The sequence below is a fragment of the Eucyclogobius newberryi genome, unplaced genomic scaffold, assembly GCF_026437365.1.
Source record: "Eucyclogobius newberryi isolate DKJ021-1_F unplaced genomic scaffold, fEucNew1.0.hap1 SCAF_21, whole genome shotgun sequence".
Lineage (NCBI taxonomy): Eukaryota > Metazoa > Chordata > Actinopteri > Gobiiformes > Gobiidae > Eucyclogobius > Eucyclogobius newberryi.
The window spans coordinates 13,624,314-13,685,261 of NW_027315846.1; the positions used below are offsets into that span (position 1 = coordinate 13,624,314).

The following is a 60,948-nucleotide window of genomic DNA, read 5'->3' on the forward strand; positions in this document are numbered from 1 at the left end:
AGACCCAAGAAAAGGATGACATGATGAAGACCTTGAATAAGATGAAGGACAAACTGCAGCGAGAAGGCGTGGAGCTACGCTCAGCCCGGGAACAAGTCCTGGACCTTTCCACACGCATCAATGACATTTCAGTAAGCAGCGCTTCGTATTACCTACATCAGCCACACGCTAAGAATTGCACACCTAGATTTGTACAACCTCACTAAGTTTGGTGAAAGCAAAGATACATCATCTCGATCAAAATGAAAAACAAGAGTAGAGTTCATACTGCAAATTCTGTCTTTTTATTTGTCCCTCTTGTAGACGGGCAGCATGTCGTTCCCCCCTGCTCCTCCCCCTGGTGGTCCTGCTGCCCCCATGCTCCCTCCCCCTCCTCCCCCCATGACAGGGGGCTTCCCTCCTCCTCCCCCTCCTCCTCCCATGAACTGCCCCCCTCCGCCACCTCCTCCACCTCCGCCCGGGGCTCCTCCACCTCCTCCAGGAGCACCACCCATGTTCGGCGCTCCTCCACCTCCCTCCTTCGGCTTTGCTCACACGCAGCGCTCCAAGTCCATTCCTCAGCCGTCACATCCTCTGAAGTCCTTCAACTGGGCCAAACTGGGAGAGGTGAGACGACACACGACTCCCTCCACTTACTCACAAGGTTTTGCACAAATATGACTCTTATTTTCTCTTTCAGCACACGATCAATGGCACGATCTGGAATGAGATAGACGACCTGAAAGCCTTTGAAGTCCTCGACCTTAAGGATATAGAGAAGATGTTTTCAGCCTATCAGAGGCAGCAGGTGGGGCATAGATTTACTAGTTTCCTTATCTACAATTTGATGACTTCAGTGCATGTTTTAAAGATTACCAAACACAATTGTGATGTTTTGGTAACTGTAAAAAGTGTGAAAGTGAGTGTGGTTTGGGGGCTACACACGGGTTTGGCTTCACGCTAACATGAGCAGTTTCTCTATCGAACGCTCTAATGTTGAAATGACTGCTAAAGCTTGGGCATAGTGTCTTTGTAGAGATTTGCGGAATAACAACATCATCACAGGCTCATGTTTTACCATCACACAGAGAACCCAGTCATTTGCACTGGTCAGGAGGAGTCATGGTACACGAGGGGTTTTCCTGCGCTCTTATAAGGAAGCAATTGATTCAAGCATCATGAACTAATGGGGTAATTGTTTCCTCTTGAGATGACACCGCACAGCACATGTCTTCCCCACCGGGCTACAAACGACTCTATAATTACACACTTAATCATTTAAAAAGGGCTTTCTGTTTAAGAGTAAGTTCACAGAGTTGTCGTTGAGCTAGCTCCTGATGTGTATTACTGCTGGACTTGACAATCCTCTGAAAGCCAAAGCCCCACCGGTTTGTCCTGTGTTGTGTTTGAGGGAAGCGGGTCATTCCAGGTGGTTGCTGACAGTGATTTTACTGTGGCTATTTATTTATACAGCGCAGGTTTTTATTGGCTCCGCTAATGGTTAAATGCAGATCTCCAAGGATCAAGCCACATCAAATCCTGAGATCTTCCTGGCTTTGACAACGCAGCTCCATATGGCAAGAGTCACTTTCAGTTAAACTAAACAATAAGGCAGGCAATGTTTATATACGGCATGATGGCAGTTTTTTAACATTGGTCATTGAGACAGAAAAAAAAAAAAAGGTTTTGTTGACTTATGCCCGCTGTAGGATTAGTTACCACACTCATTTTTCATATTCTTGTTTCCCCATGTCAAGACAGATGTAGATGCAATCAAAAGAATATATTTAAACAATCGTGACTCTTAAACCCAAATAAAATACAGCCGCTCCATCGCTGCTGCTCAGATAACTCTTCTGTCATGAGCCTGTGATGATTTCAACAGTAGAAGATGGCTCTTTTTCAGCTTGGGCTTGTACTGTGCATAGCTGTAGATCTCTTCTCCAGCCACAACGCTCATTGTTCTGCCTGAAATGCTAATATCTGCATGTGTTTCTGATTTGTGTGTCTCTGCACTCTCCGATTGCCTGCGCAGGACCTGCTCACTAACCAATCATTCAAACAGGTGAGTGGAGGTCCCGTAGACACTTTTTTCCACTTTTCGTTACTTCGGCTCTGCAGTGACCAGCCTAAATATAGTTTGCTAATAACTTCTCAAAGCCTGCAAGTGTGTATGTAATATAATGTATTCAGTAAACTAAATGTTATGTATAAAACCTCTATAAAAATGTTCTGAAATGCATGTTGTATTAGATTAGCAGTTTAGCTGTTCATATTCTAGCATTAAGTGCATTGTGAACTGAATCATTGTTTTAAAAAATTGTTTGAACCATATTGTATTAGTAAAACGGTGAGCGATGCGTCTTAAAACCGATATATTTAGAAAGTGTGTGTTTGCTGAAACTAGTTGGGTCTTTTTGGTTGGTCTGGCGTGGGCAGAGTTGACTTTGGCTGCGCACCAGTGAATGGGAGTTGCCCTCTAACCTAGCGCCAACCTTAGGCTACGGAAAAATTACATTTTCTTTACAAGCTGCATCTGTTTTTCAAACGTCATGCACAACTGTGTGGCGCGAAGGAAACCAACTCCAATCACAAATAGAACATGCTTAACATGAAAACCCCTTGCTTCCCTTTGTGGATTTCTGAAACTACATTTGTGTGAAGTTTACGACGATTAGGGAAAGTTTATGGGGTTTTCTGCTGCGAGTCCAGAAATCTGTAGTAGAAGTAGTCTGAAAAGTATTTGGGGATATGTGTTCAGTAAAGTACTCCAACAGTTTGCATATTAGGTCATATATGTTCTCACAAGTATACTAAACTAATGACAATATACAGTATATTCATGATTGTTGCTACAATTTGTATGTTTTCTTAGACACTTTAATGATTCAAGTAGAGAAAAAAGGTATTTCCTAATGTAAAACTGCTCTTTGAAGTCCATTTAAGATTTACTCAAGTGAAAGAAATCCTTGACCGACCAACCCCTCTGCAGTTTGGGCTTTCATCCATAAACTTCAGCTATTAGTTCTGAGTTTTGAACAATACTCCCATTGTGGCTTCATGTCGTGTTCATAATGCATGACACTCAAAGTAGCCGACTTCAAAAGCTGGTCACGGAAAGCTGAGCCGTTTCCAACTTTTAAATTTTGACTGTGCAGCGCTCCCCGGTCTTTATGGTACCATCAGTATTTTCTTTTTCTTTAACATCAGTCCAAAATCCGGACTTAATCAGCGTTCAGAAGCCAGATGTAGCGTCTTCATTATTTCCCCTGTTGTCGTCTTGTTGCAGAAAGAAACCGGCTCCATGGACGACTTGTACGTCAGTACGAGGAAGGTCAAAGAGCTGTCGGTCATCGATGGCAGGCGCGCTCAGAACTGTGTCATCCTGCTCTCAAAGTACGTGCCGCAGTCCGGGCCATAAATGTCAGAGCGAATCAGCATCACGCGCATGTAAATGCAGTTGCGTCTCCCAAATGTGTACTCGGCGACACGGCACTCACCCGGATCACAGTCGTAACTCACGCAGTCTGACAGTCACTTTTTTATGTTTCGGTTTTTGTTGTAGTGCAGGTGCGGGCCAAAGCCTTTTTTATTTGAGTTTTGAGGGAAACCATGTGATTTTTCCTAGTTTACATTAGTTTTAGTTTATTGCGAATGTTCAATAAAGTGGACAAACGACTCAAATCAAATTCATTAATTTCAATTTGTAAATGATCATCTTTTTCATAAAGATGTCTACTTTAAATCCTGTCAGAAAAAAAGCATGTGGAGTAACATTTATTCCTCAAATATTCAAAAGAATTGTGTTAAATTGCACTGATTTGAAAGTCTGGCTTATTTGTGTTCTTAAAATTTATATTGAAAGACATATTCATTTGTTTTTAATAAGAACAATACATTTACATTAAAAAAAAATGTATAGATGGATGGATCAATATAAGGGAAAACAATATTATTTTTTGGGTTTTATTGACCAGCTCTATTACCATCAATAATAATGTGTTAAATCTTTCTTTATACAGAAATGCATAATATTGCCCACATTACCATAGAGACACCCCAATCAATCCAAACGCATTAAATAACCCTTGGACGATTTCCCTATGGCCTTTAATCAATTTCCACCATTTAAAAAAACACTCTGCAATATGATCTTCTTTTGTACATCTTTAAGCAGAATTGTTATTGCCCAGCGCTCTGAGCTATTGACTCGTGCCCTCTTTACTTTACGAATCAATAACCCGGCTTTCTCAAACCTCTCTGTCTGAAAACATCATGAACTCTGCTGTCCGTCAATAGCCAAAAGGCCCAGGGGCACGAGCCAGAGCCAAACGGGGCCAGGATTAGGTCAACGTGGCTTTGATGCTCAGACTAACAACGCCATTATCGATCCAGCTCAGTTCACTAAACACTGATCACATGCACTGGCAACAGCTGGCCCCCGGGTCCCAGACTTGGATGGTTGTCACTCACTGCCCCTTTTTTAAGACCCTGTCATCTGAGTAATGTAATCAATTGTTTGGTCATTAATTGAGACAAAGTGCTTTGTCTGTAACCGCGTGTTTCACTTCTCAGGTTGAAAATGAGCAATGAAGAGATTAGGAGGGCGATTCTAGAGATGGATGAAAGAGAGGAGCTCGCCAAAGACATGTTGGAGCAGGTAATTGGGCAGAAGTGTTTCTCAAGCTGTGGTGCAGAGACCGCTTGTGGTAGTGTTTGTTTTTTTTCTCTTTTGATCTGGTTAAACCTTGACTCGGTATAAAAAAGTGATATGTTTAATTTTTAGATCATTACTCGACTATTTTTTATACCTGGTTTAAACCTAACTTGGTCTTGATTTAATTGTGGTATTTGTGATGTCTTAAGTGACACTTTTTATAAACTTACTAAAGAGGCTGTAGAGTAAAATCGGTTTTGTTCCAGTGTAGATATATTGTAAAAGCAGCTAGCTCTCCGACAGCACACTGCGGTCTGATTCTGACCCAGTCTATTTTTTTTGCGTTTTAATCCTCCTCGAAGCAGGAAGTGTGCTGTTAGTACGCTAATGTTTGTTAGCTTTACCGTGACATTAAACTTTAAAAAGTGCCTATAAAATAACTAATCAGCGTGAATATTTAAGATTTTCAGAAGTGAGAAATGCATTTAAATAGCTGCAAACAGTTTAAAAGGCACTGTACCTGAAAAACTACACAGAATGCTTTTGTTTTAAAGTTTTAGACAAGATCAAAGTTGGATTTGAACTTGAACATACTCTGAAAGCTACATTTATAAAGCTGGAAACATCACTTTGAGATCCTAAATCTGCTATAGCTGTAACGATGTTTGACATTTGTCACGATGGAGTAACTCAAATATTGTGCGTCTTTCTAGCTGCTGAAGTTCATCCCAGAGAAGAGTGACATCGACCTGTTGGAGGAGCACAAACACGAGCTGGAGCGGATGGCCCGGGCTGACCGCTTCCTCTTTGAGATGAGCAGGTACCGAGCGTCATTCCACCAAAGCCACTTTTTACCCTTTGATGTGACCAAGACATGTTTTAATAAAAGTCTGTCCTTGGAGTCTGTTTTTACTGGGAGCAAATTGTCCGTTCGAGCTCAGTAGGTTTATGAACTGTAGGAGGAGTTGAGATAAGAAGTTATAGCACAACCCGATTCATCTTTGATCTAAAAAGGTTGTTCTGCCCTTCACTTGAGAGAGCTCCATTACAGCAGTGGCATTTTTTGTTCTCATAAATCTTTTAACTCATTACTTTATGTTCTGAAATGGTTTCTGCACATTTTCCATCCTCCTAAATCAATGTATTCTTCTTAATACTATCATCCCATACCATTGGTTGATGCTTATTTGAAGAAAAACTCTGATTATCGTATATATTGAATTGTGTGGTCCCCTGTGATTCCCAGCCCAACCGTAAAATGTAACTTTCTCTCATTTGTTTCCTTGACTTCCAGAATTGACCACTACCAGCAGCGACTGCAGGCTTTGTTCTTCAAGAAAAAGTTTGCAGAGCGACTTGCTGAAACCAAGCCCAAAGTTGAAGGTAAGGACAGACGCTTAAGGGGCTTGTAAAACGCACTACTAACACAGACCACGCTTTTGTGGAATATTGAGTTATTCTATTACCAAAACTGAATTTATCCTTTTCCTTTGTGCCCTGAATCCGAGCCGATGTTGAAAACGTGCTCACACAAGCGATAAACTATCCGGAGAAATCAAATGAAAGATTAGAGGGCCGCGCCGCATCATATTGTACACACTTAGACGCTTACAAGCAAAAACATGTTTCAGACACTAAACATGTCAGCAGCTTGGCGCTTTTTTCGACGGGATACTGTGAAATTCATGCGCAGTAAGTTGTTTGCACGCTGCACTCCTCTCACTGCGAGCGAGTCGTCAGTTGCCAGGAGCCTGTTTTGGAAAGCTGGCTTGTGTTGAGAGAGAGGAGCCTTTCTCATAAACCCGACTTCAGAGCGCAGCAGCTGCAGTGATGGACGCGTGTGTGGGAACGCGGGTGTGTCGCTTCTGAGCTGTCACAAGCCGCTCCACAACAGAGCTACTACCAAGAGGCTTCAGAAAGTCTTATTCATAAGTGGACACAGCTCAAGCAAAAGTACCAAATTAAAGTAGAAGTGAAAGTGTAAGTTTAAAGGTGCACCGTGTAACTACCGGCATTATTACTGTTAATTGCACCTGTACCTTGTAATACTGGTTCTTTGGCAGCTACTACGTACAATATACTTCACTGGTGTTGTTTTTACTGATTTATTCTCGTCTGTCACGTCTTTGAAATGTAAAACCAAATTAAATAATGCATTCATCTTTTGCCTCGTCTGCATTTCTGGCCCCTGGAAATGTAAATTACAATATTTTGTGTAATCTAATAGTTTCGCGTATTGATTCAAGGCTTCGAAATGGCACTCAAACGCTTTTAAATCACATTTCCCATTTGCAACTGGGGATAAAATCATTGCCATCTTATTCGTTCTATCATATTATCTTGATAACTTTTTTCTCTGTAAACTTACGGACCACCCAGAATGTTTCAACGAAAGACATGAATGCGGTTCGGTTGTTTCCTGCAGAAGACATGGCTCAGCTTTAACAGAGCGAGTGTAGCTGATGGTTTTTACATACACTTTGCCGCCACGGGAAGCACCTGCACTTTGCCATAGCGACGGGGAACTCCTTGGTGGGGGGGGGGAGCAGTGAACCTGTTCCCCTGCTGTTTTAGGGACGAACGGAAGACATTGATGCGTTTCCCTGTTGACCCGCTCAGACACTGATCAATCATTATGAGGAATGGGAGCCGTAAAGAGGAGCCTGAGAAGTTCGGGGCCATGTACAGTCACATCTGGGTCAGGGGGGGAAGGAGGACAAAAACAGATTGTCGTTAAAGCTCATTTGCGATGTGCAATGAACAGACGGGGTTAAAAAAGTGCTTAAAGATGTACAATAAAACTGTAGGAATCTTAACTTTTTGCCGGAAAGATACGTGATTTGAATACTCCATCTAGGGTTGACAGTCAATCAATACTGAGATACTTTTAAATTTAGTGTCAAATATGTCAGAACTAGTACAAGACCACATGATAAATGACAATTGATTGATGATAAAACAAACTTATAATACTTTAAACTGAAAATGACATCCTTTATTACTGTGGTATCGAGTATTGAGTGTTTCTTTAAGTATTAGAAGTGAGTTTGGGATGCATTTTATTCAACATTTACTCCAAATGCCTTTTCATTTAAACTGAATCTACTTTATCACAACGCTTCATCACTCAGAAAGCTTGATTTCCTAAAAGGACATATGGTTTAACAAGAATGGTTAAACGCTATTACATTCAATAAGGATTTCAGTCTTTGGTGAGACCTAATCGTACTCTCGGACGTTGTGGCATCCCTACGTGTACTGTAACATTCTCCTCCTGTCAATGTGAATCATTTGATGTCTACAACTGCACCTTTTCCCTTGCCATCCCTCCAGCTCTCCTCAGTGCGTCTAAGGAGGTGGTCCGGAGCAAGCGGCTGACTCAGATCCTGGAGGTGGTTTTGGCCTTTGGGAACTTCATGAACAAAGGCCAAAGAGGAAACGCCTTCGGTTTCAAGGTTTCCAGCCTCAACAAAATCGCTGACACCAAGTCCAGCATAGACAGGTGAGAGAATCCGCGCTGTCAAGACATAATATGCACGGCCGGCGTTCACATTTAGCCGGACCCTGCATGACTCCTGGACGCTGGGTCGAGTTTCCGTAACGAGCGCTGAATATGTGCGTTGAAGGATTTGTCGAGAAACACAAACCGTAACTATAAATGTATATTAATTCGGACACGTACAATATATTTAGTGACACATTTGGATCAGACTAAACGTTTTTTTTTTTTTTTTTTTCGTAAAACCATGGTGACAGGGCGAATACAGACCACACCAAAAGTACAGCACCATTTTCCACTGCTCCAAAAAGTAAACTCAAAGGACCTCTAACTTCATGCCAGCACTGCACTTCCTGTCGGCCTGTTCCAATGCATGATGGGAACTGCAGTCCGCGCTCCAAGATGTTTGACCCCGATTGGCCTGTGTAATGTTTCCCCCGACACTTCGACCAAAAAATGCTCCTCGCCGCAGCCATGTACTTTAAACCACCTTCCAAAATAGTCCAAATAGCCCCTTAAAAACGAGGTTGTGAAAATGTTTTCCTTACGATACGAATCATTTCATTTATTTTTCATGTTTGATTTGTCATTGATTACAGGAATATTACCATGTTGCACTATCTGATTATGATCTTTGAGAAGAACTATACGGACACGCTGCAGATCCAGAACGACCTCAACAATGTGCCAGAGGCTGCAAAAGTCAAGTAAGCCCACTGTTCCAACACTAAATCACAGTGCGCCTGTGTGTCAAAAGACCGCTGTAAACTCATGTTCGTTCCCTTCTCGTTTCGTGTCAGCCTGGCCGAGCTGGAAAAAGAAGTGCACCATATCAAAAGTGGACTGAAGGCGCTCGAGGCGGTGAGTTGCTCTGCGTCACGCTCCTTCGCGCTGTTTTTTCCCGGAGCGTCTGTAATTATGTTTGAGTGTGGCAGAGATGGACGGCGGGGCGAGGTGTTTAAGTGTCACTGATGTTCTGTGGAGAAGCGAAACCCCGCGTGGCGTACAGTAGTGATGGCACGAGCGCGCACACGTGGAACAACTCGGGAGATTTGACCGATGAAATGCTGTGTCAAAAAATGAAGAAAGATGTTGCATAAATCAACACAGCAATGCATCAGCCCTCTATACATGCGTTCGCACATCCGGGAACTTGTGCAAAAGTGCCAAAAACCTGCGTTCTGTCAGGACATTGCTCTGTTGTCAGACCAAGGAATGATAGCTTTGTCGTGTACCTTTTAGTTTGCCGTTATCGTCCAAAGAATCAAAGTATTCGTAGCTCATTATGCCGTAGAAAAGGACGCAGTCGTGTTGGTTTTTATATATCGCGTGCCCCTTTTAAAATGGCCGCTATGGGGAAGTCCCGGCTGTATGACGTCACTGCGAACGCATGTATTAAGCTGTAGTGAAGATTTTGAATAGGCTTGTGTGAAGCAAAGAAGTTCCACAGTATGGCATTAGATATATTCAGTTACAGATGTTTTCACTGTAAAAAGAACTGCCTTGAAAAACACATTCTTGTCTAGAGCGGGATCTTTTATCGGCTTGTTTCTTTTCTCTTTTTTTATAATTTTTTTTTTTTTTTTAAATATTTTTTTTATTGAAAGAATAAACACAGACCAATCAAAACTTTTGTGTAAATAAAGATACAGTCCAGTGACATTGCCAAGAGAGAAAAAAAGAAGAAAGAAGATTTTTTTTTTTTAAATAAAATAAAAAATAAATAAAATATAAAAGAAGGTGTGGAGTGGGCAGAAACAGAGTACCGGCTTGTTTCTAAGAATATAGATATGTTTAATTCCATACTGCGGAACATTTCAGAAGCAATAACATCTCCATGGAGACGAGCAGTTGGCAGATCCTCCACCAGAATAGTTACGCAGTTCATCTTTTAAAGGGCCATTTCATTCTTGTATAGTGATGAAGTGATGTTTGTTTTATCAATGCTAAACTCAATAACACAGTAACAAACGCCTTTAGAAATCCCAATGTTACGTTCTAAAAAGCCTCTGTGTTGTGTCGCCAGGAGCTCCACTACCAGCAGAGCAGGACGAGGGAACGCGGCGACAAGTTCGTGGCCGTAATCGGAGACTTCATCACCGTGGCCGGCTTTAGCTTCTCTGAACTGGAGGACCAGCTGAGCGAGGCCAAGGACAAGGTAGTAAAACGCTTCGACATCCACTTGTAAAGCGCGTGTGGGGCTGGACTCGCACATGTGGGTGGCTTCGTTGCTTGTTTTCGCCGTGCCAAGTCTTCATGTCAGACGGGAGAAGTGTGAAAGAAGGACAGAACTCTAAAGAGACGGAACTTAAACCCCAAAAGTGCACAGCAGAAAGAGTAAATGGATAGTTTGTCTCTTTGTCTTTGTTTTTTCACGTCAACACAACCCCCTTTCCTTACAAGTGGGAGAATCAACCTTCTGAACTCTGCAGGCCCACAAACTGATGGATCGTAGGAAATATGTAATGTGAAAGTTTCTCTGGGACTCTGAGGATCTCAGAGAAGAAGGATTTATTTGAACATTGAGCTTGCTGGCCTTTGTTGCTCCGTTGCACATTTAGCATTTCGATGATGACATGCTGGCTTCAGGACACGGAGGAGCATCCAAAAGTGACATTGTATATATAACCGTTTCAACAGGGATTACTTTAAGGTTGTTAGAAGTAAAAAAAATAGGTCAATGTTGGTGTCAAGGGAAAAAGGAGGAGGAGCTGGGCCTCGGTTGCTTCTGTAAAACAAAAGAGGTTGTGTTTGCGCGCTCTCCTCCTCGCACATCCCACTGTCTGCGTCAGGGAGTTTGTGCTGCCGAGAGGGGAATCTGACGTAGTAACTCAGCATGTCAAGGCTCTTTGACAAGTTTCCAGCGGAATACAAATGTGAAGTGTGGGTGTATCTGGGCTAGTCGCTCTTTAAAACGGCAACGTTCTCAGGGCCAAGATGCCAAACTAGCAGCAGTATAAAATGTGTGTTTTTAAAGACTTTATTTAACAGAACATTATTGTGTGAAATGGGGGTGAAGCAAATTGCCAGGTAATCAAACTCACAATGTTGTGGTTGAGACGCACATGTAATAAGGTATTTTTATTGGTTGGAAATAAGATAAGATATGCCTTTATTGTCCACACATGGGGACATTTTGGTGTTACAACGCAATAGATACAGGGGGAAAGGACAGATGACTTATCGGAAGTTTAAAAAAGCACAACAAATGACTTGGTGCCTAAAGCCACACAATGTAACTTTTCTGCTGGAGAATACGCCACCTTTTCATGTCCAAGGTTTTATTGTGTTGTATAAAATATTCCACAGTACAGCACTAAATGGTTATTCGATTACAGGTGAGCAAAGTCTTCCACAAACCATTTAGCGTTGAGTGGCGTTTAGTTTAGATTTAATGTGATTCTATGGAACGTTCCAGGCAAAGCAATAACAGCTACTTGGAAACGAGCAGGTGGCCGACCCCTCCACCTGAAAAAGTACATGTGCTCCTTCAACTGATGAGCCATAGTTAACACAGATTATTATCTCATAATGACACGTGTAGATGGAAGATACTGTATTAGGCAGCGTGGAGTGAATAAGCTATAGTGAGTGGCTAAAGAACTCATTCAGAAAATCTCTACAACATGTTGGTTTGCGGTGATCAGAGTCTGTTCAAAGCGGTGCTAAAATGTACTATATTTCATTGAAGAACTGTCAAAATGTGCCGTGAGTCTGTGACATTTGAGTGGAGCTGGATGATAAAGACAGGTCGACAAAAAGGCTCAAAACAATTCATCCAAGCTCAGTCTTATATGGGCCTCTTGTTTCCCACTAAAAACATGGCAATGTCAAGTAAGCCATATTTTAGACAAAAAGACATTTGGCCTCTTGGAAAGCTGTTTACGACTTGTTAGGATTTGAACTTTACCTCCTGTATTTTTCGATGTGTGTGTGTTTACTCATTTAGCACAGACCCAGGGGGACGACGGGAAACAGATCTGACCAGACACATAATTACAGGAGCAAGAGCGATGGTGGCGGTGGTTGCCATGGCTGCCAGCCCATAATAACAGGATAGTTTTGCATCCTCAGAAAAGAATGAGCTCTTCATATCCTCACACTTGGGGCCACATGGAACGTTCAAACCGCTCAAAACCTCACGTGATACTATGGAATCTCACTGTGAAATGACTGGAGCGCATTATACTTTTTATACTAGATTCTGTACTGTTTACTTTTTTTTTGTGTGCTTGTTGTGTTATCAAATGTGTAGCAGGAACTTAATTTTAAATCGGTCGTTTAATGATTAATAGTTTCAATAAGTGACACATTTACCCAACTGTATTAGTCATATTTGGTAACGCTGTATAAGAAAATGTAGGAAATGTAAATTGGTTTAAAACTGCTTCCTGGACGTCTTGTGTTGAGTTCAGGAATGATGAATGTGTGTTGTTGGCTGTAGGCATCATCTTGGCTCGTCGATGAGACAGATGGCGCAGCAGAGTGGACATACGGCGGTCAAATGTTGTCAAGCTCCTTCAGTTGCGTTGGTGTTAACATTTTTAGAGTGCAGTTTTGGCTCCCCTAGCTTAATGTCAAATATATGCAACGTTAAACTAGCCATTTAAGAAGTTCAATGTTGATGTTTTCGTTGCAGTTTGGCAAAGCGCTGAAGCACTTTGGGGAGGAGGAAGGAAGGATGCAGCCAGACGAGTTCTTTGGAATCTTTGACACGTTTCTGCAGTCTTTCGGTGAAGCGAGACAAGACCTGGAGAACATGCAGCGACGCAAAGATGAAGAGGAGAGAAGGGCACGGATGGAGGCCATGGTAATGCTTACGATACACTACTGCGGTAGACACTGTGAAAACGCCATCCGAGAGACGCAAAGACACGAGGCGACAAGGACGAGATTTGACCAGATATTGAAGTTTGGAATAAATCTACCATCGCGTGTCTTTAATCTTACATTTTAGTGTTTATTTGTATTGTGTACATTCATATTTTTCTGTAATAGTAGATTATGAACATTATGAACTCTCCAGAAGTCAAATGTAATGCAACTTATATTGTTTTAGTTCGCAAAAGGGGCACATTTTGAATTTGTCTGCCAATTTCCAGACATCCAAAATCCCATATTTTTTTGTCAATAAAATAAGTAGAAAATTTAAACCTAACTTTATCTATTTTTCTGATTTTCATGTGCTTTTTTTTCTTGCATATATGCACGTTAACTACAGAAAAATTGTGTGTATATATCTATATACCTATACCTATACCAGTATATAATGTACAATTATCAGGGTTTTTTGCTAATCATCTGCGTAATGATGTCATAATTTACCATTATATTTCAAGATCTTATCCCATCCCTAAAGCTCAAGTATCTATGTATTACACAGTTGTCTAATGCGTTGCCCTTGTGTCCAGCTGAAGGAGCAGAGGGAGCGCGAGCGTCGGACCAAGAAGTCGGGCACAACAGAGGAAGTGGGCGGAGAGTTCGACGACCTGGTCTCCGCCTTACGCTCGGGCGAAGTCTTTGACAAGGACCTCAACAAGTTCAAGCGCAACCGCAAGCGCTCCGTCAACCAGCTGGTGGAGGGAAGCGGTGGCCGCGAGCGCGCCGTCACAAAGGTCAACTACTAACAATAAAGGAGGAAGAAAACGTAATGTATTACAGTCCAAAACGACCTACACTTTTGTCTGTTACTGAGCGGTCACAGAGAGCCGCAGGAAGGATGCCCAGCGTTTCGAAGCCAATTCTCACCCGTTGAAGCAGCTTTCGGAGCTGGCCCGATGATGACCGCTAACAGACTTAACTGACAGACCACTGTGGCACTCTTAACTGTTGGCACTGTGCTAAAAGTGTTGTTTTCACTTCCCGTTTGCTCGCTCCCCTTTCCCGTAACCCAAGGAGCTAATCACGGACGTTTGGGATGAAGCAGTCGCGCTGTACATAGTGGAAGGCCGAGGGACCGACCCAGAGACGTATACGTTAAGTGTTGGCACAGCGATTACACTATTGCTCTACTCATCGACCCCTTTTCCACATCACGCCGACGTCTTCACAGCCTGACTAAAGGTGCCATAAGAATTCAAGCATTACCTTGTTTAACGTTTTGTACTTTGCTCTCGATTTGTGCAGGAGACGTGTGAACCTGTATTCATGCAATTAGCTGTGTATCAGTACATATATATATATATTTATATTTAGATGCAGACGAGCTAATTGCCAGGAGGTTTTCCTAAGTTCGCCCACGGCATTTCGTTTTTTTGTACACACACATCGCTTTATTGTACGCTGGTGTTGCGAGTTCACAAAAAGAGTAGATGTTTTTTCTTCTACGTCATCCCGCTTTGTCTGGAGGAAGCCTCATGTACGCCAGCGCCACACGTAGCTTTTACCCAAACCAGGAAGTAATCCTCTGCTCATTAATTAGCTGTACTAATGGTTATGAAGGAATGCCATATGAATTTATATATATTTAGGTTTATTTTATTTTATTGGGGTTCTTGTTATGGATCTGATCTACTGGTGCTAAAAACATGAGACAGTTTTGTTACACACACAAAGGTATTTAGTGCTAATGTGGCTTTCGATAATTTAGTTCATATTTATTTATGTAACAATATCACAGCAACATGGCACTTAAGACTCGACGCAAAGTTGTGTCGGTGTGCAAGACACTGACCGGCAACAACTGTCAAATGTAGTGACACAATCTAGTAGTCATGAAAATGTGATGGTTAAAATGTGACAAGTTTGAATTGGAGCTGAAAAAATGAATGGTTCCATCTCTATCAGTCTTCAATATTACAATTTACCGTCAATAGAAAACCATTTTACTGCCACTCATTCCGTTCTGACAGCAGCACAACAGAATTCTAAGATTGTTTCATGTCCAATTTCACAAGTTCATGAACAAACTTGTCACTGCACTTAACTTTACAAGCACTCGGTTTCAAAAGCATCATACAAGACGTGCCACATCACTCGCAGCCAATTATTTCATTGTTTTATTTTCAAGTTCAAGTGCCTCAGCTCCTGCCCCACAGCTGAAACTAAAATATTCCAAACCTTCAAAGACTTGGGCGCCACCTTGTGGTTAAACGATGCCACTAGTTTTCTGACATGATATAAATGAATCCATTATCACCATCTCTCAACCTGTTTCTATTGCCATGATAAATAATTCTGGCAAACCAAAAACATTTATAGTTACGACAATATGAAAATATGACTCATAGATGAAGTTCACCTGTCTTTTTATTTAGGCTGTTTTATTTCTTATCCTCTGCACATTTCCACCCCTGTCTACAAACCACATTTCGACTGTTTAAAACTCCCAACCCATTTGAATTATAATATGTTTTATTTTATCATAGCTGGCTCTATTTCCTAAAGAGTTACGTCGTCAGTATTATTTCACATTTTTTTGTTACGGCCATTGACTGGCATATTGTAGAGTGTCAAACGGTGGGAAAACACAGAGGAAGGAAATTAGTAGCTGTTTAATGCACTTTTTGTACTATGGGACATTTCCGATTTTGCAGCGAGTTTGCTCTGAGTGTTGACGATTCGGAGGGGAGAGAGAGAGGGCACGTGCTGATGGGACAAAGAGGGGCTGTTGAATAAAGGGAGGGAGATGTTTCTGTCACTTGGCGTCGACTTGCATGTGCGAACCAGGTGCGCACCGTGTATTTCTGACTTTTATAAGAAGTAATGCTTGCAACACGGCCAACCTGTGTGTGAGGACAAATGAAAAAGTTGCACCTAATTTTTTGAGGTTGTAAAATTGTAAGGAGTCAGTATTTTTACGGTTGGATTAAATATCCTCCACCGATAAGATGTACAGTTGGAGAAAAAAAAGAAGCATTTTGTACACCATTCGTGATGTTTGACAAAAGATAAAAAAAATTAAAAAAACACACACCTGAGGAATGTTCCATTTACCTGTAAATTATACCTCTATTTATTTGCCTTATTTAGTTTGCTATATTTTGTATGTACACACATCATTACAATAAAATGTTATATGAATTAAAAACTGTGGTCCATGTATCATGATGAAAAATGTGTACGAGATGGAAACCTGTTTGCATTATTTTTCATTTGTGTTTTTCTCACCGTGTCTTTTGTAGGGTTACAATAAAACGTGTCCCTGGAACCCATCGAAAAGGCTCTTTTTAATATAGCTTCTCAATAGAAAACAAACTGTTCTTCTGCTTCCTTTTAGATTCATTAGTCACAATTTGATGTCACCATGACTACCACTCTTATGGCCATGAGCTATTGGTTCTGATTTATAATACAACTTATAGAAGGTTTCAGAGCAAAAGATTACTTAACTCTGTGAATTGGACAAACGTTTGAAACTTGAATCGACAGAAATTTATATTTGGAGACATATCTTCCGTTACATCAATTACCATTTAAAGTATATGTATGCATGTAATTTTACTCGGCAGGTAATTTGCAAAGTTGACTGTTCACCTTGTCCTCAGACTTGACATGCTCCTACTCTACATTACTTATAAATCAATGTAAATGAGGCAGGAGGAACCCTGCAGGGGGGGAAACTCTGAATATTTTTGGGGGAGCCTTGTTGCACTTCCCCTCCTTACTGTATTTATAGTTTAATTAATCCTCTTTACCTATGAAACTTTTGTAATTGTAGATAAGTTGCAGAAGAACACTTGCATCTCACAATGTTTACCTCTGGAAAAGGGCCGTAACTAACTATTTTAGCAGTCGGCGATACACGTTTTGATAAGTGTCAATGTACAATAAACTAAAGATATTTTATTTATCCAAATAAAGCTTGAAATATGGTGACTGAAGGCTTCTACACAAAATATTTACGAATGACGAGGGATATTTATGAAGAGACAAATTGTGCAAGTTGGTATTTACAAGGTCCAAGGATCCTTGCAACAGCTGCAGCTCATTTGGCAAAAAAAATAAGTAGCCTAATTAAAATTAAAATCCCTCTATTATTTCATTTTAGGCTCAGGGGAGCATAAATAACAAAACCTTGAAAGAAGAGGGAAGAAAACATCAGAAAGTGAATAATGGTTCAGAATACAGTATATAGGGCAGTTAGGCAGGTTATTAAATGTCCATGATCAGACGGTGTACATTTCACCCTGGAGAGAATCAAAGGGAATCATTAGAAAAGCTTTGTTAACAGCATATGGCGCTCAGACCTCAGCAGAAGATATTGTGACGACGGACGGGGCAGATTAGAGGGCATTCCCCGGGGGCCTGGACACTGGAGGTGGTAGGAGGACGCTGAGGAGAGCAGATGGACAATGTAATTCATGTGAGATTAATATCCAGTGATAGTTTCAGTCCTTCACAACTCTGCCAGGGTCTTAAATCAAACAAAAGTGCAGAAATAAAACTTTACACAGCAATGTTTGAGTTTTTATTTTATACCTACACATTTTAGCAGTTTTATTATTATCCACAAGATATTTCATAACTATTTTGTATCCAAAATAGTTATTTCGCAGAGTTATACATGATTATTCTTTACAGGCCTACATTCATGCATCACTGTTCGTGTCCTGAAAACGGTGAAAGTTCCTTTTGCCGCCGGTTTTACTCATCAGCTTGACGTCCGTGATGATGATGTCTTGGGTCACGGCTTTGCACATGTCGTAGAGGGTGAGCGCGGCCACAGACGCCGCGGTCAGAGCCTCCATCTCCACACCCGTCCGGCCCGTGGTGCGGCAGGTTGCGCTGACGACGGCGGCGTTTCGCGTCTCGTCCAGCTCGAACGTGACGGAAACATGATCAAGGGGCAGGGGGTGGCACAGGGGTATCAGGTTTGACGTTTGTTTTGAAGCGACGATCCCTGCGATTTGTGACACGGCTAACGCGTCACCTTTGGCCAACTGGTTTTCCCGTAAGAGTGAGAACGCCGTGGGGCCAAGGAGGACGGTGGCTTGAGCCGAGGCCGCTCTGCACGAGGGGGTTTTGGCGCTAACGTCCACCATGGAAGCACGGCCCTGGGTGTCGGTGTGAGAAAGCGTAGGATCGTCTGTGTTGGATCTGCGATGACATAGACGAATACTCTGGTGTAGTTTGGCGTTGGGTGGAACAAGAGCAGATGCAAGTGCGCTCTTGCTGAGACGTGGCATGAGCTGTCCATTTATTTTGGGGGAAATGACATGGGTGGACTTTGTTAAAGCCTTCCAGTCAGTGAGGCACACGGTATCCTTCGAGTGAACCATAGTCTTTCTGGGATGTGTGGTGTGAGGAAGTGACTCAGACACATTGTGCATAGGCCTTTGAGACGTGGTGCCTGCAGGAAAGAGCACACAAAAAGAACCGCTTGATAAATGTTAACATCAGTACTTTTTTTTTTTTCAATAAAAGCTTTAATCCATGAAGCACCTGAACACAATGCTCACAACTAGACTTATAGGTATAAATCACATCAGCCAAATAAATTGTTCTCACAAATCTAAAGAATCTTCTAAAACAAATGATTTATTAATTTAGTGTGTTATGTTAGTATCTTTTGATTATTGCTAAATCATCTTGGTTTTTAGTCATTTTAGTAGCGTTGATTTTTTTTTTGTTACTGTACTTTTTGAGGTGACTCATAAGTGTGTACGTACGCTGTCACCCACCAATGAAGATCATGGGTCTGTTTTTCATTCGGGAAATATTGAACATCCCTGAAATATAAAATACAGTCATGTAATCAACCTAGAACTGGGTGAAGACACTTTGTGCGCTTGATTATCATACCCGCGTGCTGCTTCTTCTTTCTGCCAACAGCCCCTCCTATTATCTGCAGTAATTCATCGTCGGATGCGCCGGAGCGTATGACATCACGTAGTGACACCTCTGAGGCGCCGAACAAACACACCTGGTCGGACATAGAATAAGTTACACGTTGATAAGAAAACACCATTTCAGTCATTGTTCTAGCTTTACCTTAAGGTTGCCATCTGCAGTGATTCGTAAGCGATTACAAGAACCACAGAAATGCTCGGACATGGAAGTTATGAAGCCCACCTTTCCTTTAAAACCAGGAACTTGATATGTCTAGAATAGATGAAATATACGATATAAAATGCATCAATAACACAACATTCAAAAATAAATGCACAGCCCCAAAGACCATTACTGAACCTTAGAAGTGTCTGTTGATCCTGGAGGCAGCATTCCAATGCTCGGCCAGTGCTGACGGATTTGGTCCAACATCTCCTGATAGCTCACCATCTTTTTAAAATTCCACTTGTTTCCTGTCAAGATGAAGTTGCATTGAAAAAGGTTAGTGTGTTTTACATTGCTGTTAATACTGAAATATTTGCTTGCTACCCATAAATGTGTTTAATATGCAGTGAACATAACATTTACAAGCAGGTCAGAAAATAAATAACTCACCGTCAAAAGGCATGTACTCAATAAATCGCACTTCCACAGGTTTTTTCTCCGTCAGTGCCACAAAATCCAACACCTCGTCCTCGTTAAAACCTCGCACTACCACACAATTGACCTGCAGGGGGAAGCACATGACAACAAGTGTCCATTTATTACATAAAACCAAAATAAACATAATTTACTCATATTTAACTGGTCAGACTTTCCCCACATGAGCAGAGCTCGTAAACTTACCTTCACTGGGTTATAGCCCATTTCTATTGCCTTGTCAATGCTTTCCATGACTTTGTGAAAACCTAAACATACAACAAATAGAAAATGTTGAAAGTATTGTGAAAGTGATTCCATTAGACAAGCTGCCAGTGTCGTAGTAAGAGAGTGAGTGATTGTAGATTAGGTCAGTTTTCTTTTTCTGACCAGAGCAGTTTGTCTTGCTATGGTTTCTACATATTTGTAAAAAATAAACTTACTGATAGCACTGTGTAATGATTTTTAATAAAATAATAAAATTACAATAGGACAGGTTAACTTTGGCAAACCCTAAATAAGACTAAATGTAAAGGACATATTACCTTTCCGTCTGACAATAAACTCAAACTTGGGCGGGACCAGTGTGTCCAGGCTGATGTTGATGTGGGTGAGACCAGCCTGCTTCAGCCGGGGCAGGGACCTGGCAAGGTTTAAGCCATTGGTGGTGACCGCAATCGTTTTGAGCCCTTCCAGCTTCTTTAATTCGGCTTTTGAAAAAGAGAGAAAAAATAATTATTATTTCTTTGTATCCTTATTAGACTGTAGTAGGTCACGTGACATCTCACCAGCTCCTGGTCAAGTGACTACTGAGTCTAATGCTTCTAGTTAGTCACACATACTTGTCCTATTCAACAAAGACAACTACAACTGCTTAGCCAAAGCATAAAATACAAGACAATAAATGAAAACAATAGAGGCATTTTAAAGAAATGTCCTCCCCAGTCACGTGTCTCGGTTCATTTTCAAGCATTTAATTTGATGCAGTTCTCGTGAATGACCCACAGTAACAAGTTCACAATAAAAAGGCATCTGAACATTTTATAGGAGGCACATGTCAAGCATGGCTACAACAAAAGCAACAACGGACAGTTATAAGTCAATTTGTAATAACACTATAGTAATAACACATAATATAACTCATTCAAAATATTCAAAGACTCTTATCAAGGGACAATGAAAAGACAGATGATTGTTGACTTCCAATGCATAAGAGCCAATAGAAGTGGTGATTGCATATGGTTAAGTATTATAAAACTATAACGATGTATTGCATTAGTTCATTTCTCAATTGGGAATTCAAAGTTACATGTGACGTGCTGCCATCCCGACCCTCACCTATGATATCCACCACGTCAGGGCGGATGAGGGGCTCTCCTCCAGTCAGACGGATCTTATCGACCCCCTCGTGCACAAAGAGGCGCGCTATGGTCAGGATCTCTGCAGTGGAAAGCAGCTGGGTTTTTGGTGTCAGCTTCACTCCCTCCTCTGGCATACAGTACTGGCCTGGGCAAAACACAGAAAGTACAGCCAAAAATGTCATGAGTGACTAATCAACAATTAGTAATATTAGGAAAGAAGAAACTTTGATACTATACTACTATTCAAATTTTCCTTTTTACTGTTAAATGTATTATTAATAGTCTTATTCTTATATAATTATACTATTATTATTTAGAGTTGTTGTACCACATTGCCAAGTTGTAAAATATGTATTACAAGAAATAATGACTCAATAAACACTTAAAAGTAATAATGGGCCAGTAATAAAAGTAACAGCACTAGTAAGTAGTAAAAGTAATCATAGTGAGTGTGTTACAGTAACACATTATATAATATAGTGATATAATGATTGAAGTAGTATCTATAACAGGCATTCTTCATACTTTGTGACTTATTCAAAGTTACACGTTTTGGAGGGTTTATACAGTTATATGTTTTTACAGATAAATGTAATCCAGTCACAATGAGAGGCCAAATGGACTATTGTATAAGGTGTGACTGTGTGAAAGGTTTACTCACAGCGCAGATTACATTTCTCAGTCAAAGACATGCGCAGATATGAGTGTCTCCGGCCAAAGGTGTCAGTCAGGAACGCAGAAAAGGGCTTGATGTTTCCAAACCTCTTCTGAAAACACAATGGACAAGAGGTGAACTTTGACTGTGAAACACACCAACTTCCAGCAGCTTGTTACTGATTGATGATGCATAGGCCTAGAGTACATTATGACGGCTAATGTACATTCTAACACACATACTACGACACGTTTGCATGAACTTTACTGCAGTTCTCACCAGTTTCGATGCTGTTTTGTCAGAATACTTGTAGTTGTGCGCAGTGGAAGTCGAGTCAACAGCTTCAAGTTCATTTTGCTTTGGCGCAACGCTGGGATAAAGTTGTGTGTCCACGTTCACGCCCCGTACCACCACTTTCCTCAAACACTGGACTCGTTTATGTCCGTCTAAGAACCGGCAGAGCAAACTAGCGTGAGCAGCCATGATGAAAAGCTCTGACAGATCTGCACAGATGATCCATGAGTGTTTACGAGGCTCTGAACTGCCCTGATACAGTCAACTTCAACCCGGGGGAAGTGGGAGGGGCCACGGACAATAACCAATCAGCTCATGGGGCAGGTGCGCTGAGGTGTTCTGGGTAATGTAGTAGCCAGGGTTTCATGTTTCTCCATTTGTCCACTAGATGGCAGTGCACCCATGTTCGCGTTTACAGTCAATGGTTTTAGTTATGACTGACCAGAGGCGTAAACTTGGACTAGAGACAGACTTGAGTCACTAAAGTTTGATGTCTTGAGGTATAATTCGATCAAATGTACTACAACTTAAGTCTTGGCTTGGACTTGAAGGCAGTTTACTCCAGACTTGACTGATCTAGAGCTCTGTGATAACTTGATGTTTCTCCTCAAAAAAATCAAATAAAAGCATTTTGAAAACAGCCCTCTTTATAGTTGATGTGGCCTACTTCCAGTGCTTAGCCTAATTTACTGGCTCAATCTCCCCCACACAGATCATTACTATATTATATTATACTATATTATACTATATTATATTATATTATCCATCCATCCATCCATTTTCTGCCGCTTTATCCGGGGCCGGGTCGCAGGGGCAGCAGTCTGAGCAGGGACTCCCAGACTTCCTTCTCCCCAGACACTTCCTCTAACTCCTCCGGGGGGATCCCGAGGCGTTCCCAGGCCAGCCGAGAGACATAGTCTCTCCAGCGTGTCCTGGGTCTTCCCCGGGGCCTCTTCCCGGTGGGACATGCCTGAAACACCTCCCGAGGGAGGCGCCCAGGAGGCATCCAGAACAGATGCCCGAGCCACTTCAGCTGGCTCCTCTCGACGTGGAGGAGCAGCGGCTCTACTCCGAGCTCCCCCCGTGTGGCCGAGCTCCTCACCTTATTTCTAAGGGAGCGCCCAGCCACACAGCGGAGGAAACTCATTTCGACCGCTTGTATCCGCGATCTTGTTCTTTCAGTCATGACCCAAAGCTCATGACCATAGGTGAGGGCAGGAACGTAGACCGACCGGTAAATAGAGAGCTTTGCCTTTCGGCTCAGCTCCCTCTTCACCACAACGGTCCGATGCAGCGACTGCATCACTGCAGCCGCTGCACCGTCCTCCATCCTTCCCTCACTCGTGAACAAGACCCCGAGATACTTGAACTCCTCCACTTGGGGCAAGGACTCCCCACCCACCTGAAGAGGGCAAGCCACCTTTTTCCGGTCGAGAACCATGGCCTCGGATTTGGAGGTGCTGATTCTCATCCCAGCCGCTTCACACTCAGCTGCAAACCGTCCCAGTGCATGTTGCAGGTCCGGGTTTGATGGAGCCATCAGGACAACATCGTCTGCAAACAGCAGAGATAGAATCCTGTGGTCCCCAAACCGGACACCCTCCGACCCCTGACTGCGCCTAGAAATTCTGTCCATAAAAATTATGAACAGAACCGGTGACAAAGGGCAGCCCTGGCGGAGTCCAACATGCACTGGAAACAGGTCTGACTTACTGCCGGCAATGCGAACACAGCTCCTGCTCCGGTCATACAGGGACCGGACAGCCCTGAGCAAAGGGCCCCGGACCCCGTACTCCCGGAGCACCCCCCAAAGGACACCCCGAGGGACACGGTCGAAAGCCTTCTCCAGATCCACAAAGCACATGTGGACTGGTTGGGCAAACTCCCATGAACCCTCGAGCACCCGATGGAGGGTATAGAGCTGGTCCAGTGTTCCACGACCGGGACGAAAACCACTCTGCTCCTCCTGAATCCGAGGTTCGACTATCGGTCGGATTCTCCTCTCCAGTACCTTGGAATAGACCTTACCCGGGAGGCTGAGGAGTGTGATCCCTCTGTAGTTGGAACACACCCTCCGGTCCCCCTTCTTGAACAGAGGGACCACCACCCCGGTCTGCCAGTCCAGAGGCACGGTCCCCGACCGCCACGCGATGTTGCAGAGACGTGTCAACCAAGACAGTCCTACAACATCCAGATACTTTAGGTACTCAGGGCGGATGTCATCCACCCCCGGAGCCCTGCCACCGAGGAGTTTGCGAACAACCTCAGTGACTTCAGCTTGGGTGATGGATGAGCCAGCCTCCGAGTCCCCGGTCTCTACTTCCTCTTCGGAAGACGTGACTGAGGGATTAAGGAGATCCTCAAAGTATTCCTTCCACCGTCCGACGACATCCCCAGTCGAGGTCAGCAGGCCTCCACCCGCACCGTAAACGGTGTTGGTGAGACACTGCTTCCCCCTCCTGAGGCGCCGGACGGTTTGCCAGAATTTCTTTGGTGCCGACCGATAGTCCTCCTCCATGGCCTCCCCGAACTCCTCCCAGGCCCGGGTTTTTGCCTCTGCGACAGCATGAGCCGCGACTCGCTTGGCCTGCCGATACCCGTCGATGACCTCCGGAGACCCACAAGCCAGAGTGGCCTGATAGGCCTCCTTCTTCAGTCTGACGGCATCCCTTACTTCCGGTGTCCACCACCGGGTTTGGGGGTTGCCGCCATGACAGGCACCGGAGACCTTGCGACCACAACTCCGAGCAGCCCCATCAACAATGGAGGCGGAGAACATATAATATAATATAATATAATATAATATAATATAATATAATATAATATAATATAATATAATATAATATAATATAATATAATATAATAATATATATTATATTGTATTATATTGTATTGTATTGTATTGTATTGTATTGCGTTGTATTGTATTGTATTCAGGACTTGTGAGGCAATACAAAATCTGAGAGACTTCTATCAGTGCATCTTTTGGGTTTTGGTTATTTTAAAGCCAAATTGTCTTGTGTGGTTAAAGAAACGACAATATGTTCCTCTCTTTATTGTTGGCAGGTCTCAAAGTGGTCAAAAACTGAGACAACTGGGACATGTCTTGTAAAACCTGGGACAAATCAATGGTTTTGGATTCATTTACTGGGACATGGGACACAGCAGGGCTCAAAACTGTCCCGGGTAAATAGGGACATCGAGTCATCCTACAAATACCAAGTGTCAAAATTAAGAGTTTTAGAGAGGCCATACTTCAGAGATAGGCCTTGTGTTTTTGACTATTTCATAGACCCGGAATACAACATTAGCATTTTTTTCATGGTCTATAAGTTATTCTCTCTGCTTAGAATTCACACCTGAAACACCTTCAACAGATTGTGTTAGCTGACTATACAGGCAATGCACATCACAGCCAGACATGCTGTGAAACAGGCTCATGTTCACCTCAGACTCAAACAGCTTTTGCATGTAGCCTACCAGATTATCAGATATATGGAACCATTTACAGCTCCTTTATAACTCTCCAAAAGTGTGTCTTGTGTCTCCTTGAGTAACTGCAGTCGTGCTTTGAAGTGCAGGGCCTCATAGTTCTCTTGAGCGCCCGGAGGGGTTGTACCATAGGCCGATATAAGCTGCTTTGATAGATTCCTCCAATGATACAGCCCACTCACAATCTATTCTCTCCTTATGTGGGTGTGATTCCATATTGAAATGTGGATTTAAGTGGTGAATGTGGAGTTAATGGGGATTTAAGTTGTTTCTCAGACAAAAAGTGTGCTGGACTCTGTTAACATACCCTAGCAGAAGGCTAATAGATTCTTTAGAAGTTTTTAGGAAATTCTGTGAAGCTTTTCCTTTTGTTTTTCATTGATCCATATCTGATAGTCTTGTCAGTTCAGCCCCAGGTCTAGTTTTGTTTTCTTTAGTCTCACGGTGTTCAACTTCACAAAAGTTCACAAACTTTATTTGCAAAAGTACACAATCAAATTTGGTTCCTTTTGCTTGAATGTTCGGTGACATGCTGAATTTGGCTCCGGCGGGCTCTGTGTCCACACTCACAAGATCCCATTGTGTTGCATACGGTCCGAGCAGATGAGCAGGCGGTGCATCCATACAGTCATTAGTCATAGGCGCTTGTCGTGCTGATCTGAATGCAGAGTCTGTCACACTTTGGTAAAAAAGAAAGTAGTCTAATCTATAAGTCGTTACAAATTTTAAAAAGTTATTTAGATAGTTAATTAGTTATATTTATTTGACAGGGACAGTGCACAATATACATTAACCTTTTCAGGAGATATGCATTGTAGCAGGTTGTAGCTCAAGTGCTAATTTCCACCTGTAGTGCTTGTTTTGTTTTGATTTTACAGCTATTTTATTTCTTCCCCTTTTTTGCACTAGTGTTTCAGTTTAGCCTTACGCAATAGGTTTAATCATCAGAGTGTACTGGTTACATTAATTAAAGTAGTTTACAAAAGCTACCTGAGAAACCTTTATTGTAAATTGTACTTAAAGGTACCTGCAATTAAAGGTACCGGTCTGTAAGTCTGTGTAACACTGTCTTTCTGCTCCTTCATAGATATATAGATATCATTTAGTTTTCTTAATGTTTGTGGTCTATTCTCTGAAAATACCAGATTTTGTGCTTTATTTAATATTGTGTTATTCCAATTACATTAACTCCAAATTCAAAGTAATTCAGATTTTCAATCACAGACATAGTGGCCCATAACTACTCTCACTGGAGTATAGTTTGCCCAAATACTTTTTAAACTTTTTATCAAGTAATTTCTTCTTGGACTGCTACTTTGTAATTCTACTTAAATAATATTTTCTTGACATATAACATACTTGAATGACATTGTTAGCAAAGCCTTCTCTATTAAGCTGCAAAAGAAAAGCCAGTTATTAACTTGAATTATGTCAAATAATTAGAAAGACTGGAGAAAATGGATAATGTTTTCACACTCACATTAAACAAACTCAAATAGGAGTCTTGTCAGATCTTCATGGCATAAGACATGGTACACTGCACATAATGATAATATGATACACTTTTCAGAAGGTGACTTTCATGAATGTGCCCTATATGTGAGACAAGGCATCAAGGCTCTTACAGATCTTATAGGGCGACACGGCTTATGTTCTCTCATGTAGGCAGGATCGATCAGCGCTCACACAAGGTATTATTATCCCATCAGCCGTACCGATGTTTTCAGGTCTTGAATTACTTAAATTATAGTATTTGAAAATGATTAATCAAATTTGAAAAGAGAATAATGCAACAAAGCAACTGTAACAAATATCAACAAAAAGAATAAATATCTGATTCTGACCTTACACAGCAGGATGTGATGCATATTCATTGTTCTATCTACAGCAATTCTCTGGAGCTAATGTTGTTCTTAACTTTTAATGCTTCACTTGAAGAACACTATAGAGTCCAAGGGCGTTCAACACATCTTTGTATTCTAACTTTGTATCACCCACTGGAATTTTGGCAGATCGATTTTTATTTAAATGCAAAGGAAGAGAAACTTTACTGCAGTGAATTAACTACAAATACTGTATGTTGCAATAGTATACAAAGTTGTATAAAAAGTCAAACAAATACATTAAAAAACTGTAAATATTCAGATTCCTTTAACATCAGAGTGTGTGTAGTCGTTATACTTTTATTAAATTCATTAATTCCCGCCATCTTGTCAACTTTTTACAGTGCTGCTATTATTAACTCCTGAAGAGGTGAGGCCCTCCAGTTTTCACAGATGAATAAAAAAAAGGTACTCTGCACACGAATTATTTAGTTTTAGCTTCTCGGGATTCAGAACGCTGTCCGTTCACTTCACCACATTTGGGTGATTCTCTCTCAAAGTTGATACGAAATAAATAATTCAATAAAGTAAATCAAATTAAAATTAAATGAATTACATGTCATTGAAAAAAAAAAGATGCTGACTGTGCACACATTCCTATTTGTGGAACTGGAAGTCTACATTTGAGTCTCCCAAATTTTGTTCAGATAAGGAGCATCTTCTCTCGAGTGGCAATTGTTACGGTTTAAATTATTGTCAAAAATAATCTCTAATGTGTTTGTTATAAACAGTGAGCAACTATTTTTTGTTGATTTATTTTGACATTTATTTTATTTATTCACAGCTATCACCAAATGTATCTCTTCTGTCTTTGCAGTACAGTAAAAAGTAAATATTTGCGGCCTTGAATTATAAATCTATATGTTAACATTTGTCCTTATATGAAAATCATTATTGTTTAACCTTTTGTTGGATTTGAGTGCAAACGACAAATGCCCTTATTCAGGATATAAACTTAGCTTTACCTTGAGTGTAGTTGCTTTGCCACATGTGAACGCTGAGCTCCTCCATCCTTGCCTGAAGATATTTTACATGCTCAGGCCACTGACATCTGAAAGAGCAATTTGGAGGAAATGGATGTGAGTGGAGTACCAGCTGAACCATGTGATTGAGTTTTCCCTGTGTTCACACTAATATTCACAGAGAGTTCAGCCCTATAACTCTGCTACCACAGGAGTTAGTGCATGTAGCAATGATATATAAGTCATTTTCCAACTACTTTAAAATATATTACTGTACCCTGCAGGTAAATAGTGGCTGGCATTTATATAAACATGTTTTTTCTTCAATTGACTTACTTTTATCTATACCTTGTTTGGCTACATTTGTGTTTGAACTGGTTAAATCTGGCATTTTCCCACAGAATTACATAATGAAGGAGAAAAACATACAATTGCATCTGTTAAAGTGAATGTTCCAACAAAGTTTGAAAGCTATTTTTGCCTTTCACCTTCATCAAAAACCAACTTAACACATCCTGCCGGCAACGCCATTCTGTGGACTGACCTCATGCATTATTGACTAAGAAGCACTGTGCTAAAGAGAGACTAAAAAGACTTCTATTCACAAAAAGTCAAGGCTTAAAAACCCCAGACAGTGACCTGCTGTGAGTGAGCCTGGGTTGAGAAAGAGGACAAAGCAATCATCGAACCAACAAGGCTGAGTGTATCGGACCAGTGTGCTAAAATAACATGTCTGAAAGGTCTGTTGCTTTCACTAATTCATTCTGACATTGATATAAGTTAGTTGGGGCAAAGAGTGTTTAATTAGAAGCGAGGAAAGAGAAGCAGGCAATGTTTCAATTAATTTCACATTTGATGTAAACAAAAGTCAAGATTTTTCTTTGAAGATTGAGATAATTGGGGTGAAAGGGAATTACACTCAACAAGATAATAAAAATGTTGTAGAGGAAAAAAGTCACTAACGTAAGTCATTTCCTCTTTTGGTAAAGTGTTTAGACCACTTTTGTGTTGCAAAATATTCCTTTTGAGAAGAAGCGAGTTAGTTTTAATGTTCACTCTTCATTTAACCTGATGATTGGTGATCCCTCCAAACATAACTGTACATTTTTTATGTGTCCTTGGGCAAGGCACAATATGATGATGTGTTTGGCGGTCGCCCTGTGGTGAAGTCACATTTCCAGCAGTCAAGGGCAGCTGCAAATTACACCAATTACAAGTGACTGAATGCATTTAATTATTTATTTAATTATATTGATTTACACAGGGAAAAACTAAATTAGAGAAACCGAAAACAAAACAAACTGTAATAGAATATATATATCTAGAATGTCAATAAAACATCCTATAAAACAAAATAAAACCATTTATAAAAACACACACATAGTAAAATCATGCAAACTAACTCTTATTTTTTTATTCCATATTAAATTATGAAAAGAGACTATGAAAGCTGTATTGACTGTACGAATCCTCTGTATAAAAGACATAAGAAATCATTCACTATTTATTATCATTATGATGATGATGATGATGATGATGATGATGATGATGATGATGATTATAATTTTTTGTTTAATCATTCAAGGTTCTTTTTTTGTAAAAAAAAAAAATGTAATTCTTGCTGTTGCTTTTGGTAGTAGTTTTAGTAGTAGTTAGTTTAATAAGTAGTAGTTGTAGTTTTTTTGTGACAAATTTGTAATTTTTCCAATCTTTTAGAGTGGCAGAATTTTAATGACACTTCCTGGGGTTGCACTTTGTTGTTCTGATTTGCAGTTCTAGTATTTGTAGTTCTATAGCTACTTTTTACCTCTAGTACTTGTGGTGTATGCAGTGTTTTCATGATAACTGTACAGGATATGGCATACATTACATTGTTACTTGCATTGCACGGCTTCTAGTTTCTATAATTATCAGACACAGGTAAGTCAGTTTATCTTGCGATGCTGCATAACCTTGAGTGAGATGAATTCTGAGTCATATGATGAAGGAAACAACCCTAAGCCATGAAAACTCTTGTCCCACAGGGCATTAGAAGAAAACAAACAAATAATGACACAAATCCTCTGCAAAGAAATGACACCGCTGACATTTGCAGCATTGTGAGATGATGCATAATAGAAGCTTTACAATAGCATAAACATCACTCATTTCAAAGTGGAGCTATCGGTTTCTGCAAGTTGCAAAGTGGCTAGCTGCATTGATTATGTATGTCTATACTTTGGCAAGAAGTACGTGAAAAGGTGACGAATTCAAGTACATTTAGGTTTTTATTTGGTAACATATTCCGTTGCAAACCCACGTAGCTTTTGTTACATTGAGCTCTGATTTCAAGTAATCCTAAACCTCAGTGTATTTTCGACTTCCGTCCGTTCCACACCTGATATTTACTGTGATTCATTTTTTGACGTGCTTGTTTTTTTCTTACAAGGGGCTATTAAACCTATTTTGATCAAGCACATTGTACATTGAATGTGGGAGTCTAGTCTCAAAGCATAAAAAAGGTTCGTGAGGCAGAATAATGAGGCAGACAGTTATTTAAAGCTGGAACCATGACAACAGAAGACCACTGCTGAGAGAAGTAGTGCAGCTTCACAGCAGAAAAGGGGAAGCAGAGGGGGATTTGTGACAAAAATGGGGTTTGTATGAACTAAACCACATGGGTTCTGAAAAGTGGGCTTGGTGGTAGACGCAGGACGGCAGGAATATTTCATGTATTCAATTTTGTATCCACATAAATACAAACCTGTTGACATTGCGATGTTGGAAAAAGTCAAATGAAGTTCTTATTTATATAAGAAATAAACTATTCATTGGTGAAAATAACCTAGATTTCAACATGATGTGGTGCGTAAGATATTAAGCAGCAAATTAAAATGTTTTCATGAGTTTGTGAGTTAGAACATGAACGTTTTTTAAGCACATTGGGAAAACCATGGCCAAAACAAAATGAGACATTGTGGTGCAAAAAGTCTAAATAAGACAATATAAATCTTTTGTTTATCCTCACAAAAAACGTTATTTATTTATATAGTTATTTATTTATTTACAGGGACAGTGTACATTAATAACTTTACTGTAAATGTACAGAATTGGCCAAGAAGGCTATTTTTCATCCCTAAAAACAACATTGAACAAAATATCCCACATGAAGCTACGTCGGTGAAAGCAGAAAATACATTCAAGCTTAAAATTAAATAAATAGACGTGTACAATCGCAAAACAAATACAGAAGTGGTAAAAATGTCTATACCCAGCTTGTTTACGCCCACAAACCAAGGTGCCTAAGTAACCCTGTGAAAATGACTGAGGGATCGACCACCTTTAAACCCCTCCCCCAAACACACGTGCTCCACAGAAGACTAAAGATCGTGGGAGACCTTTGCTGTGAAGCGTCACGACTGACCCCGTGAAGCAGGCATCGATAAACAAAGCTCTACAGCTCTTTCATGTTCATACGGGGCACCATCGATCCCTCCACGAGATAAATGCTCACCAGAGACTTATAAATACTCCTGATGATCTTATTCAGAGTCTTCAGAGATCTCATTCCAAAGGTCAAGACATAGACTGTGGACTTCAAGATGAACATGCTAAAAACTCTATCTTAATTTATACTTTTTTAAGATGAACATTATCCTCTGTACTTTTGTAGTCGAAGCATCTGCATTGTATAACTTCCAGATTCCATACGATTGGCCTGTAGACTATTGACAGGACAGTGCGGCGTGAAGTGGGGATTCAGACCTTTTGTCCTTTGACCTTTGAGACTTTTTTGTTTTTTACATTGTTTGACGTGTTGCATTTACCTTTATTTATTCCTTACTCTTCCAGGGGCCCCACACCTGAACACAGCTCTTTTGAACGTGCTCACCCAACAATGACCACTGATGCATACGAGAAGAGGCTTTTGTTTTTCTGTAGAATCCACATAATTACACTCCCCTCCCACGTACATTTTTTTTTCATGTTTACTGTATATTATTTAGACCTTTGTTTGCATTGCTGCCCTCAAAAGGTGACTTCAAACATAGACGGAGATAGGGTCAAATGGGACTCACCATGGGGTCTCGGGGTTTTAGAGTGCACTGAGTGGGTGGCTTTACTGGCTCAGCTTTACTTTGAAGTGTTTTCCCACAGCATTTTCTCAGAACAATGCATTTGTGTATGAAGCATAAGGAGAAAACAAAAACAGCTGTTATCAGTGCAAACAGGGGCACAGTCTGTCTAACAATATAAATATTATGAAGATATATTCCTTTTGTAATTTAAAAAAAATATATATATAACCTGCACCTTGGACAGCAGTCTAACCTAAAAGGAACATGCAGGACATACTCTTGTGAGATACTTAGAAATATGAGGCTTAAATTAATTCAACAAAACAATTATAATGTATTTTCTGTTGTTTACTTCCATTTCATTCCATAATGTACATTTTGTTTTGCCAGAATATGTTCTTTATTCATTATTAGGCAAACACATATGTATCACAGCTCAGACTCACAGTTTTGTGTCATACTTTTTGACCAAATATTTTCAACGCGTATTTAATCTCACACTGTATATGATTCACAGTGTCACCACTTATCATCACATGGTTCATAAGCAACAGGCTTCACAGAAAAGTATTATGTTTCTTGAATACTGTCCAGTTCTGGATAACCACTTTATGCCTTTATCATTTACTCAGACTTGATCCTTGCTCTTCCTCCTCCCCATCTTCGGGTTGGACTTCATCTCCATCAACTCCACCTCGCGCTTGGCCGCAATCTCCAGCACCCTCTGCTTATTGTAAAAGATCACAAAGTTGTTGATGATGGGGTGTATGGGCAGTGCGATGGCAATGACCCCGCAGAGGAAGCTGACCGCCGCGTTGCACTTCCCTAGGGTCGTTTTGGGATAAATGTCACCGTACCCCACCGTGGTCATGGTGATGATGGCCCACCAGAAAGACTGGGGGATGCTCTTGAACAGTGTCTCCGGGTGACTCTGCTCCATGGTGTAGGCCAGCGCGGAGAAGACAAAAATGCCCACACCCATGTACATGAGGAGCAGCCCCAGCTCCTTCAGGCTCCTCTTCAGCGCGTACGTGAGCGTCTGGAGCCCAGCGGAGTGACGCGCCAGCTTGAAGACCCTCGCGATGCGCAGGATACGCAGCGCCTGCACCGCCTGCTGCACGGTCGCCAGCTCCATCATCGACGCGGTGCCGAGGTACGTGAGCGACAGCACCACGTAGAACGGCACGATCGCCATGAAGTCGATCACGTTCATGACGGACGTGGCGAAGTGGAGCTTGTCCGGGGACGAGGCGAGGCGCAGCGCGTACTCCGCCGTGAACCACGCCATGCACGCGGTCTCCACGGCGTCGAGCGCCGGGTGCTCCACGAGTTTCCCCTCCGCGTCGGGCACCTGGAGCTCCGGGATGGTGCCCACGCACATCACCACCGCGGAGACGAGGACGGAGAGGAAGGAGGCGATGGCGATGACGCGCGCCGCCAACGAGGAGCCCGGCTTTTCCATGAGGCGCCACAGGAGCCGCTGGCACTTCTGGCCGCGCGTCACGCACCGCTCCACCTGCAGGTCCTCCAGGATCACCTTCACTTTGCCGGAGATCTCCTTCAACTCGTCCTCCTTCTCGCTCAAGTAACTTTTGCAGCACTCGTCCAACACGCTCTGGTCAATTTGCCAGAACTCCATTTCTTTGATGAAGCAAATGGGACAGATCCCGTTCTTGATGTGGATTTCATCAAAGTAATACACGTCTACGATGCACTTGAAGGCGTCCGGGTCCCGGTCGAAGTAGAACTCTTTCCGGCCCGGGTCGAAGTCGTCGCACAGGCTTGAAATCCCCTCGTAGTTCTGCGTGGAGCGCGCGAGCAGCTCCGCCAGCCTGCTCTCCGGGTAGCGGCTCAGCGCGTCCTCGAAGAGCACCACCCGCACTCCGCCTATGTTCACGGTGATCTTCCCTTCAGTGGAGCCGGGTCTGTATTTTGGCTTCGGCACAGTCCACATTGTTAATTCTATGAGTGTCCAGCGTGGGAAAAGCTCTTACCGGGGCGCGTTTAAGTGAAGTGAGTGCCCATGACACTGGTGCGTAAAACCTAGCGGCCAAAGCGCGCGCTCCGAAACCGTTATGTGAGTGGCACCGTTTTACCTTTATCACCCACCTCTCTCTCTCTATCACCCACCTCTCTCTCTCTATCACCCACCTCTCTCTCTCTATCATCCACCTCTCTCACTCTATCATCCACCTCTCTCTCTCTATCATCCACCTCTCTCTCTCTATCACCCACCTCTCTCTCTCTATCATCCACCTCTCTCACTCTATCACCCACCTCTCTCTCTCTATCACCCACCTCTCTCTCTCTATCACCCACCTCTCTCTCTCTATCATCCACCTCTCTCTCTCTATCATCCACCTCTCTCACTCTATCACCCACCTCTCTCTCTCTATCACCCACCTCTCTCTCTCTATCACCCACCTCTCTCTCTCTATCATCCACCTCTCTCTCTCTATCATCTACCTCTCTCTCTCTATCACCCACCTCTCTCTCTCTATCATCCACCTCTCTCACTCTATCATCCACCTCTCTCACTCTATCATCCACCTCTCTCTCTCTATCATCCACCTCTCTCTCTCTATCATCCACCTCTCTCTCTCTATCATCCACCTCTCTCTCTCTATCACCCACCTCTCTCTCTCTATCATCCACCTCTCTCACTCTATCATCCACCTCTCTCTCTCTATCATCCACCTCTCTCTCTCTATCATCCACCTCTCTCTCTATCACCCACCTCTCTCTCTCTATCATCCACCTCTCTCACTCTATCATCCACCTCTCTCTCTCTATCATCCACCTCTCTCTCTCTATCATCCACCTCTCTCTCTCTATCACCCACGTCTCTCACTCTATCATCCACCTCTCTCTCTCTATCATCCACCTCTCTTTCTATCACCCACCTCTCTCTCTCTATCACCCACCTCTCACTCTATCATCCACCTCTCTCTCTCTATCATCCACCTCTCTCACTCTATCATCCACCTCTCTCTCTCTATCACCCACCTCTCTCACTCTATCACCCACCTCTCTCACTCTATCACCCACCTCTCTCTCTCTATCACCCACCTCTCTCGCTCTATCACCCACCTCTCTCTCTCTCTCTCTATCACCCACCTCTCTCTCTCTATCACCCACCTCTCTCACTCTATCACCCACCTCTCTCTCTCTATCACCCACCTCTCTCACTCTATCACCCACCTCTCTCTCTCTATCATCCACCTCTCTCTCTCTCTATCATCCACCTCTCTCACTCTATCACCCACCTCTCTCTCTCTATCACCCACCTCTCTCACTCTATCATCCACCTCTCTCTCTCTATCACCCACCTCTCTCTCTCTATCACCCACCTCTCTCACTCTATCATCCACCTCTCTCACTCTATCATCCACCTCTCTCTCTCTCTATCACCCACCTCTCTCTCTCTATCACCCACCTCTCTCACTCTATCACCCACCTCTCTCTCGCTATCACCCACCTCTCTCTCTCTATCACCCACCTCTCTCTCTCTATCACCCACCTCTCTCAATCTATCACCCACCTCTCTCAATCTATCACCCACCTCTCTCTCTCTATCACCCACCTCTCTCACTCTATCATCCACCTCTCTCTCTCTATCATCCACCTCTCTCTCTCTATCACCCACCTCTCTCACTCTATCACCCACCTCTCTCAATCTATCACCCACCTCTCTCAATCTATCACCCACCTCTCTCAATCTATCACCCACCTCTCTCTCTCTATCACCCACCTCTCTCACTCTATCATCCACCTCTCTCTCTCTATCACCCACCTCTCTCTCTCTATCACCTACCTCTCTCTCTCTATCACCCACCTCTCTCAATCTATCACCCACCTCTCTCAATCTATCACCCACCTCTCTCTCTCTATCACCCACCTCTCTCACTCTATCATCCACCTCTCTCTCTCTATCATCCACCTCTCTCTCTCTATCACCCACCTCTCTCACTCTATCATCCACCTCTCTCTCTCTATCATCCACCTCTCTCTCTCTATCATCCACCTCTCTCTCTATCACCCACCTCTCTCTCTCTATCACCCACCTCTCTCACTCTATCATCCACCTCTCTCTCTCTATCATCCACCTCTCTCTCTCTATCACCCACCTCTCTCTCTCTATCACCCACCTCTCTCACTCTATCACCCACCTCTCTCTCTCTATCACCCACCTCTCTCTCTCTCTATCACCCACCTCTCTCACTCTATCACCCACCTCTCTCACTCTATCATCCACCTCTCTCACTCTATCATCCACCTCTCTCTCTCTCTATCACCCACCTCTCTCACTCTATCACCCACCTCTCTCTCTCTATCACCCACCTCTCTCTCTATCACCCACCTCTCTCTCTCTATCACCCACCTCTCTCACTCTATCACCCACCTCTCTCAATCTATCACCCACCTCTCTCACTCTATCATCCACCTCTCTCTCTCTATCATCCACCTCTCTCTATCACCCACCTCTCTCACTCTATCATCCACCTCTCTCTCTCTATCATCCACCTCTCTCTCTCTATCATCCACCTCTCTCTCTATCACCCACCTCTCTCTCTCTATCACCCACCTCTCTCACTCTATCATCCACCTCTCTCTCTCTATCATCCACCTCTCTCTCTCTATCACCCACCTCTCTCTCTCTATCACCCACCTCTCTCACTCTATCACCCACCTCTCTCTCTCTATCACCCACCTCTCTCTCTCTCTATCACCCACCTCTCTCACTCTATCACCCACCTCTCTCACTCTATCACCCACCTCTCTCACTCTATCACCCACCTCTCTCTCTCTATCACCCACCTCTCTCTCTCTCTATCACCCACCTCTCTCACTCTATCACCCACCTCTCTCACTCTATCATCCACCTCTCTCACTCTATCATCCACCTCTCTCTCTCTCTATCACCCACCTCTCTCTCTCTATCACCCACCTCTCTCAATCTATCACCCACCTCTCTCACTCTATCATCCACCTCTCTCTCTCTATCATCCACCTCTCTCTATCACTCACCTCTCTCAATCTATCACCTCTCTCTCTATCATCCACCTCTCTCACTCTATCATCCACCTCTCTCTCTCTATCATCCACCTCTCTCTCTCTCTATCATCCACCTCTCTCTCTATCACCCACCTCTCTCTCTCTATCATCCACCTCTCTCTCTATCACCCACCTCTCTCTCTCTATCATCCACCTCTCTCTCTATCACCCACCTCTCTCTCTCTATCACCCACCTCTCTCACTCTATCATCACTGAATATATTCATTAACCGAAGACGTTAATCACCAATAATAATAAAAATAAACATAAAGAATTACATTATTGTCTCCATGAATGCTGACTACCACACTCATCAACTAAACGGCTCTGTAGTCATTCACTTGCCGTTGTATACTCCAGTCCTTATTACACTTTGCACAAATAATACCATCTAATTTATGTGCCGTTATTTATTCCCGCTATAATTAATTAACATTATTAGAGTGAAAATGTTTTACCATGGAAACTGGAGGCCACATGGAACAGTCCTGTCTGCAGTCCTGGTTGAATACATATTTATGCTATAAATCTGGCCTTTTTGCTGATACATTTGAGATTGTATTTGTCTTCTAATAAATAAAGAGCAGGAACGTATTTCACTTATAATTTCAGTGTGTTTAATTGTTATTTCTTCTTTAATCACTGTACACGTTTGTTCACTCGCTCAATACATTAAAGCCATAGTTCAGGCCGCTTTAATTTCTTAAGAGTTCACGATTACTGTTAAAAGAGTACCGGTACACTGTTTATTTTAAAAGAGGGTTCACATTATCCAAGAGTGTGTGATAAATTATACATTTATCAATTAGCCCAGGGCCCAAATAAACGTGTCTTTAATTCAACTAATAACCTCTGAACGCAATGAAAGGTGTTGCTTCATAATAAAGCCGTGTTGTTCATAGACACATGATCTGTACATCTATTTACAGGGCAGTTTCATTTGTTCTCATGTGCACCACACACAGCGAGCGGCTCCTCTGTTCCACAACTGCTAGCTGAGCTCCAGAACAGTGGCGTTGATGTGGAAGGAGATGTAGGAGAAATACTCTTGCTGACACAGTCCTGGGATGTCACAGCTCACCTGCAGCAAAGACAGAAACGTTGTGGGTCACCTTGAAGGGAGGGGTCAGTGGAGTTTGCTGTGTGGGCAGAACATGCAGATGAACTCCCAGAGGGGCCGGTGCATGTTATTGATGTCTGTCATTATGTATGCTGCAGTAATGACCACTCGGCGAGGTTTAGTCCTGAAAGAGCTATAGGCTGCTGTAATGCAATTATTCAAATTTTAATGTCAACGATGCGCTTGGGTCTTTTTAATGGAAGGGTCCACAGATGATCTTTTGTAAGTAAACGCGTGTGGTTTGGAGCAGCGTTCAAACTTTGAAGGAAGAAATGGGACCACTTCTGGCCTTTAATGCTGTAAATTAAAAGTATAATGTTTATGTTTAGAAAATTTGAAAAAAAAAACACTGAATGCAATTTGTTTGTTATTATTAGGCCCGAGCGCCACAAGCTGGCGAGAGGCCTATTAATCTCGTAAGGCCGTGCGAAGCACGGCTGCGAAAGTGCGCACGTAATGCGCACGAAATCGAGCGCGAAGCGCTCGCCCACTTCCAAACACTCACTAACGCACTCCTCCACTCATGCCCGCCCCGTGCATACTAATTAGTAGTAGGAAAATGGAACATTACCGTTGTAAACGGGCGAAGCCCGTGCAAAAGTGCGCACTAAACGAGCACTTTACATACCCCATATAAAGCACTCATTTGCGCTAAGTACCTCACGAATACGTTCCCCATCTCTTGCATGTTCCGTGCATATAAGCATGTAATGCAAAAATTGAACATTATTACTGTATAGAGGGCCAAAAACACAAAGTGGGCAGAGCCCACTCAAAATTAACGAAAGTACCCGTCAGTGACCAGGGACCCACACCATGAGGTAGGAAAGCGCGAGCGCTTTCCGAAAATGTATAGTTTATGATATTTGAAAAATGGGAAACATTGTTTTCGCATCGGAATATTATTAGGCCCGAGCACCAGCAGGGCGGAGGGCCTATTGCTCCCGCAACGCTGCCGAAGGCATGTTTGGTACCCCGTCGCCCCTGGCAAGTACAGTGAACTAGCCCATGCCGAAGGCATGGATCATGCATACTTACTCCTGCTATGACAGAAATAATCAACAATGAGTGAATGGGCGTAGCCCATTCACTCATTGTTGACAACAGCAGCGCGAAGCGCTGCATTCCTCCAAAAACCCTCCTGGCATCGTCCCGTACGCGAGAATCCATGCCGCAGGCATGGGCCATGCTTGTATCTGCTCAAATCAATGGAAGTCTATGGGGAGTGGGCGGGGCATCCCGACGGAATAGGGAGTGACGAGCGCATAAGCGCTCGTAATGATGATTCCACCCCATGGCGGCATCGGGAAGGCTTAGAGCTTTCAAACGATGTATCATTTGTTGTTATAGTGGAAACGGCTATATTGTTTTTGCTAAAAATATTATAATTTTTTTTTTTATTAGGCCCGAGCGCCACAAGCTGGCGAGAGGCCTACTAATCTCGTAAGGCCGTGCGCACGAAATCGAGCGCGAAGCGCTCGCCCACTTCCAAACACTCACTAACGCACTCCTTCACTCATGCACGCCCCGTGCATACTAATTAGTAGTAGGAAAATGGAACATTACCGTTGTAAACGGGCGAAGCCCGTGCAAAAGTGCGCACTAAACGAGCACTTTACATTGAGATGACGACCGCGAAGCGGGCGTCATCCCCATATAAAGCATTCATTTGCGCTAAGTACCTCACGAATACGTTCCCCATCTCTTGCATGTTCCGTACATATAAGCATGTAATGCAAAAAATGAACATTATTACTGTATAGAGGGCCAAAAACACAAAGTGGGCGGAGCCCACTCAAAATTAACGAAAGTACCCGTCAGTGACCAGGGACCCACACCATGAAAAAAATTTATAGTTTATGATATTTGGAAAATGGGAAACATTGTTTTCGTATCGGAATATTATTCTTTCTTTCTTTCTTTCTTCTTCTCGGGACCAACCCCCCTATTTTTCACCCAGTGAACATTGACGAAAAGTCACAAAAATTTGCACACCTCAAAAAATCGTGCCTCTCTACATTCTGGCTATTTCCCTTTTCTAAAATAAAAAAAAATTGGCGCGTCAGCGCCCCCAAATGTACCAAAAATGCATTGAGAGATGGGAAATGACCCAAAAAAAATCTGATCGTAGAATCATGAAATTTGGCGCAGAGGTAGATGGTGACAAGAGAAGTAAAAAATATTATTACGGCAACGCCGTCCGCCCAACCAAATGTCGGCCATATTGCTTCAAAAATGGCTGAACATGACTTTGGAGTTTTTCCAAACGTCGTACTTTTACGAACTCCTCCCAGAGCGTTGGCCCTAAAAAGCTGAAATTTGGTGAAAATGCTACTGAGGAGTGGGACATCAAAAGTTATCCAAATTACATTGATACCTGTCACGGTCTCTGTGCGGCGAAGCCGCAAACTGTAGCAAGAATTTCAGAAATCTCCCAAATTTTACATTTCTGCCTACATTTCTGCGCAGATAAAGTCCGAATTGCGTCAAATTAGAATCAGTTGTTAAACTCTTTGCCCTAAACCTACTTGAAGTGAAATAAATTAATTTGGAGCCACAGCGCCCCCTACAGATTTTATATGGAGGTTAAATGTTTAGTTTTGCGAAATTATATGAAATTTGACACACAACTCAATTTTAGAATCCCCATCAAAAAAGTCAATGAGACCCATGTCATAATTGTTATGGCGTTGCCGTAACGATGACCGAAACCTTCCATGTTATTCCAATGGGGAAATCGCCAGAACATGTTTACACTTTAGACTTTCATTAACTCCTCTTAGGGCGTTAGCCCTATTAACCTGAAATTTGGTGAGACTCATATTCAGGGGTGGACCATCAAAAGTTATCCACATTTTTATTCAAAGAGTCACGGTGTCTGTGCGGCAAAGCCGCACATTTTGCCAAGAATTCAAAATAAAATTGCTTTTTGATGGTAAAACAAAGGGGAGAAGATGTGACAGCGTTACAGATTCAGCAGTAGGCGTAATAAAAGGACAATTGGGCCGCGTTAGCGCCCCCTCCTCTTGCGGCGTGGCGGCGGCGTAGCGAGGGCCGATCATTGCCGCTTGCGGCTATGTTTATTATTATTATTATTATTGTTTTAATTTTTATTTTAATTTTTATTTTGTAATGAAGAGGTTTTTTTAATAAGATTTTTTCTACAAGAGTGTTTTTTGTAAGTTATCTGGTTTTCATTATTTACTTCTGTACCTACTCTGTGTTGCAACACTGGAATTGCCCCGTTGTGGGACAAATAAAGGCTTATCTTCTCTTCTCTTATTTTCCATTTGTTTTCAGACTAAATCAAATGGTCTTCGAGGAATTTTGCAAACGGCAGCGTGGGAAATGACAGCGTTTTCCAAAACTCTCAGGATATAAGACAAGATAAGACTATTTTTATTAGTATTGAAGTATTCCTTTCTTTTAATGATGAGGGTATTCTAATATTACAATATCATTATTTTTCTGCGCAGCCACAGGACAAAAATATAAGAATTTATCTATTTGCATACTACTACTACTACTGTTTTGCAGCTATAGGTCAGTGTGTCGGTCTCACGTCTGTCTTGCTGGTCATGGCAGCAGTGTCCAAGTGCATAAAGAGCGATGCCAGTTCATGTCTCATTTTTTTGGAGTGCTTCTTGTCTGTCTGCAGGAGAAGAGCTTGGAAGTTTACTGGCAGCCCATATCTGTCATGGATGAAATAAATATATTAAATTAAAGGAGGGATAGATGGATTATATTGAAGGTGCACTGTGTAACTTTCTTGATGTTATTGTTTTGCCTAGAATGTTCCACAGCGTGACAAAGTATCTTGCACATTTGTAACATTTGTGCCAAAAAATGTACTAAAATAAAAGCATGTTCTTTTCTTTCTTTCTTTTTAAAATGTTTTATTGCACTCCCATTCCCCTTAGGACCAGAAAAAAAGAAAAGAAAACATGCATCTTTACTGTGAGACGGGCAGGGCTGCCGCTCCACAGATCTGACCTGTAACCTTTGCCTTGTGGCCTCATCTGCTTCATTGAAATAGATGAGTTTAATGTCATACGGTGCAACATTCAAGGCAGAACAGTTACAGCGATATGGAAACAAGCAGGTGACGGGCGCTCCACTGTTACAAAGTGCACCTGTACATTTACTTATATAATAGTAGTTCAATTTATATAGTTAGTTTGTAGAGCAACACTGACCTGAGGACTGATTCCACAAACACTCTCAATGCTTTTAAGTGAATCCAGGTAGCGAACAACTGACTGAAATTCACCTTGAGCCAACGAACAAAGATCCCCTGTAGAAGCACATTGTATTAATACATGATTCATGACTTTGGTCCAACCTCCAGGCTTTATGGCCAGGACGCACATGCTGCTCTTTCTTGCGAGCACTGAGCAGCTTCATGTCTCTCAGCTTCTGCTCCTCCAGCTCCACACAGTATTCGCGCACAGTGAACCTATGTGGATCATAGGCTACACTATGTTAAGTGACACAGACAACACAGTGGACATTATGAGTTGCTTTGTTCTGGTGCACCCTGCTTACTTGCTCTCCTGCGCTTTGGCTTTGAACTGGCTCACAGCCCTTTTGAAAAGTGTGACTGAGAAGATGCCAGCCTCTGCGTCCTCATGCAGCCTCCTGGTGGTTGTACCGGGAACGACAAGAGAAGAAAGTCTAATATGATGCAAACTGGCTTTAAGAGGGAAAGTATATGCGTGAAAGTGCTGTTAATTAAATAGTTATGGTCATAAAAATTCAAACATGGAAGCATTTAAAGTAGCTGTGATGAATGGGTTTTATAGTTCAATGAAACGAGCGTTAATTACCCCTGAAAATCTAGAATTTTAGCCCTGATTTGGTCGTCACTGTATCTTTACCATAGTGAAATACAAGGGTGGAAAGTAATGAATTGCAAATACTCATGTCACTGTAATTGAGTAGGTTTGTTGGGTGTAATCAATCACATGTTGTCTAAAAGGCTGATCTAAAATGATACTAAATTGCATTAAAAAAGTAACACTAAAAGTATCAAAGGATGGGCAGTACATTCTGGCTGCGGTAAAAAAGTCATCAAAATAAAATAGATAACACATAATAATAACAATTTCAACCTTTTTGTTAAAATGTTTTTCCCCCCTCTATTTAAATTTAGTTTTTAATGTTTTGGTAATTACAAAATTTACCATTGCCGTTTGCAAAAAAAGTAGTTCATAAGATAAGATAAGTCTTTATTTGTCCCACAATAGGGGGAATTTCAGTGTTGCAACACAAAGTAGGTACAGAAGTAAACAACGAAGAACAAATAACATATAGGAAACCTTTTTAAAAACCCACTCTTAATAGAAAAGGTCTTATATTCTTAATCAAAAGTAAAACAAAAAAAAACACTGGTAATGTAGTATAATATGTACATTTGTTCATTATTTCGCTAAATCTAACCTTAACATTACACTAACTGCACATGTTAGCTTTATTTGTCTCAAATGGGAAAACAGCGGACATCACTTCCTGCAACTGATCCCTGTGACGTGGACTATTACTTTCTCCAGGTAATCAAACACTTTTGGTCTGCCATTACAAGTGAATTTACTCAGAGCTTTGCCGGCTGAAACCCTGGATCAAGTGAAAAGCTAAAATAATAATAATAATGATAAAGACTCACCTACTCGACCTGGGCACCACAAAATCTGAAATTGATTCATAAGACTTCTCCCATTGTTCATAGCTCCCTCTATAAACAGAAAGTCACATTAGAACACCAATCTAAACAAGAAACAATGTAAAGTTGCAGCTTCTTGGTTCTATTATATGTTACTGACCTGTTGACAATTACTAGGAGTGTTGTGAGGTACTCGGAAACAACCAGATCCTCTTTTCTGACGATGTCGTTCAGACAGCGACTTTGTAATGTCCCCCTTCAATGACACGTGTTATTTCTCACAAAATCAATGATTCAAATGTGTTATATATTCATAATGTTTCTCACCGATGTTTTGACTCTAACTTTTGAAGACTACTTTTCAAACTGTTGTATGCCGTGGATCTGGATTTGAGCTCTGTCTCCATAAAGGTCACCTCCTACCAAAGTAAAACAATTTTAAATGAATAATAATAGTTTCGTGCTGTTGTAAAGTGCAGATTTCAAGTGCATTTTGACCTTGTTGATGACCTCTGTCAGGGCAGAAAGAGGCAGAGATGTGGCATACTTGGCTTTATCCCATTGGAATTTCGTCACATAGGTCATCAGCTCCACTAGAATACAGAACAGTTCAATAGCAACTGCTCTAGTAACTGTAGTATTGACTTGTAATAAAAGTAGTAGTAATTACAAATAAGAAATGACAACTTATTACAATATTATTCAATACTTATTATTGCTGACAAAAAAAATATTTTTGTCATAGTAATAATAATAATAATACCTCAAACATAAGGGGGGAAAAGTCTTGCTTAGTACTTTGACTAATATTACATTGCGGCAATAGTATTTTTACTTGAGTGCAGTGGTTGGAGGACTCTATCCACAAATATTTACAGCACGCTTGTTTAAGTGAACAAGAGTATACACAGCACAGCAAACAAAAGTACCCCTCAGTGACTGGAAGTAGCCCCTCTGTGATGACAAAGGAGTTTTCTCGTTTAGTCCACGGTCTACGAGGACACATGGGTCAACATGAGTAAACTTGAAAATTAAGAAGGATGTTTGTCATACTGTAGGTCATCTTTGCCTCAGTGGCCCAGGCCATATGCATTTGCCTAATGAGTTTGTGCAAAGTGTAATTAACACCATAACCAGATGGCTGTGGGGTGGGTGACTTACCGCCATTGGCCACGACGTTTTCCAGCTTTTTATCACTGGACAGCTCCATCACCTCCTTCATACACTGACATGTTTTTTTAGTCACGCTGCAAAAAGAGCACAACTTGCATAAAGTATGATTTCCGATATTTAGTTGTAGAGTTTTGTAGAGAATTCCTCAAAATCCATTTGTCGTTCCATTAACAATTGTGCTAAACTATTACCGTAATGTTGCTTGTTCCATGTTACATATAATCTTTAAGCAAGTAATTATTTGTGTGAATGCTCTTTAAGTTTGGAAATGACATAAGAGATAAAATCTTAACATGCCCACATAGAATTCAATATGTTCAAGAAAAACAAGAATAGATATGCAAAAATCTAAAATGTTATTTTTCTGACAGTACATTTTCTATGTATTCAAACCAGTAAATTAAAACACAATATACAGCATGTGGGGTATCAAAAACGTATGTATTGTTCATTTAAATTCCAACACCTATATTTAAAGTAGGATAAAGTGGGATTATTATTATACATATGACAATTTAATAAGATTAATTGTAGTTCATTTTTAGCCATTTTATTGTGGCAAATTGCCAATGTGGCTAATTGCAAATGTGCAACTTTGTGGTCTAAAACAGCAATTCCCAATTCCCAACCTGGGGGTCGATTTGGGTCTCCAAAGAGAAAAACGGTCCAAATTGAATTTTATGGAAGGGATGGCATGTTATTTGCTTCAATAAAGTATTTTATTATCATTGCAATTCTATGACATCTTTCTTAACAAGAAAATAAGTAGATTCTCTAGAAGGAGAAGGGCTGTAATCGCTGGGGGGAAAATGTTGGTAACTTCTGTTCTAAAAGTCTAGTGTATGTGCTGCCAAAACTCTCAAAATCTGAATATTACACAAAACTACTCTATTCAAAGATGTACTAGTAAACAACATCATCATAAATTAAAAGGAAGATTAAACTTTTGTTACTCCCAAAACTCCAGCTATCTTTAAATATTTTTTGGCCCAAAGACTTTATTAGACAGGAAAGGTAAACGTGAAAAGAACATGCAGTAAATTGTCAAAGTTGAGATTCGAACTCCAGCCAGCTGTACTCAGAACTGGACATACATGTGCTGTAACTCAACCACACGACCACCGGGCAGCACTGCTGAATCATTCTATGCTCCTTTCTCTTGTTGTATATTTATATATTTTACATTTATAAAATAATTAGTTGTGGTCAACTAAAACATTGTCGATCAATTAATTGTCCAAACATCAAAAGAAAATCTAATCAGCCTTAGTGTGCTGATATAAAATATGTACATTTCTGAATGCATTTATTAAAAACAACTCAAAACTTTAATTGCAGAAAAAACACGCTACAGTTCTTTATTACTATTTTTTCAAACCCACGCATTAACAACAAAATCAACACCGGAATACAAACATCAGACACACTTGTCAATGAATTAATCATGCCACGACCGCACACAAGATCAATGTCACACGCCTTAATTAAGGACAAAGCTGCACATTAAGGGCAAGGCCCATTAACAGAAGAGGCCAATAAGAGGGACACATTGTCAGTCAACCACTTCCTCTATTATTTAATTTAAGTGTTTACCTTTCAGTCACAGTGTCCAGTCTGCAGAGGTCATCTGAAACACTGAGTAGATTGTCCAGAATTCCCACCTGGAAGAGTGTGACTGCTTTAATATGAACATAAAAGCCAAATAAACCTAGTCATAGACAGTGTAAACTTAATTGTATGCGAATTGTGTGCCTTACATGGGAGATTGTATTTGAATGTGGAAAAAGCTTGGGTTGTCCATATTGGTTACAATTAAGGTAAAGCTCTTTGAAGAAGCAGAAGAAGCAGAAGAAGCAGAAGAATCAGAAGAATCAGAAGAAGAAGAAGAAAAAGAGAAGATGAAAAATTAAACAAAGTGAAATAGCTTGGATGGAAATTTTGTCTCAAACTGTAGCAAGCAACTTGAGCCTTTTGCACTACACCAGAGAAGGACACCAAACACCAACAGCCTCCTCTTCTACACTGTACCCTTGAAAACTCAAAGGCACTAACTAAATGACATCCTTTGGTCAAATAACACTGTATTCCATATCAGTTAAAATACCAACACAAGCATAACGTAAGAACAAACAAAAAGGATATTTGAATATATAAGAAAAGCACAAAAGGTATGCCTAGTGCACAAATACTGATAGATGACACACTGGTTCTACCTTGAGGTCAGGGATGGAGAACTTGTAGCAGGAAGCCTGGTTTGTTTTGGCAATGGTTCTTTTGAGTTTCTCTACATTTGTCAAACTGGTCTTGTCCAGAGGGATGGAAATTAGCCACAAGTCAGTCATGGTTCCAAAAGTGGGTGACCAAGAAGACAAATGCTCCTGAAAGTGATGAGAAATATACTATTCAACAGAAGAAATATAAATACTGTAAACATGTTCTGGATGTAAGATAATTCTTGGTTATAACATTATCATATTTAAATCTAAAACGAATAGGGGGACATTTTAAGACCTAGTCCCTAAGTAAAACACAAATATTTAAGAGACTAGTTAAATGTGTCTAAAAATGTCTTACCATCAGGCTATGTTGAAGTTCATCTTCTGTGAGTCCCAAAGTCAAGAGAAAGTGTGAGCAGCAGTGGAGACTGAACCAACAGATGACTGTCCCCCGGATCACACTGTCTGTGGTTACATCACCCAGGTGAGGGGATCAGGTAATGTATTTGTTTACATGCTTTTTTGTTAGGCCATTTTGGATAACCTATTTTTTACCTATGGCAACAAAACACCTTATAAAAGTAGCCTATACAAATAAAATGGACACATTTAAATTGTGAAATTATTAGATTAATTGCATTACATGATTTGCAGACAGGCCTTATTGATGGGGTTCAGCTTCCTGTTTATTGGTGATATTTTGAAGTCTTTTGCGCATTCAAAAATGTAATGTCCATACTTTGAAACCCATGGTTAGTTGATGGTAATTTTAAAATTGATCAGTAAACTTATACTTGTAAAACAGTAATACAACTGAACAAAAATATGTCTAATTACATTTATAACTACCAAACAAATCCTGATTAAGTTCGTACTAATAAAGCTACAATCAAAATTTGTAAAGCAAACTTAATTAAGTAGGAACCTTTGTCTAAGCTCCGGTTTCCGTACGGACCTATTTGGTTGTACTCTGTACTTCCTGTTTTGCTCCGGTGCAGCAACGTGGGTCCACTAGAGTTTACTGATGTATAGTTTATATGTAACAGTAGTTATCTACACTTTTTAACAATGCAGATTTCTAGTATAAATGACGTGAAGATTTATAACTTAAGCCACGGAAAGTCTCTCCCAGAGGTAAAAGGGTTTTCATCTATAGAAATTTAAATAAAGCTTCATAAAACGTTAGCCATGGAGCTTTCACAGTCTGTCCGTGCATGTATTATAATAACTATAATATTAATGATAATGATAATTGTTTTTAAACGTTTACATTGTATGATGCCAACCAATCCATATTTCAACTGCTTAACTTGCATGAATGACATAGCCTGAATTAATTTGATTTGGTAACATGTCTGATCGCATCCTTCCAACTTAGTCTTTGAATGATTAAGAACATGAATAAATAAGACAAACATAATTTGAAATAAAAACAAAACAACAGCATACTTTATAGTATATGTTGTGTAGTGTTATTGTAATAGCAACACTTGATGTCCCTTCAGTGGTTGTCAGATAGAAAAAAGAGGCAACTTCAAAAGAAAGATGTTGGTGAGTAAGGTGTTTACTATTCCTATTACAGTTATCATTCAATTGCATTGACATGGTCTTGTTTCACAGACATTCTACGCAGGATCGAGCTCATCCAGGACTTTGAGATGCCCACAGTGTGCACCTCTATAAAAGTATCAAAGGATGGGCAGTACATTCTGGCTGCAGGTAAAATGTACTCAATATAAAATAGAAAACACATAATAATAACAATTTCAACCTTTTCGTTAAAATCCCCCCCCCCCCCTTCTATTTTTTTCTTCTAATTGTAATGTTGTGGTAGTTACAAAATGTACCTTTGCCGTTTGCAAATTACCTTTACTCAAATTGCAATTCGATTGCGATTACTCTTGCTGCCCAAGTTTGGTGAACACATATTTTTAACCAGAACTTAAATTTTTCTCCCATTCATTTTCAGGAACATACAAACCCAGGATACGATGTTATGACACATATCAGTTGTCTCTGAAGTTTGAGCGATGTCTAGATTCAGATGGTAAGTGAAGTCTTCTGCTAAATTCGCAACCTCAAGACCGTTGATTGAGCGTGACATGTTTTTTCTTTTTTGTAGTTGTGGCTTTTGACATCTTGTCTGATGACTATTCTAAGGTGAGCTAATAATTAAAATAATTTCAAGCAAATATAAATGTTTAGAGGTGGGAAATTTAGAAAATATGCATTGAATATCGAATATATTGTTTATAATGTAACATGCTACAGAAAGTGCTGATTAAAAGTAAAACTTTCAAATAGTAATATAAGGGGATATTTCTGCTCTTTTGTGATACATTTTTAAAGACATTTCATTTTTGTATGATGATTAAACTGCAACTAATACGTATAAAGATGTGTTTTCAACCATTGATTGTTTAAACACATTTTTGTTGGTTTGATAATATTGTCTGATACATGTCTGTGCAGTTGGTGTTCCTGCACTGTAACCGCTATGTCGAGTTCCACTCCCAACACGGACATTACTACAAGACGCGGATTCCAAAATTTGGGAGAGACTTTTCATACCATTATCCATCTTGTGATCTTTACTTTGTGGGCGCAGGGTAAACCTTATTCATGGAAATAAATTGTAAAGAAATAATGATGCTTTTTTTGTTACACATGATTTATTGACGTTGATTTTATTCTAGATCTGAGGTTTACAGGCTGAATTTGGAGCAAGGGCGCTTTCTAAACTCTCTTCAAACAGATGCTGTGTATGTAGTAAGCTAAAGCTTTTGATGTTTAGGTGTTTTAAATTTCAAGCATTTATTTCTTCTTCCATTTTCAATTAGAGAGCACAATGTCTGCGATATCAACCCTGTTCATCAATTATTTGCCACTGGAACATCAGAGGTAGGTGCTCTCATTGGCTAGATGCTTGAAAAAAGAAACAAACTCAGTAATTAGGCCCGAGCCCCAGCAGGGCGGAGGGCCTATTGCAACTGTGTGCCCGCATGTTTGGTACCCCGTCGCCCCTGGCAAGTACAGTGAACTAGCGCGAAGCGCTGCATTCCTCCAAAAACCCTCCTGGCATCGTCCTGTACGTGAGAATCCATGCCGCAGGCATGGGCCATGCTTGTATCTGCTCAAATCAATGGAAGTCTATGGGGAGTGGGCGGGGCATCCCGACGGAATAGGGAGTGACGAGTGCGTAAGCGCTCGTAATGATGATTCCACCCCATGGCGGCATCGGGAAGGCTTAGAGCTTTCAAACGATGTATAATTTGTTGTTATAGTGGAAACGGCTATATTGTTTTTGCTAAAAATATTATTATTTTTTTTAATTATTATTATTTTTCTTGTTCTTCTTCAGCGCTTTGATCTCTAATTTGACCCCCTGAACATGCTCAAAAACTCACAAAATTTTGCCCAAAATTCAGAATCGGCGAAAAATTTTATTTTTTCTGAGCCATTTTTTTTTCTCAAAAAATGGCGCGACAGCGCCACCGACAAAAGTCAAAATACATTGCGCCTATGGGAGACGCCCCGAGGTCAACTTTGTCGTAAAGCTACGAAATTCGGGACACGCATTCCTCTCGTGAGGACAAAAAAAAATAATCATTGTGGCCACGCCCCCAGACTTACCCTATGGCCACCATCTTCCTTTGAAAATGAAAACACGCTGTGTTAGCCATTTTGTTCACGTCAAACTTTGACGAACTCCTCCTAGGGCGTTTTGCCCACCGACTTCAAAATCGGCGTACGTCCTCTGGACAAGTGGGGCATCTAAAGTTATCCAATTTTTTGAGATACCTTTTACGGTCTGTGTGCGGCGCAGCCGCAAAGTTGGACAACTTATTTTGGGATATTGCAGATCTAAAAATTGCTCCCATTTGATCAAAACCAGTCCGATTAGGACCAAATTTGAATCAGTTGTTAAACTTTCTAGTTTGGACCAGTTTATGATGACAAAATTGAAATGGCCGCGATAGCGCCCCCTACAGAGTGACCTTTAAATTAACATTGAAGGTCAAAAATTAGTTTTACCAAAATGTTCTAAACTTTACCCAAAATTCTATTTTGGCGTCCCGATCAAAAAAGCCAATCAGACAAATGCCTTATTTTTTACAGCGTAGTCGTAGCGATGACAGAAACCTCCCATGTTATCCCTATGGGAAAACCGCAAAATCTCTCAAATATCCACATTTTTATGTTTCACACTTTAACGAACTCCTAGTGCGTTTTGCCCACGAACCTCAAAATCGGTGTACGTCCTCTAGAGAAGTGGGGCATCTAAAGTTATCCAAATTTTAAGGAGAACTTTTACGGTCTCTGTGCGACGGAGCCGCAAACGTTTCCCAGAATTCTGACTATTTGGCCTTCAGAGTGGCCTATAAACAATAGAGTTTTTCCAAATGACATGATATTTTGCACAAAATTCTCATTTGCCATCCTGATCATACAAGTATGAGAGCCAAAGTCATATTTTGTATGGCGTAACCGTAGCGATGACAGAAACATCCCATGTTATCCTTATGGGAAAATCGCAAAATCGCTCAAATCACCACATTTTTACGCTTCACACTTTAACAAACTCCTCCTAGGGCGATTGGCCGATCAAACTCATATTTGGGGAAAATCATCTACACAAGCGGGGCATCAAAATTTATCCATATTTAGATTCTAAGTGCTACGGTCTCTGTGTGGCGTACCCGCAAATATATGTCAGAAATGGGAAAACAGCGAAATCCTTGAAATGTTCACATTTACGCTTCACACTTTAACAAACTCCTCCGTGGGCAATAGCTCGATCAAGCTTTACTTTGGGAAATATCATCTACACAAGCGGGGCATCAAAAGTTATCCATATTTATATTCTAAGTGTTACGGTCTCTGTGCGGCGGAGCAGCAAATTTGACTGACACTTGTGTTCATTTGCACTGGATTGGCCATGTCCAATGTGTCGCCGTCTGTCAAGTTCTTTTTTAATTCAACACACAATAAGGGCGCCATCTTTATCAAGTCGAAAGCGCAGAGTCGGAAGGCCGGCGGCCCGCGAGGGCCGTTGGATGCCGCTTGCGGCTTTAATTTCTAATTGTATTTTTAATTGAGAGGTCAACAGCTTATCTTCCGCATGCGATTCAAGCTTTTTTTGTGTTGAATTTAATTATTAAGACTGAATCTGTCCTGCTTGTGTTGAAGAAAATAGCGAGACAACACAAATCAAAATGGTGATCAGTGAATATGAGAAAAACATGTAAAATTTTTTGTCATATCGCTCAGGGGTTTGATCAACCTTTTTTTTATTCCAGGGAAGAGTGGAGTGCTGGGACCCGCGTGTGAGGAATCGTGTGGGGCTATTGGACTGTGCACTAAGCAGCGTCACTGAAGGAACAGAGTAAGTCAAGCCAACACAACCAGACCTCTTATCACGTTGTAAACGCTTGTTTTAAAAATGGATCGTTTAAAAATGTTGGCATATTGTGACATAATATCTTGTTGTTCGGCAGAGTTCAGGGTTTACCATCAATCACTGCACTGAAGTTCAATGGGTCTCTTGCCATGGCAGTTGGCACCAGCACTGGACAGGTGAGATAAAACTATAATGATTCAAATTATTTGTCTCCAATCCCTATATTATAGATGATTGCTGATGCACCTTGAAAGAATGCAAAATATATATTTTTGTTTAGGTTCAGCTGTGTTACGGCAGGCAGGACAAGTTTGTTTGAGGAGCAAAATTAGTACCCAAGGCAATTCAAAGTGCTTCACACAACAGGGGGAAATGCATTAAAATCACAAAGACTTGACAGAAATCACAAAACTTTAATTCATTTCTATTCATTCAATTTTGTAATTTTGAAATCACAAAACAGTTTAAGACCTAAAAGAGAAGAGTGCAAAGAAAATCCTCTCAGTCATATGCGCAGCTAAACAAAACAGTTTTTAGCTTAGATTTGAACATTTTCAGAGTAGAAGCCTGTCTCACATCTTCAGATTTTAGCTGCATAAAACTGAAACGCAGATTCCCCATGTTTAGTCCTGACTCTGGCACCAGCAGGAGGCCGGTCCCTTAGGTCCTCGGAGTCCGAGATGGTTCATATGGCACTAACATGTCTGAGATGTACTTTACTCAAAAGAGAACTATTTATAATTCTTGATTCCTCTTGAAGGTGCTGCTATACGATCTGCGCTCTTGTCAACCGCTGCTGGTTAAAGACCACTTCTACAATCTTCCAATCAAATCTCTAAACTTCCATGACCCACTTGACCTGGTGGTTTCTGCGGACTCGAAGATTATAAAAATGTGGAATAAAGACTCCGTAAGAAAGACAATTAAGTTACCTATCACTAAAGTGTTTAATATTTTCCATCTATATAGCTTAATGCTCTGACCTAAGGCTTTCAAAAATATATTACCGGTATGTACTAGTAAATCTGTCTCTTTTCTTCTCAGGGCAAGGTGTTCTCCTCTATTCAGCCTCAGACCAACATCAATGATGTTTGCATGTATCCAAAGTCAGGTAATGATAATCCTTCATATTTATATGATGTATATTCCCTTTACAAGTTTCTCATAGTGCTTTATCGTAGTCAATGCATCATCTGCTCTGAGGTTGATTTGACAAAGAAGTGTCTTGCTCACGGACAAACCGACACAACAAACCACTAACCATTACATTTTATGACCCCTGCTCTACCACAGAGAAGAACCTGGCTGCAGCCGGTGGGGAGCAGTAGGTTTTTTTTTTTTTTTGCATGAGATGTGACTAGATGGAGTTACACTCAGCAGCCAATAACCCCAAACTTCCCCCCATTACAGCGGCTGCAGCTGGACTCTTGCTGCTGTTGCACTGTGTAGTTCATGCTTTGTACCAGAAGATGGCGTGTTCAGAAATTCACAAGCTGCACTTCAGAAATTCCCAGAGGTTCTCTGTGGCTCTAGTGCTTTCCCTAACCCTTTTATTGAAATATATATTGAAGTAGAGGGCCACAGACCAGTGGTCAATACAGCAACTCAATCAGATGCAATCAATGCATTTTACATAGCTTTGACAGAGCCACTGGAACCTTTAATAAGGCTTAGAACATAACCAACAATGCAATGCAAGCTTATAGTGGTAGAATTACTTACATTTGTAGTAAAAGTACAATAATTTGTGCCATTTGGCACTCTGTAAAGATCTGGTGCTGGCCAAATCATTTCTTATGTGAAATGTCTGAGAATTGCATATTACATAATATAATATGTAATATTATATTATGTAATATATAATATCCTTGAAGGATATTTTGATACACACTTAAGTATTGTATTAGGATGATTTAATTTTGTCATTTTTACATGTAACATCTACAGGTATGCTCTTCACTGCCAATGAAGATCCTAAGATGAATACATTCTACATCCCTGTGAGTGAACACAAATAGATATTGCTTTGAGCTTATATTCTTCAAACACAATTCAGTCTCTGTGTCATTAACTGGCAAATGATGTTTATACCCACTGTGACAAATGATTTTATGCTTACCAAAGCTGTGTATTTATTGTAAATGTGTTCAGTTTAGACATAACACAGACACTGGAATCTCAGGTTGACCTCTGTCAGACAGTCAGACGCTCCGTTTCCTTCATAATCTGAAGCACAGGCACATGGACGATAGTATTTGGATTGTGATTTTTCACTCTTTGTGGTGTGGCCAACTTGGAGGTCAGAGTTCCCTTGAGGTTACTGCACGTTTGCTTCTACTTAAACTCTGAGGATGTGATGTAATTCTCTGTGAAGCGTAGCCACAGTATTGACGTGAACAAACTCTGTTCTTTGATTTGACCCATCTGTCTTTTTTCCTAAACCATATTATTTTCAACTATCAACTATCAACTTGTTCTTGTTGAACTGCACCTACTTTGCTAGTAAATTAGTAAATTGTGCATTATCAGTTTAGACCTGAGTTCCAGTAGGTTGTCATCAGTTCACCAAGAGTAGGTGGGTTTGACTTTGCCCCCATGTGATGACTGCTGCTGGAGCGACTGTACTACAATGTTGTACATTGTTATCTTTGCTCTTCTGTCCATTGTATCTGCATTACACTAGCTAAGGAATGTAATGATGTAATGAGTGTCTAAGATAAGCCTTTATTTGTCCCACAATGGGGAAATTCCAGATGTCTTGTCTATATTCTATCATTCTCTCAAAAAAGGACATCGTAATAAATGTATTGTCCCTAATGACAATGTTCAGGTCAATTAATCCTGTGAATGTTGAGAAAACACGGAAGTCTAACCTCTTAAATTCTGTTCTGGGCGGTTTGAATCTGGCTCCGACATGTCCTTCCTCACCTTCATTCGCGCTTCACGCTGCTCTGTCCTGTCCAGTAAAACCTGTTGGCCAAAAAAAAAAAAAATCTGCTCATTAATTTCTAATTGTCAGTGATATGCTTGGTCTGTTTAATCAAGAGGTCCACAGCCAATCCTCTGTAAAAACATGTGGTTTTGAGTACCTGGTGCTGGTACACTGCTTCTATAGCTACAGCTGCTGTGTTTGTTTTTAATTAGACAAAATAACATTGAATAAAACCTTTTTGATCAATTGATACAAGAAAAAGATCATGATAATTTGTTTCCCATGTTGTCCAGCCCTACAACCTCTTGTGCTGTGCGTATGAAGACTTATGTGATGTCACCGTTTGTCTGGTGTAAATCTAAACCACATGTGTGTGTTTAGGCTCTGGGCCCAGCGCCGCGATGGTGCTCATTCCTCGACAACCTGACCGAGGAGCTCGAGGAGAGTCCGGAGAGCACGGTTTATGATGACTACAAGTTCGTCACCCGCAAGGATTTGGAAAACTTAGGTGGGCGGTAATCTGCATAGTCAAAGCAAAAGTGTTTTTTACAATATAAGCATTATATTTTGGTGACGGGCAAATATTTTGAAACAAATTTAGTACCAGGATGGACAAAAAAAAGTTATTGCATTCGTATGATATTATTTACAGAGAATTCCAGACTCCTTTACCGTCCCAATGTTATCATCATAGTTTTATGATGTACAGTTTATTACTTCCTCTAAGCTTACCTTACATTAAGAAATGTGGTAAATGGGTATCTAGTATAGTAGATTTTTTTTCGAAATTTTTTACCACACTATTCGTAGTAATATTAACTTTAGCCTTGAGTCCAGCCCCACTGTAAGAGGGTCCAATGATGTGTGCGGGGTAAAGAAGCACCAGGGAGGGGAAGGGTTGAATGAACATTGGAATGCAGGCTCAGCAGTTAAGAGATCAAATGACAAGAAGCCGAAAAGTGGCCGGCTTCAGTGGAATAAAGGCGAAAAGGGGGCGGGCAGGGGGAGTAGCGGTGTTGACTTACAGAAGCTGCGTAACGTTCCTCTGTTATATAACTCACTGCTGCTACACGCACTGCACTGTCTCCGCAAGCGCTCACTGCCCACTGGCATTTGGCCGTTTACCAAGTGAAAGTCTCGCAGCTATTCACATCTAGTTGCAAATGAGATGTCGCTCTTATTTAACTTGGGACTCGCTTTAGTTCATAGAGTTTTATTGCCTCCTCATGCAATAAAGTAAGGGTTATAAAGCATGCCACGTATATTAAACCCACACCACAAACTTTAAATTCTTGTATGCATATTTGCATAAATCAGGGTTGTCCAAACTTTTTTACACTTAGGCCTGCCTTTTGAAACTTATACAGAACAACCTGACAATGTTGAATTTGGCAAATGACAAAGTGAATCTTTTGAAATCTTGCGGTTGACATTGTTTCGATGAGCCGCCACACCTTTAATGAGACTTGGAACATTAATTTTAGGTTGGTATAACATCAAAATGCTTGTTTGGACATGCCTGGCGTAATCCATATTTTCCTATGCAAAGCACATATTGTAAAACAGTTGTGTTTTTTCTCAGGGTTGTCTCATCTTGTTGGATCGTCTTTGCTCAGAGCCTACATGCACGGCTTTTTTATGGACATTAGGCTTTATCACAAGGTGTGTAGCTCCACAGCCAAAGCATGAAAATATCCCGCAATAATTTAATTTTTGGTTTAACATTTGTATTTATTTTCTTCCAGGTTAAAAGCATGGCAAATCCATTTGCTTATGAAGAGTACCGCAAAGACAAGATCCGACAGAAGATCGAAGAGTCCAGGACTCAGAGGGTGCAGTTGACCGTAAGAAGAACATTTTAATGATGTGACAAATGACAGCTAAATTGATTCTCTATTGTTTCCACAATGTCTGGTACATTTCTGCAATTCTTTTTGAGTGTCACAAATAAACATTGTGCCCTGGCTTGGAACAGAACTTGCCTAAGGTGAACAAGGAGCTGGCACTGAAGCTTATGGAGGAGGGTGATGATGAGGCTGAACTGGCATCTAGAAAAAAGAAAGGAAAGGTAAGGCATTATTTTTAATTAATTAACCTCAATGACACATCAACAACGATCTCAAACCTGCTTTTGTCCGTGTCAGGTTGTTCCAAGTATTTTGGGCGACGATCGTTTCAAGGTTATGTTTGAGAATCCAGACTATCAAGTGGACGAGCAGAGCGAGGATTTCCGTTTGCTCAACCCCATCGTTTCAAAGGTCGGCCAGAAGAGGAAGAAGAAACTAAGGCTGCTCTCTCAACAAGCTGCTGCTGCCCAAAAGGTCTTTATCACGGTCAGACACGGTCACAGTTTTATAGAATTACAAAATGAGGACATCACAATATCAAATTTATTGTACTGTACTTTATTGTATTCTGCAATTATTCACCATTAATGACAGTGAAATCCTTAATTTTCTTTCATTCCCAATGTTTTAATACATACCGTATTTTACGGACTATAAGTCGCACCGAAGTATAAGTCGCACCAGCCAAAAAATGCATAATAGAGAAGAAAAAAACATATAAGTTGCACTGGAGTATGAAATGCGGTTGCAAGTGTGAAAATAACAAATAATATATATAACGTATAACCTATTAGTCGCTCCGGAGTATAAATATAATTATAAGTCGCACCCCGGCCAAAACTATGAAAAAAAAGTGTAACTTGTAGTCTTGAAAATACGGTAACCATTCCTCTAACTTTCTGAAAGATCAGGACAATGACATAAACAGAATGATAAATGAAATACTAATAATAAATGATCAATTGTGGATTGAATTGAGATTATGCTTCTTAAATGGTCCCAATGACAATATTTTTTTATTTCTTTCATAATTATGACATGACTAATCACAGTCATTAACTGAATAATCGTGACATCCCACATCTGATTGTCCAGGAGGCTGAGGAGGAGGAAGAGCCTGAAGGCCGGGCCAGTTCAGAGGAAGAGAGCTCTGATGATGATAAGAGCTGGGTGGAGGAGGTGAGGGAGCAGAGGCGACTTCTGTGGATGGAGGGCCGCGAGCGCCGACTACAAGCGAGGAAGGAGGCGGACCGCGACACTGACCTCCTGCCGCGAGAGCAGAACGGAGCATCCAAAGCCAGCAACATGTCCACGGGCAACAAGTCAAGCAAACCTCAGTTCTATCAGATTAAAGCCGGAGAGGAGTTCCGCAGTTTTAACGACGTGACCCGCAAGCAGAAACTCCAAAAGTATGTGATGAATACTGTAACCTGACTTTTTAAAGCTCAGATTGATATCAAATATTGCTGTTGGGTGTCTTTGAGCGTGACATGAAATACAGCCATGCTTAATTGCCCCGGTGGAATTCTTACTGTGAGCGAAAGTCAAATATGAATGCCATAAGGGTTTTTAGAGATGTGACGTTATTTCCCCAGGGCATCTCTGGAGGAGCGCCTCAAGCTGGAAGAGAACTCTGGAATAAGCAACGTGGCTGACACAGCAGTGGGAAGCAAACAAGTCACTTTTACTCTTAAAAAGGTATTTACTGTTTCATTAAACCAATGGTATCCAATTATACTGAAACACAAGAATCGGGTTGTGCTTTCTTGTATAAGTCAAGTTGACAGACTTTTTGGCTTGTAGTCAGAGCAGCAGAAGAAGCAGCAGCAGGCTGAGCGGGACCACCACGCAGAGAGGAAGAAACTGAGGCGCTCGGCCGGCCACCTGAGCAGCGAGCGAGGACGAGGAAGGGGAAGAGGACGAGGTCGTTTCTGAGGTGTCCTGTTATTGGCCTCCTTCTATCCCCCAATGTGGTCACTCAACCAAAGGTTTTAAGTGAAGAGTGTGGGAGACTCTGCATCTGGCAAAACGGACAGTAACAAATGGACACGGATGTTTGTGGGTGGGCTCTCATGACAGTGCTCTCATGACATGTGTGTCATATAAATGGACTCGAATTTAGAATTTCAGTTTTGAAAATTGACAGATTTCCTTTGACTTTGACATAATTTAGGAGGTTTTTAAAACCCTTCTATGTGTTTATTGTTTGGGGTAACCGATGTTCTGAAAATGTCTTTCTAATACTGTCATTGTGTGACTATTTCGTTTTAAGAAAACTCTGTGTATTGTTTAACAGCGGATTAATATGTACTTAATTATATTTGGTACAAAACAAAGTTGACTGAATGTCATTTTTCATAGCATCTAAAACACATATACAAGTTTGTGCTCTTGAACACTAAAAGGCCCTCCTGCTTGCCTTATAATGTCCTTGTACATACACGCATTACATTTTCCCGGGCTTAGGGCTTGTTGCATCAGAACTACGCAGAAGGGGTGGGGAAAAGTGAGTTTCCCTCCCCAGCCTACAACTGCAGTTCTTGGAATTGCCAGAACTTCTTGGGTGTCCGCCCCACCCCCTCTGCCCACTCAGCCTGCAGCCGGAGTGTCTGATTTAGTATCCAGTCCCTTTTTTGAAAAGTGGAGGAGGAGTCTGGTGTGGCATCTTTGAACTCACTTTGATGTTGAAATGCACTAGACTTGTGCTTCTATAGTTTCAAGGCCAACATGTGGGAAGATTCAAACTTTATATCAAACATTGTCCCAACTGTAGAATTATCAAATACAAAGTGCTCAAAGGCAGAATTGTGCATATGGTGTCTTTCAAAGCATTTTGTTTTAAATTTGTATTTCTGGTTAAAAGAGGCTGCCTGTGCTATATTAGGAACATAAATCAAAACATGCATCATCTGAAACCATAACTAATGGAATGGGCTGGCTAACGGCTGAACCTGTTGGTGGCAGGACATCCAGGTTGTACAGAGCAATGAGCCGTTTGCAGGAAGTTGTTGAAGTTTAGTCTATAACCGACTGCGAGAGGCGAGGATTGATCTCAAGGTCTTTATTTGGTATAGATGATTTCTGAAGCAGGTGTTTTGGCGTTTACATTTGGGTCTGTGGCAGTAGTGCCACCTGTGGTGGTGCCATAGTGGATTGTACGTGTCCCATGACCATTTTAATTGCCGTAGCAAGCGGTTGGGCACTGTCTGGATACTCTTCTGTTAACACAGTCATTACCTTGGTAGACTCATTTTCCTGCTTTTTATCATTCACATCTTTTTGGAGGTTTTTAAGT

At 41.2% G+C, this 60,948-nt stretch overlaps 5 protein-coding genes across 6 annotated transcripts in view; 2 read left to right on the plus strand and 3 right to left on the minus strand.

Annotated features, from left to right (window-relative positions):
• daam2 (dishevelled associated activator of morphogenesis 2) overlaps nucleotides 1-15,989 on the plus strand; it is a 54,226-nt gene extending 38,237 nt beyond the window's left edge. Inside the window, exons 13-26 of the mRNA XM_072458243.1 lie at nucleotides 1-131; nucleotides 304-606; nucleotides 680-787; nucleotides 2,015-2,044; nucleotides 3,269-3,375; nucleotides 4,555-4,639; nucleotides 5,350-5,456; nucleotides 5,931-6,019; nucleotides 7,970-8,138; nucleotides 8,735-8,842; nucleotides 8,936-8,996; nucleotides 10,162-10,293; nucleotides 12,775-12,945; nucleotides 13,547-15,989. The exon at nucleotides 1-131 is cut by the window's left edge and continues 54 nt beyond it. Of these exons, the coding sequence (XP_072314344.1) occupies nucleotides 1-131; nucleotides 304-606; nucleotides 680-787; nucleotides 2,015-2,044; nucleotides 3,269-3,375; nucleotides 4,555-4,639; nucleotides 5,350-5,456; nucleotides 5,931-6,019; nucleotides 7,970-8,138; nucleotides 8,735-8,842; nucleotides 8,936-8,996; nucleotides 10,162-10,293; nucleotides 12,775-12,945; nucleotides 13,547-13,762 (1,817 nt within the window). The 3' untranslated portion in view covers nucleotides 13,763-15,989. The remainder of the gene's footprint in view (nucleotides 132-303; nucleotides 607-679; nucleotides 788-2,014; nucleotides 2,045-3,268; nucleotides 3,376-4,554; nucleotides 4,640-5,349; nucleotides 5,457-5,930; nucleotides 6,020-7,969; nucleotides 8,139-8,734; nucleotides 8,843-8,935; nucleotides 8,997-10,161; nucleotides 10,294-12,774; nucleotides 12,946-13,546) is intronic.
• Nucleotides 15,990-17,599: 1,610 nt separating this feature from the next.
• mocs1 (molybdenum cofactor synthesis 1) lies at nucleotides 17,600-22,127 on the minus strand. Of its 2 annotated transcripts, none has more exons than XM_072457821.1 (11): nucleotides 21,840-22,127; nucleotides 21,567-21,672; nucleotides 20,883-21,050; nucleotides 20,090-20,254; nucleotides 19,752-19,813; nucleotides 19,521-19,632; nucleotides 19,266-19,378; nucleotides 19,068-19,178; nucleotides 18,879-18,999; nucleotides 18,758-18,805; nucleotides 17,600-18,426 (listed from the first exon to the last, which is right to left on the minus strand). In XM_072457821.1, the coding sequence occupies exons 1-11, from the start codon at nucleotides 22,041-22,043 to the stop codon at nucleotides 17,666-17,668; spliced, it is 1,971 nt and encodes a 656-aa protein (XP_072313922.1). In that variant the 5' UTR covers nucleotides 22,044-22,127; the 3' UTR covers nucleotides 17,600-17,665. The 2 variants fall into 2 exon arrangements, with proteins under 2 accessions (XP_072313922.1, XP_072313923.1); XM_072457822.1 differs by having other exon boundaries at nucleotides 18,391-18,426; nucleotides 18,746-18,805; nucleotides 21,840-22,125.
• Nucleotides 22,128-32,776: 10,649 nt separating this feature from the next.
• On the minus strand, nucleotides 32,777-34,229 carry kcnf1b (potassium voltage-gated channel, subfamily F, member 1b). Its single transcript, XM_072457737.1, has one exon. It carries the CDS (start codon nucleotides 34,201-34,203, stop codon nucleotides 32,878-32,880), a length of 1,326 nt encoding a protein of 441 aa, XP_072313838.1. The 5' UTR covers nucleotides 34,204-34,229; the 3' UTR covers nucleotides 32,777-32,877.
• Nucleotides 34,230-38,123: 3,894 nt separating this feature from the next.
• On the minus strand, nucleotides 38,124-47,952 carry LOC140370571 (V-type proton ATPase subunit C 1-B-like). The gene is made up of 14 exons (XM_072457754.1): nucleotides 47,832-47,952; nucleotides 47,471-47,656; nucleotides 46,851-46,918; nucleotides 45,246-45,331; nucleotides 45,014-45,076; nucleotides 44,583-44,677; nucleotides 44,412-44,503; nucleotides 44,245-44,340; nucleotides 44,088-44,156; nucleotides 42,971-43,063; nucleotides 42,794-42,881; nucleotides 42,622-42,719; nucleotides 41,988-42,117; nucleotides 38,124-38,386 (listed from the first exon to the last, which is right to left on the minus strand). The coding sequence occupies exons 1-14, from the start codon at nucleotides 47,832-47,834 to the stop codon at nucleotides 38,297-38,299; spliced, it is 1,257 nt and encodes a 418-aa protein (XP_072313855.1). The 5' UTR covers nucleotides 47,835-47,952; the 3' UTR covers nucleotides 38,124-38,296.
• Nucleotides 47,953-48,437: 485 nt separating this feature from the next.
• On the plus strand, nucleotides 48,438-59,989 carry nol10 (nucleolar protein 10). The gene is made up of 21 exons (XM_072457970.1): nucleotides 48,438-48,607; nucleotides 48,979-49,024; nucleotides 49,094-49,192; nucleotides 49,443-49,520; nucleotides 49,596-49,633; nucleotides 49,946-50,082; nucleotides 50,170-50,235; nucleotides 50,314-50,374; nucleotides 52,774-52,859; nucleotides 52,972-53,050; nucleotides 53,635-53,784; nucleotides 53,919-53,985; nucleotides 54,822-54,874; nucleotides 56,188-56,314; nucleotides 57,389-57,468; nucleotides 57,552-57,650; nucleotides 57,782-57,874; nucleotides 57,951-58,127; nucleotides 58,749-59,062; nucleotides 59,249-59,351; nucleotides 59,457-59,989. The coding sequence occupies exons 1-21, from the start codon at nucleotides 48,542-48,544 to the stop codon at nucleotides 59,586-59,588; spliced, it is 2,151 nt and encodes a 716-aa protein (XP_072314071.1). The 5' UTR covers nucleotides 48,438-48,541; the 3' UTR covers nucleotides 59,589-59,989.
• The last annotated feature ends 959 nt before the right edge of the window (nucleotides 59,990-60,948 follow it).

Bases quoted from the DNA above. Each gene is read 5' to 3' on its own strand.
- mocs1 (XM_072457821.1), bottom strand. From the start codon at position 22,043: ATGGCTGCTCACGCTAGTTTGCTCTGCCGGTTCTTAGACGGACATAAA. The intron at 21,673-21,839 runs GTGAGAACTGCA...TTGTGTTTTCAG, and splicing joins ACAAAACAGCATCGAAACTG to AAGAGGTTTGGAAACATCAA. The intron at 20,255-20,882 runs GTGAGGGTCGGG...CTTTTTCAAAAG, and splicing joins TGACGTGGTGGATATCATAG to CCGAATTAAAGAAGCTGGAA.
- kcnf1b (XM_072457737.1), bottom strand. From the start codon at position 34,203: ATGTGGACTGTGCCGAAGCCAAAATACAGACCCGGCTCCACTGAAGGG.
- LOC140370571 (XM_072457754.1), bottom strand. The intron at 45,077-45,245 runs GTAAGTCACCCA...GTGTCCTCGTAG, and splicing joins AAACGTCGTGGCCAATGGCG to ACCGTGGACTAAACGAGAAA. The intron at 44,157-44,244 runs GTCAGTAACATA...TTCTGTTTATAG, and splicing joins CTCCTAGTAATTGTCAACAG to AGGGAGCTATGAACAATGGG.
- nol10 (XM_072457970.1), top strand. From the start codon at position 48,542: ATGCAGATTTCTAGTATAAATGACGTGAAGATTTATAACTTAAGCCAC. The intron at 49,025-49,093 runs GTGAGTAAGGTG...CTTGTTTCACAG, and splicing joins ACTTCAAAAGAAAGATGTTG to ACATTCTACGCAGGATCGAG. The intron at 53,986-54,821 runs GTAATGATAATC...TAACATCTACAG, and splicing joins TTGCATGTATCCAAAGTCAG to GTATGCTCTTCACTGCCAAT.